Source organism: Falco punctatus, assembly GCF_963210335.1.
Source record: "Falco punctatus genome assembly, chromosome: 9".
NCBI lineage: Eukaryota > Metazoa > Chordata > Aves > Falconiformes > Falconidae > Falco > Falco punctatus.
This window is the reverse complement of record NC_137589.1, coordinates 41511524-41574059: the sequence shown is the minus strand read 5'-3', so window position 1 is coordinate 41574059 and position 62536 is coordinate 41511524. Positions and strand designations below refer to the sequence as shown.

Genomic DNA, 62536 nt, shown 5'->3' with positions numbered 1-62536 from the left:
TTTCTTGTAATTTTGCTAGTAAGCCAGTCACACAATTTACAGAACATTGCATTAGTGCAATCACAGACACAACTATAAAGATCACAACAGGTATTGTAACTATCCGTTTCTTTAACCATGTTGATAGGGCAGGGAACAAAGATGTTATTTCCTGGATACGAATATGCATGGTTTCTCAAATCTGAAAAAGAATTCTGCAAACCAAATAAAAATTGGGTTACCTGTTCACCTCCATCCAACAAACTTGTCTTTGGGACATAAGTTCCTGGTAGTGCTATAGTCCTTCCAAAAAGAATTTCTGCCGGAGAAATTCCAATTGGCTGCCTGGGAGTGTTTCTTACGTCCCATAAACCTAAATTTTACACTTCACGTCTTTTTAACCTAGTCTGTTTACAGACTGATAAATTTCTCTTTGAGAGTTCTATTCATCCTCTCTACCTGTCCTGAGGATTCTGGATGATAGGGAGTTTGTAATTGTGATCGAATTCCTAACAAATGATAAATCTGTTTTAATACAGCTGCAGAAAAATGAGTGCCCCTGTCAGAATTAGTTAGCTCTGGAACTCCCTATCTAGTAATAATTTCCTTTAAGAGAGCTTTAACAACTGCTTTTGACTCATTTTTCTGAGTAGGGAAAGCTTCTGCCCACCCTGACAATTGATAAACAACAACAATATGTGAACCCCGTTACTTCAGGCATTTCAGCATAATCAGTCTGAAGGTTTTGAAAAGGATTCTTTTGTTGCTGGAGGTGTCTTTCCCAGCAGTGTCTTCATTCTTAAAGAGGCAGATTCTTTACATAGCCAACAGGTCTCACAAATTCTTTTGGCTGCTGCATAAATTCCAGGGGTTGCCCACAGTTGTTGGATTTTAAGAGCAATACTTTCTGGCCCTTCGTGAGCTCTGTTGTGCTGTCAGCAAGTGACAGGTAGTAAATACCTCTTTGGAAGTAGTGGTTTACTTCCTAATAGCCACTGTCTGTCACGTTGTTGTGCTCCTAGTTTCTCCCAGGTCTGTGTTTCTTCTTTGGGTCGATCTTCGTAGAGATGAGTTCCATCTGGGAGTTCAGCCTTACCCTGCTCAGTCAGAATCAGAGTCACTGCTCAAGTCACTTGCCATGCAGCAGCTTTTGCTGCTTCATCAGCCAAGGCATTTCCTTGAGATACATTGTCTCGGCAGTTGGTATGAGCCTTTACGTAAATCACTGCCAATTCTGTGGGCACTTGTATTGCCTCCAATAATTCTTCAGTTAAAGTTCCATATGCTGTGGTCTTACCTGAGGAGGTAAGAAACCCACACTCCTTCCATAACATACCTGTAGCATGACAAGCTCCAAATGCGTACTGAGAGCCTGTATAAAAGTTAACTCGCAGTCCAAGTGCATATTTTGCAGCCTCAGTGAGAGGAAGCAACTTCTGCACCTTGTGCACCTAGATTGTGAGGTAAAGGTCTGGCCAGTAAAACTTGAATCTCTAGTAACCGTGTATCTGGTACAGTGCCAGCTGTCTTCGCAGTATGATGATCCATCTGTAAAAAAAACCTCAAATCTGGATTACCTAAAGGTTGATCTGTTAAATCATCTCATGGCTTGCTCGTTGTGGTTACCCCTTGTTCACAATTGTGATCATCTTTTTCTCCCTCTGTAGGCAGTGGCATTAAGGTAGCTGGATTAAGGTTATTACATCTTTCAAGTCTCACACTGTCTGCAGGTAAAAGCACTGCTTCATATCGATGTGCACTTTATCACTTTATTGAGAAAGTGTTTTTTCTGTATGTTGATTCAAAAGTATTTTCACTTAATGGGGTACACATACTGTCAGGGGGTGTCCCAGGACAGCAGTCAGAGTTCTTTCCACTAGCACAGCAGCAGTTGCTGTAGCCTGTATACAAAGGGGAGTTCCTTTAATTACTGGTTCTAGAGTACAAGAACAATAAGCTGTCCTAGACAAAAGTTGTTATTTGGATAGAGATGCGCGGCATCCCTTTTTTGCAAGTCATATACACAGGTATTCAGTGTCTCACACATTCTTCTTCTGTATGACTGGCTAGAAAGATCATCCACATATTGAACTAAAGTAGAATGTCCTGAAAAATTTAAGTTTTTAAGATTGTTAGAAGAGTTTGCCGATGGTGGTATCTGAGTAAGTATTAAATTAGACTCTGGAGCTATCGGGTGAGGTAACATGCTCATTCATCACACACAGATCCTGAGCAAATCTATACTCTGGAATCCAATCTTCATCTATTCTGTGCTTACTTACAGGTAAAATTGGGGTATTGTAAGGGCTTTGGCATTCTCTGAGAATTCCTCTTTTTTTCAGGAAAAAATAAAGTTGTTTTTGAATGCTTGGGATTGCTTCTGCAACAACAGGATACTGTTTAACAGAGGGGAGAGTCCCTCCTTTTGTTTTTATTACCACCAGTCCTGCTGATACTAATAATCTCACATCCTCACTCAAGGTACTCCACAATTCCCAGGGAACTGCTTTCAATCCCAATGGTATTTAAAAACGAAGTTCTTTATTTTTTTAAAACATGCACAATTTCAGAAACCATAAGGATTAAGCGAATCCCGTCAGGCCCTTGAGATACCAGAGTCCCACATTTCCTGCAACAGGTGTCTCCCTAATAATGATATAGGGTAATTAGGAGAAACTATGAATCTTCCCTATGCAATTTTTCCAACTAAAACAGTTGGAAGGGGTGTCAAAAGGTATTTCACCTCCTTGCCTACTACCCCTTTAGCAATAACTTGTTTCTTCTGATAAAAAAATTGAATAGAATTCCATTTACCTTTGCAGCAGTTTGTCCACACTCATTTACCTCTGTTCTTCCAGGTTCATCTCTCAGCAGTTCCTCGAGAATCTTATTCATCTGTTGTGAATGAGGCCATGGATGATGTGGGGGTGTCAATCCTTGTTCTGAGATTGTCGGGCAAAGTGGGCATTCCCGTTGCCTATGTCCTGAACTTCCACAAAAAAACCATGCTAAAGTATTAGAATGTAACAGAGGCTGCCAATTAGGATCTTGTTTGGGCCAAGGATTAAGTCCTTGTCTTCTCTGAGCAGTTTTTCTATCTTTCTGAAAAATTCTTTCCCCCTGTTCCATTTGGAATAATACTCTCAGTTTTCCTAGCATTCCAGCTGGGAGTATAATCTGTAACAATTCCCAATACCATTTGTGCACATCTTTCAGCATCATCTCTCCATCTTGGCATTTTACTCTGCCAAGCGACCACGTTTCCATCTCCAGCGTTCATGTCTCATTACCACAGTGACTGACAGAAGGAACCTCTGGAGAAGCCCCGGGTCCTGCTCTGGGGTTAGGAATGTATTCCAGCCTCAAAGGGTACATTCCTGCAGTGGGAAGGTCAGTTTTCTCTGTCTCTGGGGTAGAGGCAAGTGAGCTTCCCCTTGTTTTAGGTGATTTACCTCTTTGCTGTGCCCAATCATACTGTATATACCAATAATCAATATCCTGGCTGTCAGTGTCTTCTAAAATAATTCTCAAAATTTTTTGTTTATGAGGCTTACAAGTTCCTCTAGGAGGTCACATATCCATCGGTCCTCCTCCTCCAGTACAAGTCAGGAATGGCCATTTGTCCTGGCACAAAATAATCAATTTTCATTTCTGCAAAGCCTGTGCCAGGGATATCTTTCCAATTCTCTAAAACCTCAGCAAGGGGCACCCCCTCTTTCAGTGCTGGGCATATTCCCAACCTTATTAAATTTATTACCTTCCTCACCAGTATGTGATTTTTTTTTTTTTTTTTTTTTTTTTTTTTTTTTTTTAAATTTAAACACAGGAGCACTTTCAGGTCTGTGTCTGGAATTATCTGTGTCTAAGTCTCATCAGGTGATCTCACCTAGTTGCTGGCAGCAGAGCGTTGTTAACAGATATGTCCAGAAGAGATTCCTGACTCCTTCCTCTTGTGTCTTAGCGTCCCATCTAGGCTGCCATCTGTTAAAGGAGAAACTCACACTGACATGGGTACCAACACCCGGTCACTCTCCCGTTTCCTTAACACATAACTGAATGTCCTCATTCCAGCTGGGGTGCCAAAACTCATGGTTCCACAGTAAGGAGGATTCACTGTCACTGGGGTCATAACATCAGTCTTGCCACATAAGTTCCTGAAGTGGCCAAGAAGAACAGCACGGCTCTCCTCTGTTTTGTGTTTGTACCCTCTAGCACTTCCGACAGCCTTGGACCCAGTAGGACACCTTTTCATCTTGAGACCATAGGAGGCACATAATAGTAAAGATGTTTCATGGCTGCTAGTCTTTCTTAAAAGAGGAGATGGTTGTGTGACTCACCCTTCTTAAGCATGGTTTAATGTACCAAGCTTACCCTGCGGCAGCAAGGCTTTCCTTCCGTAACGTGTGCCTGGAGCATGCTATGTTGCCAGGGGCAGCTATGGACATGGCAGCAGCCCAGTACCCAGTAGGAAGTTTTCCTAACGTGGAAGTGGGACATAAGGATTGTCTGTGTTTGGGCAGACAGGGTTGTAGCCAAGGATAGGCTAGTGCTAACTAAGAAAGAACACATTCTCAGGGGCACAAGGGTTAGAGGTTTTCCTCTGCTCAGCAGAGAACTGGAAACTTGTGACTAAATAGATTGTGACTGTACAAAACACCCCTCTGGAGTACACACATAGTAGCTGTAAGCCCTAATCAGCACTTAAGGCTCCAAAGACATGTCTGAAAGCAAAGGATGCTGTCAGGGTCATGACTAAAATTGGGATGGTGCCCTCTTAAGACAGTATCCATGCAGCTGTTAACAGCTACTGCTCCTCACTCCTCAAGGCCCAGGGGTATCGAGGGGACTGAGTGACAGTGGATAGCTAAATGTGGTCACATGAAAGTAAACCCATTGTATCGTGTTCCTTCTGTACTTGCCTCATGTGGAGAACGCTCATTCTGCAGGGACCTTCATGACCTGCCCCATCCCACCTCTTCATAGTCAGAGTCCCAGTGTCTGGTTTCTGTGTCTATAGCAAGGCAAAGAGCAGGCTCAAGAATTGGTTTAAATGTACTTCAGAGACACTTCTACGTGGGTCTGGTTTTGTAGAACTGCTGGCTTAGCCGTGTCTTGTTTTAGCCACAGGTGCATTTGATAATTGCTTTGATGAAGAGATCCACTCACCACATGCAACCCAGTGTGCTGTTGGAAGGTCTAGGAATCTCTGTGATCGGGGCACTGAAAATTTCAAAGAAGAATAACGTGGCATGTCTCTTTTCTTTGTCTTTCCCTGACAGGATTGCAGGAGAGCCCCAGGGGAGCAATGCGTCAGCACAGAAAACTTCCGCAAGCTCAAGCAAGAAAGGCAAAGGACCAAATCTTGTTCCTGTTGAAAAAATTGCTTTTCTACGCCTAGAAAACACAATGCTATTTTACAACCACAAAGATGAAAACCTTCAGGAACTCTGAAGATGGAAATCTATCTAGCCATGCATTGCCAACAAGTGCTTAGTGTTTTCAGTGGAGAGCTAAGAAATAGCAAATTCCTGCACAAACTCTGAGTATCCCACCTCCAGGAAGCAGAAACGGGAAAGACGTGTCCCACAAGTGACTCTACTGGGAGGAAATTTAAGAGACTGACTACCTGGCTGGCTGGAGGATTGTGTGACAGTGACATCGCAGTTAGGCCAAGAGCTGACAGCTGTGTTCCCGGTTCTGTCTCTGAGAAACTACTCCCCTCTCTGCTTGAGGGTCTTCTGTGTGGCTGGTAGAACCCAAACCATGGCAAGGATTGCAGATCTTCGGAGAGTAGCACCATAGAAGAGCCATACCTAGGGGTGTGTGAACAGCATTGTGCTGGGGAAGTGTATAGTCCAAAAGCAGAGGCACAACTTGGTTGCTGCTCAAACATTTTACCTGAGGAGTCTGTAAGATATTCCAGAGAAGGTACCGAGGTACAGAGGGAGACTGCATCTCCGTCTCTGCAGCATTTTCTGGTGTAAAATACGATAAGGACGTAGCAGGTGCTTGAAAGGAAGAATGCAGAAGAGAACAGAGGAAAAGGAGGGCTGACAGTTGAGAATCAAGGGGCAAAGTATCTCATCAAAGCGGTTTATGCAGCTCCTTCAAAGCTGAAGCAATTCTTGAGGACCTAGACTGCAACTGCAAACCAGGGAGTGAAAAACAGCCTAGCAAATACAGCTCTTTAAGCAGAAACAGAAGATTTCAGTTCCAGAGGAAGATTTTTTTCCTCGGTACCTCAAAACGGTTCTACCCAGCTGCTCTAACAAGTTATTCTGAAGTCATCTAACTTTCAGAGCAGTACTTCATGGAGATGCCCACGGTTTTCAGAATGGGCTCTTAAATCATTAGTGGAAACTGCAGCATGTCCAACAGCTGAAAAACGGCTCTTCTAGAATGAAGTGTATACTTTTTAACCTGGTACTCGTGTTCAATAGAAATGTTAAAAGATATCCAATGGGATGATAATCGTAAGTGTATACAATGGCCTGAAGATAACTACATTGTTGTATTTGCAGCATCCCATCAGAGGACAGACCTATAAGCAACAGTAATAGGCAGAAGACAGGCATGCTATGAAAGTATGACAGGGTTTGTTAATGATGAATGTTTGTCCCTGCTTTCTGATATTACAGTAGAACAAGGTTGACCTTAGAAAAGGTCACAAAGACTTAAAAAATAAAGTAGTTCATCCAAGTTTATTAGCAGTGAATGATTCTTTTCTGCCTAAAATGCTTAACCCAGAGGAAATGAAAGGAGCTATGGGTTTCCTTTGCACTGCTGTTTTTACTGTAGGCTTCATAAAGTGAGCCTTCCAGGATGCAGCTTCATCCCTTCCTGATCCTACATCCCTGTTCTACTTTGCAATGGAATCTCCAGGAGCCACGATAATTTTCTCGCTGTTTTGCATTATCTGTCTTGTCTGTTCAGCGCGGAGGAAGATGTCTGAAACAGGGAAGCTGCCTTCTGGGCCATTTCCTTTGCCCCTCATGGGAAACATGCTGCAGCTGAAGAATAACTTCCCTGAGGCAAGTGGATGTAACTTAAAAGCTGTGTTCTTTTTTGTTAAATTGTTTCAGCTCAGTTTGGTCCCATGTTCACAATACGTTTGGGCTCAGTATGTGCAGTGGTGTTGTATAGACCTTATGTTGTAAAATAAGCTCTGATTGATTAACAGAGGCATAGAGTTCAGTGGAAAAGGACTTATGCCACTCTCCCAAAAGTTCTCCATAGGAACAGGTACTTTTCTGTGAAGCTTTGCCTAGGCAGAGGTGTTCTTTTGGGAGGATAAAACTGAGAAGACAGAAGCGGGAAGAGCTGATGTTTCACTTAATATGGGAGCAATACTTGGCAGAATCTGGAGAGATCTTTGGCTCACTGGCATTAAATGGTCCTAGTCTCTTTCTGCTGTAGATGATAGCTGTTGCACCTTGTAAGGTCTGGGTTATGACCTGGAGAGCAGATGGCTGTGGTGGCATCCTCACACAACTTTCCATCCTTGTAACTGGGTATGTCATCCCAGTGGTACAAGTAGATCCTGAGGTAGCCAGGGCTACTTTTCACCAGGGGCTATTGGCCTCCCTCTCTCTCACTCATTTTCAAAGAGTTAGGAACAAAGGAAATTCAGGGAGGCTGCCATAAAGAAACTAGGCATCTCTCTGACATGTTAGCAAGTTAAAGAATTTTACTTAAAGGCACTGCATAAGGAGTAGTTAAATAAAGCAATGCAGTACAGACATGATATAGGAATGCTATGCAATAAAATAGGATGCACTGTTTGAAATTTGAAATATAAAACGAGAATCAATGTGACAAGCGAATAGCTGTTCAAATTTAAAGGTAAATGTTACTTTGAAAGATGCTAAAAAGCATTTAACCTGGGAATTATGACAGGAAATATTTTCTACCTCACCTTAGTACAGAGGAAAAATTTCATCTGAAAGACCAGTTCATTTTTACCTTCTGCAGTTTCTTACAGCTAATGTTCCCCGGACTATACAAAAACCGAAAGCCTTGCTAAAGCTTAATTGTCCATACTGGTTACTCATGTTTCTAACCTACAGCATGTACAATCATTTTATTCTCTCTCTTAGTAGATAGCATATGCTGTTTCCTATAAAGGAGGCCACATTTTAGCCTATGAAGAGAGTTCAGGTGAGCCTCAGAGCTTGTTATTTCTTGCAGTGCGTGAGTACAGCACAGGAACATCTAAAGGTCATAATTTTGGGGGAATTAATCCACTTATGTAGGGTTTTGGGGATTTTCCTTTACTTTTCAATAGTATTTCAGACAGCTGCAAATGGAACCCATCAGGAAGCTGGGGCAGGGAGTCAGCTGGAACAGAAATCAGATGCCACAAGCTAGGCAGTAAAATCCATAATCTGTCCTTTGACCCCAGTTCTGTGGGCTTCTTGATTTGAACAATCGGTAACCAAAGTGTGTTCATGTGTGTGGGAGGCTATTAAGAGGGCCACACATTGCAGAGTGGAAAAGCTATGCTCCTTGGACTGAGTCTTCAGTGAAAGCAGCCAAGTGGGGCAGGTGAGCTTGAAAAGGCAAAAACACAAGTGTGAAAACTCTCCTTGGTTCCCTCAGCTGCAAGAAAGTTGGAACCTTTGCTCTGTGTGTGCCTCTATTGAGTGCATGGGGCATATACCACAGCACACAAGTATTGTGAGTTACAGTTGTGATGCATGTGAAAAACGTCTCTGTTGTATTTGTTTGGCAAACAGATGATCTGTTTAGAAAGGTGGGTCCCAGATCCAAAGTTCTTCAGTGTTAATCAGTAATCCAGCAGACAGCTTAATCTATGATACAAAGCTGCTTTCAACTCTTGGGTCTCTAGACAGTCATATATAGCTTAACATGCTACTGTATAGAGGTATCAAGGACATCTCAAGAGGTCAGAATTTATCTTTGTCACGGTTTAAGCGCAGCTGGCAACTGAGTACCACGCAGCTGGTCACGTACTCTCCCCAGCCTGGTGAGATGGGGAGGACAATTGGAAAAAGCTAAAACCCATGGGTTGACATAAGAATAGTTTAATAACTGAAATAAAGTAAAATATACTAATACTACTAATAATATAATGAGAAGGGAGATAACGAGAAGAGAGAGAGGAATAAAACCCAAGATGCACAGTACAATTGCTCACCATGCGCTGACCAATGCCCAGCCAGTCCCTGAGCAGCCATCAGCCCCTCCCAGCCAACTCTCCCCATTTTATATACTGAGCATGACATTCTATGGTATGGAATACCCCTTTGGCTAGTGTGGGTCAGTCCTGATTATGCTCCCTCACAGCTTCTTGTGCCCCTCTGTGTTGGCAGAGCATGGGGAATGGAAAAGTCCTTGACTTAGGGTAAGCACTGCTTAACAACAACTAAAACATCAATCTGTTATCAACATTATTCTCCATACTAAATCTAAAAAGCAGCACTGTGCCAGCTACTAGGAAGAAAACTAATTCTGTTTCAGTCAAAACCAGGACAATCTTTGAAATTATAACTGCGAGAATCACAAAGAACTTTGAGAGCTGTGCATAAAGCCACTATTTTCATATCTTTCCCTTTTAAATGCTGTGGGAATTCACAAATGTCTCAGCAGCCTTCCCTGCAGCCTACGAGGGGTAAGTAACATACATGCACACATGAGGCTCTGGTATGCACTCTGCCCACTACTTTTTCCTCTTTAACAAAAGAAATCAAAGATACCTGATTTTACACCTGGCTACTCTAAACTGCTTGTATTCACCTTTGTATCACTCCATCTCCCTTCACCCACATCTATCCTTAGTGTCCAGACATACAATTAATTATGTGCGTCATGTTAATTTACAATAATAGCTCAGGCAAGGGCTATTGCCCTGTTATGGGTAAAATGCTCAAGTACGTTTGTTTGCCTCATGGGTTGCTTCCCTGAGTTTGTCACTTGGGAACACCTTTAGTGCATTTGAGAACTTGCCGGTTCTTTTCTTTGCTGGTGCTTGCCCATCTGACTGTTGCTTCTGTAGCTGCTTCCACCTTCTTAGGAACGTCTTAGAACGTTGAGCTCACAGAGGTGCTTGCGTTCTGTGAGAGGTATTTGGGAACTAATAGCAACAGTGCACAGAATGGATTAAGTGAGTTTGAAAGCCACTTTTTCACATGGTCAAGTGACAGGACATCGTGTCAAGTTTGCCATAGAAAATTCATATAGCCCTGCCTAGGGCACTGCAATGCACTGTCTGTAACAGTACCAGCAGAAGAAAAAGTCTAGGCAACACTGAGTGCTAGCAGGCAGGGTGAGAGTTAGCAGTATGGCTTTGTGGGGGATGTAGAGCTTGCTAATGATGGTTAATTTTTTAAACTGGTGATTTTCAGTTTTGTGGTTAACCAAGGTTGATAAGGTAAATCCTATCCATTAAATGTTTGAAATTTTAAAAATCTGATCCCTACTGTCCCAGGAGGCGGTAGGTAACATTACTTGGCACTAAAGCACCTAGTGAGCATAGTTATAGGTTATCATTGCACTGCTTTTTGTACCACAGGCAACACAAAGTGAGGCTTCAGGACACAGCTTTAGCCCTCCCCTAATCTCAAAGCCCGCTGCATATCATGGTGGAGTCTGTGGGAGCTAAAGCTGTCGTCTTGCTGATTTGTATGGACTGCCTCCTTGTCTTTTCAGCATGGAAGAAGACGTCTGGAACAGGGAAGCTGTCCCCAGGCCTTTTGCTTTGCCTAGCTTAGTCATGGCACAGCTGAAGAGAAAGTATGGAGTGCTTTCTTTTTACCTGGTGAGAAGACTTGTAATAGTTGATCCTCTTTGTTATATGGCAGTAAACTAGATGATATTTTCATGTGTCTTTCAGTCATATTTCCATGTTTCTGTGGCATTGGTGTCTTTTGCCTTTGCAATGTTGTGGTATTAGCCCATGGTATATCTAGCTTATTAATACTTTGAAAGGAAGGAAGTTGTGCCTGTTTCATTTAAACGGTTAATGCTGTTATGGAAATATTACAGTTTCTGTCTTTTTTCACATAGCAGATTCAGGTGTCTGTCTTCACTGTAGTCACTATAAATTATACATTACAGGGAATGTGATCAAATTAAGCAATGCCAGTCCTACACCTGTATGTATATGCTTGGTGACTCACATAAACCTTTTTTATCTGTTTTTTTTTCTCCTGATTGTAACATTGCTGAAATGATCTTTACGTACTTCATGAAATAATGGGGAAATGCAAGCTGCTGTTCATCTAGTAAATGGCACTGCGGGGTAGGGTGGTGGCAGGGGTGTCCCAGTATTATTTAACTTGTCCTCTTTTGCCACAATGGACAGCTCTGTAACCACAGTTGGGGTTCTGGCAGGTCTCATAGGGTCAGTCCAGCCTTCTCCCATGTTGTTACTGAGAACTGAAATTTTATAGATCATTGGCCAGCTCCATCTTCAAGCCATAATATATTCCATATAAACAATTGAAATGAAACAGTCGGATATGTACAAGACTTAGAAGACATTGGGGAATATAAGCTTTGTGGAGGCAGGCTTTTTACTAAAAGATGTTGTTCTGGGATATCAGAAAAACAACAATTCAGTGTACTACTTTATTTTGCAATATAAATTATAATTTCACAAACCTGCTTTGTAATCACATAAGAGAGAACCCACCTGCCCAGTCATCAATAAACCACATCCCCACCACAGGAGAGAATATGTACTGGAGCAAGAATACCGTAGGTGATCATCTTCTAACAGGAAAAAAAAACCCACCACTGTTTTATGCTTAGTTTTACAGATAGGTCACAACAAAGAAAATACAGAGGAGAGAGATACCTCAAGTGGAGTCTGTGGAAACCCTGGAGTACAAGACCTGTTCCTGCTGTGCTGAGAGGCTCAAGTGATGGGCATAGAAGCAGCAGGGCTCTCAGTGCACTAGTCCACACACCCTGACATGTCAGGTTGTCAGGAGCCAGATAGAAACCTGAGCTAGGTGAGGTAGGTTCAGAGGAGAGCCTATATAATTTTGCACAGGGAGCATTCTCCTGCCCTATGCAATTTCCTACTCTGTCTCTGTTTAGAGCTGGCTTACAAAAGTATCATGCAATTTTATTCTCTAAGCACATTTCTCTCCATAAAGTATCTAAGCAAATGATCTGAGTGTTTCAGTCTCAACAGATCGGAAAGTTACTATTGTTTAACCAGAGCTTTCATGAGTTTCAGAGCTGGCAACTATCTTCACTTGGCTAACGTGGAAGAAAAGAAACCTCATAAGGTCGAGGTATATTTGCCAGACTGGTGGTTAATGGGGAAATGTCAATGTCCTTGGGATCCATAACGGGTTTCAAAGTAAATTTCTGCAGGATGGCTGTTAAAAATATGAATAGCTCCATCCGGGCCAGACCTTCTCCCACACAGATGCGTTTTCCTGCAAGCAAAAAGTAATAAAAAGTAAGGTGGCAGTGAAGTGTTTTGCTGGTAACTGATTTTAACCATTGTTCCATGAGAGTTCAGGAAGCAATGGGGGGCTAAGTGTCTAGAACAATGAAAGTGCTCAGTGAGCAAAGGCAGTTTGAAGGCTTTGATTTCTCATATTCTGCTGCTTTTTGCTGCTAGGTTTGGAGAGAGAGAAGTTGCATGGCTGAGTCCCACTTCATACACGTCTTCTTGCAGAATGCACTGGAGCAGCTTTTGTGATGACTAAAAAAGGAGGTCAGCTGGCACTCCAGTACAGGAGTCAGAGCTGCCCAGAAGTGACTCTAGCAGACCACAGACATCACTGTAAGGACCACGGTGACAGAGCCATTAAAATCCTCAAAGCGGTTCTAGGAGACAATAGTCTAGGATCTGAGATAGAAAGAGGTGTTACCTGCAGAAAATGGCATGAAGTAGTCACTCTTTTTAAGGGTACCATTTGCATTCAGGAAATGTCCTGGGTCAAATTTTTCTGGATTTGGAAATTCCTTGCTGTCATGTAGGACGGAATTCAGCACAGGGAGTATCATAGTGTCCTGAATTAGCAATAAGAAAGTTAAAATGGAGACATGCTGAAGCAAAGCAGCACTGAGAAGTTTCCAGAGCTAAAAATAATGGTAGTCAACATTTAGCCCGTTTAAAATTACTTTAATGAATAAAAAAAGCATGCCATTGGTATGGCAAAGATTTTTTTTTAATGAATTTTAATAGTGAGTCTGATTAGAGTATTTAATATTGCTTCCAGATAATTTAGAACTTTGATTGCTTACATTTATGTGAAAAAAATAGAAAGCTGTGTCTCCCTCTTCACATAGAGGATGAAAAGTCCTTTTTTTGTCAGATAGAAAGGGGTTGGACTCAACTGCCAGAATCCCTTTTGAAACAGAATTATTCCAATTCTATATCACATTTCATTGGTTTTGAAAATTAAATTAAATTAAATTAATAGAACACATCTTTGTTTTCAAGAGATTATGACCTTTCTCAGACATAGTGGAACAGACCTTGGGGATAAAATAGTCTCTGAACTTGGTGTCTTTGATCACAGCATGTGGGACATTAAGTGGAAGGAGATCAACAAATCTCTGGATTTCACGGACTACAGCATCTGTGTAGGGCATGCGGCTCCGATCTGCCATGCAGGGGCTTCGGTCTTGGCCGATCACAGAGTCAATCTCCTTTTGAATTTTCTCTGTCAGGAAATAAGTAAGTGTTGAATGGACAAGTCCCCCATCTGTTTCCCTAAACCTCTCCCCATATTTACAGCAAAACTTGCTTTTTAGTGCACCAGGAATATATGAATGTACTTAGTCTTAGTTCTATTCACAGTAAAGCGATACTAGTACTAACACGTTTCTGCACTGCAAATACCCGTTTCCTTAGTTGGGGGACCATTGCTACATGTGGTAGTGACAGGAAATGTCCAAACTGATCCCATGACCTATTAAAATTTTTACAATTGTTTATTTCCTTTTCTATTACCTACTATCTCCGGGTATTTCTGCAAAATCAGAAATCCATGTCTTAGTGTGATGCTGGTGGTCCCTGTTCCTGCAAGGAACAAGTCGAGCGTGGTCCTCCTCAAGGTCTCAATGGTGAATTCTGAGCGACCATTCCCTTTCTCCTGGAGGAAGATTTGGCAGAACATTCTGAATGACAAAGCTAAGCAGCCTGTTTAAAAAGGAAAGTCCTATACCCATAATGTATGTTTTTAAGCCCATCTCATGTCCTTTCAAAAATATGACACTCACTCTCCCGAACAACAGCATTTTTTGTACTTTTACTAAATAATATCATGAATCTTTTTTAATATGGGAGGAGCATTGAATTACCTCAACCAGATTGGTCTCCAGCTTTCCTAACTTCGGCTAGTACTGTTAATCCTGTGTTTAAAAATCCTTGATAAGAAAATGGAGAGGAGAGAATGAAGTGCCAAGAAAATTAAGTTCCCCTCTGTATTTGCAAAAGCCCAGTGCCCTGCCACAACTGAAAAGATGCTGGGATTCAAGCAGTGTTTTTCCTATAATCAAATAAATCTCTTGCCCTTACATTACCTGTTCCATTTTGTTAATAAAAGCATCAATAAAATCTCGAGGACAGGTGGGATCCAGGGTTTCCTGGTGTTCTGCTATAATTTCTGAAGTAAATTGATCAACTTCTTCAATATTTTTTGTCAGTTTTTGATGAGGCCCAGGTAAATATTCCATGACATTTGGGAAGAAATTGTACAGCTGTAAGAATAAAATGATTGAAATTGAATTAAACTGTTTTGGAACAGTAGGTCCTTATTATTCAACTGGATTTTAATGCCTTTTACTTTATGGTTTGACTATATTCAAGGATAGATTTCAATTGAGCAGCTTTTGCAACTACATCCTTCTCTGGACATACAACTCCATAAGGTAAGAAAAAACAACAGGAACTGGTTATTTCACTGCCTTTTTGGCTTTTAAGAAATGTCTTTAAATTTAGGAAAATCCACTCCAATTAAAAAATAATTATATGACTCAATATTAATCAATAAAATCTTACAATAATTTAAATATGTATTAATTAAATAAAGCTTTACACACCTGTGTTTGTATAGAGTTCTGGAGCTTGGTGTTTTCCTCTATCAAATCAACCAAAGTTAGAAATTTCTTGTCTTCATAGTCAAACCGGACCCCAAAGACGACGGAGCAGATGACGTTGGAAACAGCATGGACTAGGAAGTTTCCAGGGTTGAAGGGTTGCTCTACAACAGCAAGAACAAAAAACCTCTGGTATCTTTCTTTCAGTATTTCACATAGTCCTCTCCTCTGACACTACAGGGAAGTTTTGCATCCTCTTGAGAGCCAGAATTTTGCAGTCCTTGGAAAAGATGGTGAAGAGTTTATCCGATTTATTCCTCTGTACTTGAAGTGAACTAATTTCCCTGTTGGAATGGCTTAGTACCTCTTCTGTTCTCAACAGAACACTGGCTTATAGATCGTTTATTAGAAATGGCCTAAAGATCACCACCAAGACCCAGTGACCCCACGAGGACTTTGTCTGAGCCATGTCTTTAGGTTATTGAACCCTGTTTATGAGCTCTATTAGCGTAACCTCAGCTGCATAACACTCTCTCAGGGGTTCAAGTGCCTGTGAGCAAAGTCTAGTTTTGATAGCAGAGTTACATAAGTTTGTAAGAAGAGAACTGCAATGTGAGAAAAAGGTGAGATTAGACCCAAGAAAGAAAGGAAAGGTATAATTGCAGACAGTGATAGGGTGCATCTGAAGGTTTCAAGAGGAGGAGCAACAACAGGAAAAGATACTAAGTTCTCAAAGAGAAACAAGGAGTCAGAAAATGGCAACTTGGCAGCGTTGAGGATCAGCCTGTTCCAAGGAGGAATGGCACCAGCCCTTCCCCGCCTGACTGATGACTCCCTGGCCATTGAAGACTCAGCAGATGTCTCATCAGGGGTGATGAGTATATTAATGCTGAGCCTAGTAGATAACTAGTCCTAGCTACTTATTATTTGCAGTAAGAGTAAGTAATGGCTTTATACTTTTCAGTGGTATATATCTTGTTTGCAGAGTCTTTTAGTACACAGTAAAAGATGCTGTAACAAGGTGAGCCAGAAACGGAGGTTTGCAGTAGAGCATAGGAAATACGGTGTTACCGTGCTAGAGAAAGGGTAAGAGCAATGCAGGTGAGAGTGTTTTCTTTGATTTGTAGCAGGAATGTTTATCTATGAAACCAGAGTGAATTTTCTAGTGAGTTATGAGAAACAGTGATGCTGCAGCATCCTTTTAGCTCTACCTGCTTCCCACCCCCCCCAACCTCTCATCCCCCCCGCCTTGGCAGAATGAGCACACATTGAAGGCTGGCTGTGGGAAGAAAGCCTGCAGTCCAGTCTGGTACTGTGCCACTCTCTGGGGCGGTAGTTATAAGTAATGTGGTCCTACATACTGCCAGAAAACACATTTATAGGTTGAAACCAAGGGGGTTACCTCATGGCCTGCCCTCAAAAGCAGCTTATAGTCCCTGTTCCCATTGCACACCCCCACCAGTACTGGAACGTATTGTCTAGTGTTCAGATGGACTGGACCCAAACCCAAATATCTGTAAATGAGTTCTCTGGTCACCCCCTTATTCAGGATCCATTTACTTGGAGCTGCAGGAGGCAAGCAAAGAAGTGCATGTTGCTTAGCTACCTGGCAGTGCCTAGCCCTGTCTCCATGGCTGAATTCCACCACATCCTTGGCTTTGGGGCCAAGATGTTCCCTTTTCCACTTCCTGTCTCCTTTCTCAAGCAGAACAAGATAAAGGATGCTTTCCAACACCAGTCTCCAACATGTGCCCCTCCATACTGTCACAGTGCCTTTGACTGACCTACTCCCAGCAATGATAACTTTGTCTGTTGGAGCAGGGAGCAGAAACAGCAGCCACATTCCCACTTCTTGGGTCATAGGTTTGGTGAAGCAGCCCCACAGCCCTCCTTGTCTCACTGCAGATATGCAGAGTGTCCCAGCAGGCACAAAGTTTGTGTCCTACCATGTGTGTTCTTGATCCTCTCCACCAGAAAACAAGCTTCCTCCTGGATTCGCTCCTCAATGCTCTTCTTTCCCATCCCAAAATCCCGCAGGGTGGTGAGTGCAAATCGTCGGAGTTGCTTCCAGACCTCACCATTGCTGGTCAGAATGCCTGATACAGGAAGTAAAAACAGACCTTCATGAGGAAACAGGTTTGGGGTTTTTTCCCCCCTGAATGAGACCTACACAGCAAGTACTCAGCATGCAAAGACACCTCTCTGTGGAGTTACACTTCAATTGCTATCTGCCCAAAAACAACTTCTCTGCAGTTCTGGAGTTGACAGATTTTATCTGTCACAGCACTTTGATTAAAACTGAGTCTATTCTCAGAATATGAAAAACTGTGATAGGACGTAAATAAGAAGGCAGCACTGGTACTGAGTTGATCTTGGCCACAGGCACGTGGCCTTTGCACTGACATAACTGCTCAAATGTTCTGCTGTGTGCCTTCACACAGAGTATCATTATTGCTTGTACTATAGTACCGGGGAACAGGTACTTTTACCCAGATAAATGCTGTACTGGGAACTCCCCTGGTGAATAATCTCAGGGCCTAACCTTGAATGTGGCTCTTACTGGGATGACCTATATTATTTGTCTTTGTTCTGCTGTGGACTTTCCTTTTGCTTGTTCCTTAACCATGTATATGTAAACTGTCAATATTTTCAGAAATGGGAGAATGAATGTAAGATCTTAGAGGCACACCTAGTGAACAAAATTATAGCCAGAATTTGAAGCATGCTGAAAATAGAAAGGCACTCAATGAAGCCAGCCTGGGACCTTAAGCAGTTCTCTAGGGGACCAATTTACTCCATGGTCCAAGCAACGAGTTGGGCTTTTAGTCTTCTATTCCTATTTGTATGCATGAACATAGTAAGTGAAATACGCCATTCCCTTCACATTCCTCTCAGCTGTGTTCCTGAAATACTGAAAGCATTGGCTTTGTATGCTAACATTACCTGTGCCTTGGAAGAGTTTTCTTAACAGTGGTAGACTGCCTCTTCCACTGAAGTCATCCGCCTGATCGATCAGAGCTTCTTTCACAACATCATAGCCATACAGCACCACAATCTTTTGTGGGCCTACATATATTGTGAAGACAGAGCCATACTTCTTGCTGAGCTGTAGGGAAGAGGAACAGAAGGAACAACATGTCTGAATGTTAATCCTATGAAAAGAAGTTTGTAGCAAAGGGGTCTGAGGGGTGATGTGCCATTGTCACAGCATCGCTGAGGTGTGGCATTGGTTAGCAGCACAGAGATCCTTCAGCTATGAACTACAGCCAAGGGAAGAGGGAATTGTACAAAAAACAGGGGATATGAATGGAAATGGTGAGGTGTCAAGCCCAAATCCCAGAAAAGAAAACAGTTAACTATTCACAGGGCTTGCAAAACAGTCTGGAATGCTTTTCTACAGGACACAGCAGGTAACAGTTTACATGGGTCCAAAAAGCAGTTACATATACTTAGGGAAGCAAGTGCCTAAAGGGTTTTTGAGCACAAACATAACCACAGCTGTCTCTAAAATCTCCTGGGCCACAGACCTCTGGAAACTGGGCAAGTATATCAGTGGAGAATGACTGCATCCTTGCACTAGTCATGTACTCTTTCCCAGGCATCTGCTTTTGGCTACAGTTGCAGGAACATTCTTGGGCTACTTGATCTGACCTGGAACACTTCTCACGTTCGCTTTTCAAGAGCAAACTAGATAGAGTCCCAGTCTTTTTTATGGTGGGAAACTCAATCACCTAGTGCTCTGAAACAAAGCAGAATGCCTGAGGGTGCTCACAATTCTCAGCGTTCACAAGCACCAAAGCAAAAAGGAGCTCCTATGGGTATGTGTGCCTCTGATGATAGGCATGGTGATGTTTGCTGTCACCACAGTTTTGCTCTGAAGAACCCAGGGACACCTGCCCTGCCCATCCATCTGTCACCACCGCCTCGCCTCACAATCCCTTAAGGAACAAACATTCCAGGTTAACTCCCTCCATCTAACCCCTCCCAGGCCTGGCAACACACAGTTTTTGTTTGACAGATGGGTAACACCAGCTAGGGGAGGGAATGGACAGCACAGTTCACCTCCAAACTGTTTTGTTTCAACCCCTTCACTCTCTACTTCCACTCCCAGGAAAGCTTACCTATCTGCTAGGGAACAAAGGCAGCAAAATGAAGCAGGGTCCTCCCCGCCAAAAAAAGGGCTAGGCCATGTTGCTGGCATGGTAAGGAGCTGGGTACAGGAGGAGTATAGTGAATATTGCAATAGCATCAGTGCCCTGATTGCAAATCCACTGCAAATTGCAGTACTGCCATGAAGTCAGCACAGGACTCATCATCACCATAATTTTTGCAAATATATAGACTTGTATATGTAGGTTATTGCAATACATAGACTTCAGAAGTATGTATTTCTGGGAGACCTTTTGTTTCTCTTTGAGTCTGACATTTGGTCAATGCAAAGTAAGCTCGTGAATAAAGCTGAGACAGTCTGGGCCAGACTTTGTTTTATATGCAGTGGAGACAACACAGGAAAGAAGAGGGCAGCCTCTTACCTTCTTCAAGCTTTCAGGCAACTTCCAGGGATTCAGCTGGAGTATGTTTCCAAGAATGGGGACCGTGATGGGACCAGGAGGCAGCTTCTCTTTTTCTGATATGCTTCTCCATGTGGCAAAGAGAAGCAGAAGGCATGAGATGCAGACCAGCAATAAAATAGTGGTCATTCCCACGAGCCCAATGGTAGGCTGAGGGAGAGAAGTCAAGTGTCAGAAGAGCCTGACGTTGGACCTGTAAATCCATGCCTATTTATATTCTGTGGTATGAAAGCATATGGATGAAATTGGTCAGTAGTGCCTTCCTATTCCTGCTGACATGTGAGGCTACTTATTAACCTGCTCTAGATAAGAATGAACAAACTAGGGATGAACTTGTTTACATACTGCTTTTTAACCTCTCCAGCTTGTGTTCCTTTGGGTAATCATTCATGTAGGTCTAAAGAAATCATGTTCTAATGCTGACAAAGAAACTCAAAATGCAGAAATATTTGGAGTCTAGCTGCTATCTATATGCTTAAACTCTTACTGTTTGCCCTCATGTATACATTGACATCTGCCAGCCCTTCTAGTATCTGAGCACAGCGGAGGTAGGTATGGTTGAAAAAGGGCATCACTCCAAGTTCTTTCGAGGCATTTCACCTCCACTTCTGGAATGAAATTATGCAATTGTACCCAAGTCACACATGCAGATTTTGAGGGATACACCCAGCTTGTCCTAATCTGATATTTTAACCAAACAAACCATACTGTCTACAGCATTTGCATGGTCACAGATTCTCCCCAAACCAGAAATTCCTACAGCAACCTGTAGTCTCCTTTCTGATGTTTCTAGAAACTAATTGAAGATCCATGGAAGCTGTGAAGATCTGTGAAAGGTAAAGGCACCCTGAACAGAGCTTAATGGAATGGCTAGTTTAATTAATATTGAGTATGTAAAAAACTGTAAAATATTAAATGAAATATTATGCTTCCCACTCCTCCTCCCCACAGGAATCCAAAACCCTAAACAGGGTGAGAACTGTGTGTTTTCTGGCAGAGAAGTAGAGCACAACAGTGATTCAGTCACCAGAGACTGAAGAGCTGATTCTGGGACTCTGTTGCCAAATTTTGTCTGTACATCGTACATAGTGTCTGTAAAGTGCCAGCAATCTACTGTAAACACTGTACTTAGATTCCTACAGCCTTTTGTGTCTGAGGTGCCCCTCCACTGCCATTCCCCAGTTTCCACTCAGACCCAACTACAACGCATGGCATTAGGCTGTATATTTCCTTTTTACATGACTTTATGTAAGGAGCTACTGGTCCTCTCCCAGAGCACATTTGGCCATGGTAGCTATATGGAGATGGATAGAGCAAGGCAGGAAAGCCTGGAGGAAACACCACCGCGCAAGGGGATGTGAAAGGGACTGTGCATTCAGCAGGCACTCAGGCTTGCTGCTGGCCAGGGCTGGGTGGCTAATGTTTTCTTAAAACTAAGTAGGTATTGGAAGGTGTCTGAATAACAGGTACACCTTTCCTACACTAGACATAATTACTAAACAGTGTAGCTCAAGTTTCAGAAAACCTGTAATGCAGTAAACCAATGAAGTAGGTACAAGGTGAGAAAAAGGAGTTTAGTAGGTGCATATTTATTATACTTACTTTCTGATACTGTTTAAGTGACACTTAGCATGAATTACTCGGTGATTAAGATTAAGGCATGTTACTGAAGTTGACTTTTGTGAGTCATGTAATAGTCCTAAAGTCATGTTAATTCAGACCCACTGAAGCCCCAGCAGGGAAACAACAAGGGAAGAGGATGTGGGGTGTGGAGAATGGGAGCTGATAACACCTGCAGCTCAAGGAAGGGAATGGGAACATTACTGGGGAAAAAAAAACCCAACTAGATTCATCACTGAAGGAAGTCTCTGTGTAATAAGAGAGAGACATGAAATTACCGTTAAACTCACTCTGAATGAGAATCAGTGCCAAAGGATATTTTTTTCATGTGTACCTCTGGTTAACAAAGGTCAGATATTTCCTGTCTATGAAACTGGTGCTCAAAGACAATGCAGCAGATAATGCTGGCAAGAAAAATGGAGCGGATCAAACGGAGTTGCTCTGTAGCAAAATTTACCTGGACAGCTCTGTTTGAAACAGCTTGCCTCCGCTCCGCGCCACCCCCACCCCCCCTTTATTTTTCTTGCCTTCCCCCCTGCCTCTGTGGTTGAGAAGCTTTGTGTTTTACAACCCAAGATTCCCCAGCAGGGCTGGGAAGTCCCCATTTCTATGCTCCCTGTGTAGATCCTGCTCCACAGAAAAGCCCAGCACCCCATGGGTTCTGGTTGCACTGACCACTCCCCCACTCTTCAGGTCAGACATCCAGGCCTCTGTCTAGCACCTGTTGATAGCGGGTGAGCATTAAATGGGTGTCAGTGTCCTCCAGCAGTGTCTATTTCTTCCCACACAGTAGAGAGGGAGCTGTCAGACAGATCCCACACAAAAGACCACATCAGGGACCATTTCAGTCACTCCAAGCCAGCGACACAGGCTCTGCCACCTGCCAACACATTACATCTTTTGAGATACATGGCCAAAATGATGCCTCATTTGAGTGCTCACATCTGTACCTTCATGTCTACAAAACCAGCCAGGTATACTGTGGACACCAGACTTTGTTTTCCACTGAGCTCTCAAAATGGCATTTAAAGGATGGACAGATCTTATGTCTGGCACAGTTAGCTGAGGACTAGCAGATTCTACAGCAGTGAGAAAAAAACAATTCCCATCTAAATTTAGATATGAAAAATGTAGGTGTACAAATCAGCTAGTCTGCCTTGTTAGTGGAGAAACACTGATGCTTCCAGAGAGCCAGTTGTCTGACTTTTTTTATTGTGAAATGAGTCAGTCATTGGAGAGGTTTATTTGTTTCCCTTGACTACAAAAGGAGCCTCAGGAGACTTGTACAGATTTCCATGTCTGACTTAGGGATCTCTTTTGATGCAGATGACTCTGATTCCCTGTGCATCCCTCCTGATCCTAATGATGTTCTTTATCAGCAACAAATTCTGCAAACCATGGTACAAAAGGCACTGCTCTGAATACTATGCACCAAAGGTATTTAAAACCAGAAGTGGGCAGAGGAATGAAATTGAGAGGAGCTTTCTAGGCCATGTTTGAAGGGATGATTAAATTGCTGACAACTGTCAGTTTTATCATTATCAAAGAAAAACTCAAGTTGCTTGCATGTTCCTTCCCTTTACATTTGGAGATAAGGTGCCTGGAACTTCTGTATTGGCAGCCTTGAGGGTGAAGAGCTGCTGTAAAGCCCAGTGCACTGGAAAAACAGGGTTTTGCTCGCAGCATCACTCCCATGTCTGGACATGGCTTTTCTATTATTTATCTAGTTACTTGCATAATCATTGAAGGGCTTCAGAATGGTGTTGGGATAAAGCCAGAACCTGTTTGGAGGGCTCTGTGTGTTTCACTGGAAAGAGATATAACTGCCAAAGACCTTGGGTCACTTTCGATGCCAGAAAGAGAGGAATTATTTGGGTATGAAAGACTTACTGGTGTATGAAAGACCCATCCTGATACAGTTCACATTCACAAGAAGCACCTGCAAGACTCTGCAAAAGTATCAGCACCACGAGCACCTCTTTATATAGGCCAAATTTTCCATCTTTCCCTAGCCTTTACAAGGACAAAGCCTTTCTACACTTTCCCCTTGCTAGGGTGAGGCTGGAAGGTGGCTGGGAGAAACAAGACTGGCAAAAGGAGTGTGTTGTGGCAGCTCTGCCTCCCTGCTGCTGTGGAGTGCAGCCCCTGGACAGACAAATGCAAGAGGCTCTACAAGTGATGAAGCCTGGAAATCTGCCAGTGCTTCTAGAGAACATCTGGTACCCTTTGGGCTTTTGGGAGATTGAGAACATGGAAGAAGAGACCATGTCAGAGTTTTTAATCATTATTTTTTCCTCCACTCTGGGCTGGATATGAAGGGGGCTCTATGGCAAATAGGATGCCCAAAAAAAGCGAAGCAAACATTAGGCATTATTAGAAAAGGAACAGAGAACAAAAAGGGCACCTCTTTACACCACCATATAAGCCTATGGTGGACTTTTAACTGGAATTCTGTGTGAAGCTGCAATTCCAAAAGGATGGAGTAGACCTTGAAAAGCCTTAGCATAAGGCCCTTAGGATGACTTAAAATCTGGAAGGACTCTTTAAATGGACTAGGTCTCTCTGGTCTGGAAAAGATATGAATGGAGTGGATATAGCAGATACCTGTTAAACTGAAGGGTTTGGAGAAGGTGAGAAGGGAATGACTGCTCATATTCTCTTCCTGCATAGAGCTATAGAGCACAAAAATAGCAACTGGCAGGTTTTAAACAGGCAAAAGTAGATGGTTCTTCACACACCATGCCCTTGAGCTATGGAACACCATTTTGCAAGATGTATGTGTACAAAAAGCAACAGGGCAAATTTATGGGAGAAAAATTCTTTGAGGGTAATCAGACACAAAGATACCACCAATGGCTCAGGAATCATTGGAGACTGGAGCAGTTCGAAAGCATATTCCTCTGTGGTTGCCATGCTTTTATTCTGTTCCTTGGGAACTCATTTTTAAGCCACTGTTGGACAGGAGTCTGTGCTGGCTTAACTACTGTCATGATCCAGTAGATCCATCCTGAGGCTCCTATGTCCTTATGTTATAATGTGACATTTCACTGAACATTTTCATGGAGCAGGTGTCGTGGTTTAACCCCAGCCAGCAACTAAGCACCACACAGCTGCTTGCTCATGCCCCGCGCAGTGGGATGGGGAGGAAGAGAAGTAGAAGAGTAAAAGGGAGAAAACTCATAAGAATAGTTCAATAATTGAAAAAAAAAAAAAACCAAGAAACTGATTACAACGATGATGATGATGACGATGAAGAAGAGGAAAATAAATAAAAATCCCAAACCATGCCTAGAGGAATTAAACCTTAGACAAGTGATGTAAAAACCATTGCTTACCACCAACCGACCAACGCCCAGCCAGTCGCTGAGCAGTGGCTCCCAGCCAGCTTTCCCCGTCGTTAATATGCTGAGCGTGACATCGCATGGTATCCCTTGGGGCAGTCGGGGTCAGCTGTCCCAGCCATGCCCCCTTCCAGCTTCTGGTGCACCCCCAGCCTGCTCGCTGGTGGGGTGGTGTGAGGAGCAGAAAAGGCCTTGACTCTGTTAGCGCTGCTCAGCAATAACTAAAACACCCCTGAATTATCAACACTGTTTCCAGCACAAATCCAAAATGTAGCCCCATACCAGCTAGCACGAAGAAAATCAATGCCACCTCAACTGAGACCAGCGCAACAGGTTAGCAGAGTAGCCTGTGGAAATCATCTTGCCTGTTCTGCTGTGAATAACATCATCTCAGCTACTCAACTCTTACTATTTTTAGATAGGCTTTCCTTGGTGTCTTGTAGAAAATCACAGTATCAACCTCTGCCTTATTTCTGGCAGCAATTTGACAAAGAATCTGCTGTGGTCAGCAGGTATTAAGGTTGAGTGATAACTTCAGCATTCAACAATTAGTATAACACCTATATTAATAACATGCCACACAGGTAGTACTACAGATAAGATACAAATCACATAATTAGTTTTCAGATCGCAGAAATGACATTTGACCAGCTAGCTCAAAAAGCTTGGTTAAATATTTATATATGAACTCACTGGACCTCAGACATAACTCAGCTGAAAAAGGATGAAGCCAATGAAGCTCATCAGTCATTTGCAATACGTGGCAAATAGACTTGCTTTGTCACCAAAGGGCCAAGGAAATTAAGTTGGTAACAGCCCTCCTGTGACTCCACCAACACTACTGTACCCATCATCTTCAAATAAAGCCAAGGTGCTTAGCTCTAGGCTATGGTCAGCATCAAGAAAGAGCAGGTACTTCCCCAAGCCAGGCAGAAAAAAGTCAGGAAATTGGAAAAGTCAGTCCCAGAGCTATACATGCTGAAGAAAGGCATGGTAGTGGAGGCTGCCAAATTTCTGAGCCTGGCAGAGCTCCCGAGATTGCTGCTCCCAGCTGCCTGCACGGGCGGTGAGGCTCCTTCTGAACCAGCTGCAGAACAACTGCGGTGTACAGGAGGCCGTCTAAAAGGTCCAGGCACTGTGATATAAAGGAGTGAAGGGGCAACTTTATCAGCTGTCCCCAGCTATAACACCATCATCATGGGGCAGAGTGCCCACCATACCTTTGCCAAAGTCTGAGCAGGGAATCTGCAGTACAAACAGGACCTGAACACAGACCTGCTGAAACTTGGGCCTTAACTAGAGGCATTCAGCAACTTTAAAAAGTTGCTTATCATCATTGCAGAAGATCATGGAAACATGTAACTTGCTGATAGTCTGTATGTTCTGAAAATGGTGCATGCCATAAAGAAGAGTGACAATGGAAAAATTCACCAACTGACAATTTAAAATTCAAGAAAAATTCAGCAATCATGAAATTACAAAACCTTTGGCTACACTTCATGATACAGGTAATGCCAGTGATAAGGAAAACATATGAGAAATTATGCCTTTAAAAGGTGAAGAAAAAAATAGTGCTGATGCCAAGTGGTATAATATATGCCTTCACTATGTCTTTCAGTCCTGCCAGGCGCAGAGGCAGCGGAGGCAGCAGAGTGGTTTGGGACAATAAAGAAGGAAATCAAAGAAGCAGCACAGCTACAAGAAGTGACTGCACGACAGTGGCACAGCCAGCACTAGACTGTTCTAGCAGGAGGATGGTGGTAGAAGAGGATTTTTCACCGTGGTGACACTATCTCCCTGTCGATTTTGCAGAAAGTCAGGCTCTAGCAATTTCCTCAGTATCATGCAAGAAACCCCTAGTGCAACACAACACAGGTGTCTGCAGGAGAACACTCTACTGTCTTTCTTCTCAGGCTAGTCTTCCAGACAGGTTTCCAACTGATGGATTTACGTATTTTCTTATCATTGGGGAGGCTGGTTTTTGAATAGAGAAAATTGCAGAAACCAACAGCATTTTGATTTCAAGTACAGGCATTTGTAACTAGTATCTGTCATTCGGGCTTTTCTCCTAACCATGCCAAAATACAGCACGTGCAGTAAAAGTGTAAATCATGTTTTCCTACTCTACATGGTAACCGAGGAAGTGTAGAATACTTTGAGAAAGATGGGCTGCGTCAGAAAACTGAAGAAAGTGAGGGAAATGTGTTTAATATACTGCAGGTCATACAGAAGTGCAGAGAACCCAGGACAGGGTGGAGGGCACTGCCTGGGAGGGTCCTTTCTCTGTAGAATTCAGTGCCAAACAGCTAGCTGGTGTGCGTGCAGGGGGTCTGCAGGGTACAAGGACACAGACAGGTGAGACAGGGAAGACTGGTGGTTGCCTTGGCCAAAGACCCCTAGTCATTCCCTGTGTGAGGGCCTATACCAGCCACATAGTGACAGAGGGAAAATGAGAATTTGCAGGATTGAGGGGAAATTTCTGGGACATCTTTTCTACCTGTTGTGGTGGAAATCAGCCATGAAATGCTCTGGCAGCAAATGGTGGACTGATACATGACCTGCATCCCATGAGGAACAAGAACTTGTATGAGCTCACAAGCAGTTCCTGGGTGGCAGAACAACAGACAGTGCTTTCCTGGCAGGATACAAGAGCAGTGGCTTGGAAGGTAATATAAACGATGAACTTGTCAATGAATCAAAGCCAGAGTACACTCAATTAAAGTAAAATACATGTGCACCCCTGCCTGCCTCCCCTCAATTTCTCTGTGAAGTGGTGGCACCTGTCTGAATGAAGGTTTTGATTCTCTCACCCCTATCCCACTGCCAAAGCATGTAACAAGTTCTTCCAGTCTACTCCCGCTAGGGTTTCATGCGTGGGAGCACTTCTGCTGCAGCTCTCATCCCTGCCTCCCTTAAGGATGAGAGGTAGATCATTCCTTCCTCCCAGCCATCACCTTCTCCTGCACATATCACCTGCTCTGGAAATGATGGTGCCTAATGCATTCCCTCTCATAGACATGAAAGGTCTCCCCTATCCTTTGATCCTTTAAACTCATTTTGAATAGTGGAAAAAGGAGAACGTAAACTGTCATTTATTTTCCCCACCTAAAGGTGTGAAATATATGACGTTGCAATGAAAAATTGTCAGTAAAAAATAAGTACTCCCTTATGTGGCTTTCAAATAGCATTATTAAATTAAGTAAATCTCCCAGTAGCGCTAAGGCTAAAGATGCACAATAGCTCAGACAGCACAGCCACTAGAAGTAAAACAAGTATAAATTGGAACATACGAGACACATTGCACAGCCTATCTAATATTTCACAAGGACTTGGCAAGAAGGATATTTGATTTATCAGCGCAGATGCGTTGGTTAAACATTTCTTAATGAACTCAGTTAATCCAGGCATCAGCTGAAAGGGTCCAACATCAGACTTTCTAAATAGCTTTCCGTGAAAAGGGTGAACGTCTGTGACCTCTTTCAATGTGCCATGACCTCTTCCATTGTGCCTTTCAACGTAAGGTAGAACGACTCCTCAGATTAAAAGCTATTAAGGAACCACGATTTTTTATTATTTGATCCGGCAGTACCACCTGGCGGCCAAGCTCGGTACTGCAGCCCTGACGCCGCGCATGCGCGGTGCGCGTCACCCCTCGGCGCTGCCGGCAGTTGTTAACGGCATCGCGATCCCGCGCTGCCTGCGGGGTGGTGCCGCGGGCCCGCTGCCGCCCCCCGGTACGGAGCTGCCGCTGCCGCCCCCCGAGCGCCGCAGAACAGCAGCCCGGCGTTCGCGGCCAGCGCTGGCCCCCGCATTGCGCGTGCGCAGGAGCAGCATGGCGGCGCGCCGGGTGCGGGCCGTGGCGGCGGCGGGGGAGCGCCAGGAGCGCGGGGGAGGCGAGCGAGCCCCTGCGGCGAGGGTGGGGGGGACTCCTGCCCGCCGGCCGCCTGGGCTGGGGGCGGCAGGGGAAGCTTCAGCCGCCCGCTGCGTCAGGCTCCCGGTCCGCTGGCGGCGAGCCATGGCCGGGGGCTGAGGGGAGGGAGGAAGCTGAGGCGGGGAAGCAGGAGGCCGCCCCCGGGCGCGGCCGCCGGGCGCCTGCACAGCTCGCCAGACCCGCCGTCCCTGCGCGGCCCCGCTCGCCCCGTGCCGCTGCCCCCCGCTGCAGCATCTCCCCCGCGGCCGGGCCACAGCCCCAGGTGCCCCGGCGCTGCCCGGCCAGCCGGCCCCCCGCTGCCGCTCGGGAAGGGCTTGCGGCAGGAGCGGCTCCTGGCAGGGCCGAGCGGCGCCGGTCGCGGTCACTTGCGCTTCTGTCCCTTTGCGGGGGGCCACGCTGAAGCCGCCGAAGGCTGTTCCACCCCCGGGGATGCCGCGGGCTGCGCCGCCTCGGGCTGGCGGGGTTTGTTCCTGCCCGGCCTCGCCCCCCGCGGCGCGGGTGCGGGAGGGGAGCGGGGGCACGGCCCGGCTGCGGGCAGGAGCTGGGCCGGCCGGGGAGAGGCGAAGGAGAAGGAGCCCGGGGGCAGGCGGGCAGCAGCTGCCTCCTGCTGCAGGCACAGAGAGCCTGGCCCTGCGGGGGGGGGGGGCAGCCCGCAGCAGCCGGGTGCCACCCGCGGGGTCCGTGTGTCACCCACAGCCTGGGGTGGCCCCGGCGCGGGAGGGAGCGACGCGCCGTGTCCGGGAGGCCGCGTCTTGCGAGGAAGAGCTGTGAGACACCCGGGGGTTACCGGGGTGGGGGAGCCGAGCGGCCGGCGTTCTGCGGGAGGGAGGGAGGGAGGGAGGACCGAGGGGGAAAGATGCGTCTGAACTGTCACATTTTCACAGCGGTGCCAAAAGCGAGAGCTGTGGTGAGTCCGGGTCTGTGGGACCCTGTCTCCTCTCTTGTGTGCCCCAGGCCCCCCTTCCCCTCCTCTGCGCCCCCTCCCCTTCCCTGTGCCGCTGTGATTTTGTGTGTGTGTGTGGGGGGGGGGTGACCCAGGCTGGACCGAAGCTGCTTTTCCTGCTCCCCCTCCTCCGCTGGACAGGGGAGGCAAAATAGAACAAAAAGCTCACGAGTCGCGGTAAGGATGGGGAGAGCACTCAGCCATTGCCTTCGCGGGCGTAACAGGCTGAACTTGGGGAAATGAGTGCGATTGATTAGCAGTCAAGTTGGAGCAGGAGAATGAGCAGTAGAAGCAAATCTTCAAAGCACCTTTGCTCCAGCCCTCACTTCTACTGGGCTTAACTTTACTCCCAATTTTCATGTCTCCTCCCAGCAGGGGAACAAGGAACAGCAGCTGCGTCAGTTGATCGCACGTCTGTCTTCTTTCTCCTCCTCAAGCCTTGCTGTCCAAACCCATCGTGTTTTGATTCCCTGTAGCTCTCCGTTCTGTTCTTCTGCCCTGCTCCCTCTTACCTTGTGCCTTTATATCTCATTCTGCTGCTCCCTTCTCTTTTACTCTCTCTTTTGTCCTGCTCCCTCTCCTTCTCCCCTTTTCTTCATCCTGTCTCTGTCCTGCAGCCCATTGCTGGTTTTCCATTTACATCTCTGTCCTGATCTGTATCCATCTCTTTTTAGGTTTTCGTGGCCCCCCCCCACCTGCCTCCCCCCAATTTCTCTGGCCTGTTCCTGGTGTTCTTTTCCTCCCTGCATCTGTACATGCTGCTTGGGGTCCAGGGAGATGTCTGGAGGCGGGGGGCACCTCAGGAAGGTCTGTGTCCAAACAGGCACTTACTACTGTGGAATTCCTGACTTCCCCAGGCATGGGAATCTCCCAAGCCAACACCAGAACTGTTGTTTTCTTGGTGGTTTTTAAAGGTGACACCGTGAAAGGATGGGGTAAGAAAACCTGGTACCCTGAGCACATCATTTCCAGAGAAACATGTTGCCTATACACCTTCATTTGGGAGGAGGACAGGTGAGTACGTTAAGTGTTGACTTGTTTCAGTGCAGCTGTGCTTTTATTAAGAGGAATAACCTCCTCTGTTGAGAGTTAGGGTTTGCTTTTTTCTGAGAATTCTGCCTGTCTGTTCAAAGTTATTGATCTGCGTGCTTTTCCCTTGAGGAAAAGGACCACATCTCAGTCTTATTTATTCACTGTGGCGCGCTCCGTTATAGAATAAATTTCTCACCATAAAACTCTGGTGCTTCCAAACGGCAGCATGGTATCTGTAGTCCTGTCTCAAGGAACGCATTAATGGTGTTACGAATTATAAATAAGGTAGCTTCCTGCTGTAGGAAGACAGTGTGTTGGGTTTGAAACCTTTGGGTAGGACAGAAGGAGGTTGCCACCCTGGGTCAGTGGTGAGTGCTGGCATGTGTCGTCTGATCTAGAGTTGATGGCTGTCATCACTTTAGCTCTAGAATTACTTGGAGACCCAGGGAACTCCAGTTCCCTTAAGCTGCAACCTTGGAGCTTTTCCAGGCAGTGGGATGAAATTCCTGTCACAAGCTCTAACGCACCTTAAAGAGAAAGGAGGTACAGTTTGAGTTTTCTTCCATGTAGGCATCAGGGAGGTACAGCTCTGAGCTTAGTACTGGCTGCTACTAGGAGACGCTTTCAAGTGAACTGAGTGCAGCTCTGGATACCCAAAGCTGGACAGAGTTGGCAAATGCTGATGTAGAGTTTTGGTGGTAAACTTAACCAGCCTGTCTTAACAAGCAGGCATGTCCTTTGTTCGCAAGCACTGTTTAGTCCCACCTAGGCTTCCTGAAAGTTTGAAGGGCCGTGGTCACATCTTCCCTTGGTCACAATGAACAGTTGCCTGTGCAGATTAGCTTTTTAAGGAGCATGCTGTGGTTGTATTTTCTCTCTTTGGCTTTGCATTTGGGAAATAGTGTAACAGTTACAGCTCAACTGAAGGAGCACGATACCTCATGTGGCAGAGAAGGAGACGTGTTTTACTAATTTTTTGGTGTGTGTCAGTTTGACCCCAAAATGACATTGTGTCAAAGCTTGTGGCCAGGTTCCGCTGTAGATGTTGACTTGTGGTATGAATGACTCCCAAGTGTACTTTAGGAGAGCTCTGTTGGTGTAGATGTGCTGAGCAATCGTTCTGCTGTGTGTGTGCCTGTTCTGGTTTGCCTTCCAGGTATGAGCATGCAAAAGATAACTTGCAACTGTAGTCAGCCTTGCTCTAAAGTCAGAATGGTTTCTACTGCTGCCTGGATATCTGAGAGCCTCCTGAACGTTTCAGGCAGGCCAGGAGTTGTGCCCCAGTATTTCTGAGAGTCCACAGCTCTGCAGTTCTCTAGAGGAGCACTACAGGTAAGGCTGTAAGATCCCAGAGCTCTTTGCAAGTTCCACTAACGGAATTTCTTTGGATATATATTGGGATACATATGCCAGCTGAAAAGGTATTGTTTGCTTGTGTGCCCAGTAAACACAGATCACTTGGGTGGTCATGTACACTTGTCAATTACTGAGGAAATTTCCACCCATTGGATGGAAAAGGAAACAGTTCAGAGGCAATGTTAAAGGTTTGGGGTTTTTTTTGTTTGCTGTAAACCCTGGGGTTTTAGCATTTTGTTCCATATTGTCTGTTAAAGAAAATGTATTTTGAATTAAGAAATGTAACGTGCCAAAGCAGCTAAGTGGCAGAACCAGGCCTCGTCCCTAGCGTAGCCCTAATCCAAGGCTGGTTTAAAACCCAGTCCAGTTGATCAGTGGGAGAACAGAGAAACAACAGATGACCAATTTGTGGACACAAGTGCTCTCAAACACAGGTGTTTTTAGAAAAATTGGTGTATGTAAATAGGAATTGCTTGTTCAAAGACTAAGCGGGCTTGAAGGAGTGTGTGAGTTAAAGCAGGCAGAAAGAAGATCACGATCCGAGGAGGAGCTTGGAACCAAGGCAGAGACTGGAACCAAGGTGGTCAATCAACTGGGACAGGTGATAGATTTGCAGAACTGACAAGACCAAAGGAAACTTCTAAAAAACTTTGGACATTGACTAATGATTTTATAAGTGTATATAAGCTGTGCTGCATCCCTTTGTTCTTGGCCACCACCTCAGCGAGTGGCACAGCTCTGAGTTGTGATTAAAGCAAGCCCAGTGGTACCCACATCTATGTGAACTTTTCGTTAACACTGGGAGTCATCTCAAGACAGAGCAGGGCTGCCATATACCCAGTTTGATAACACGGCGTGGATCTGTGGAGTCTGTCTCCCATTGAGGGTCTGAGCATATAGTCCTCATCCAACGAGGGGCGTGGAGTTGTAACTCACTGGCAGTGTGCTGCCATTAGAGCATGGACTGTGTCCATGCCGTGTTCCCTTCTATGTCCGACACTTGATTTGGAGATTATCTGCCATGGCCAGAACTTACTTGGCTTGCTGCCATGTGATAGGACAAGACACTGGCACTTAGGGCTTGATACTATTTTGATCACATGGAGACAATCACAGTTCTCTAGACAGCAAATGGCCAGCTCTCTGTTGTAATTCCTTGGGATACAATTCTGTCACCCTTTCTGTGCTGGTTTTGGCTGGGCTGGAGTTAATTTCTTCATGCTAGCTGGTATGGTGCTACATTTTCGATTTGTGCTGGAAACTGTTGATAATTCAGGGGTGTTTTAGTTATTGCTGAGCAGCGCTTTCACAGAGTCAAGGCCTTTTCTGCTCCTCACCCCACCCCACCAGCAAGGAGGCTGGGGGTGCACCAGAAGCTGGGAGGGGGCACGGCTGGGACAGCTGACCAAAGGGATGTTCCATACCGTATGACATCATGCTCAGCATATAAAGCTAGGGGAAGGAAGGGGTAGACATTCAGAATTATGGCATTTGTATTATACATGATGGAACCCTGCTTTCCTGGAAGTGGCTGAAAACCTGCCTGCTGATGGAAAGTAATCAGTCGATTCCTTGTTTTGATTTGCCTGCCTGCACAGCTTCTGCTTTACTTATTTAAACTGTCTTTATTGTAACCCATGAGTTTTCTCATTCTTACCCGTACGATTCTCTCCCCTATCCCACTGGGGTGGGGAGGGGGTGAGCAGCTATATGGGGACTTGGTTGCCAGCCGGGGTTAAACCACATCACCTTCATCTTGGCCTCTGCACCTAGCTAGAGTGCAGGGCCAGCTGCATCCCTGCACTGGGGAAACAACCCCTTTGTGTGCGCACCAGCATCCACTCTGTCCCTCTAGCACCATCTTCCCAGAAAGAGCTGGTAATCAAAGAGATCACTAGGCTGGAAGATCAGTGGCCTTGTTTCAGTCCCAGAACAACCTGTCCTGATAAGCATTTCGGTGGCTGGGGAGCTCTAGATGATGTCCATCTATCCAGAACCATTTCCAACCCAAAGTGAACCTGTAAATTTTCTGTTCTTAGAGATGGGTAGAGGCCAGGGAAGGGGACTTACAGGGCATCAGGGATGAAGCTCCCAGCCACATGTAAGTGCTATATGTTATAATGAAAATCTTCATTTTTCCAGGGAAGAGAGGAGCTCCAAGCAGCACCCTCAAGCTTTTACATCAGCAGCCAAACATCTGTGATTCTCCTCCACAACGGCAAAGAGAAAGGATGATACTATTAAAAACATTGGTGAGTCTGGATGAATCCTGTCAAGCTCTTGGTATCATCTACAGATACATGAAACACTAGAGAAACAGGACTTTTAGACTGTCTACCATGTTGTGGTACCACTTCCCAACATCAGAGATCACCAAGCAGGCCACTGTTCAGGCTGCTGCTCACATGCCAGTCTCTAGGCACAAAGGTTTCACATCTGCCTGGCTAGATCCTCTCGTCCAGCAGAGCTGAGAACACACTAAATGATGATCTGTCATGTTTTAAAGAGGCTGCTGTTCTACACGTAAAATTTCCTCCAACACAGAAATGACAACTCATCTGTTGGTACCTCATCCTGTTGGGTTGGAGGACATTGCTTTCATAACGATACTAAAATGTCTCATTTGCTTTCACAGGTAGAAAAATCGCCAGTGAGCTAATGAGGGATTAAAGCATACAGATGCAAATGGCTGGATACCTCTGGGAGACTTATTCCTGTTCTATAAAGATGCCAATTCCAAAAAGGCTTTTCTTCAAAGTGAACTCAACCCTCTCTGAAATCCTAAATCAAGACCATATAGAATAGTATTTTCTATTTTAAACCCAGAATCTTTAAAGTCATGGTGAAGGCTGTCAAAGGTCATCTGCTCTACTGCTTTTAAACAGAACGAGGGAAAAGTACCCATTTTCACTATTTACAGTGGCTGTACACTGACTGACAGCGTTTTGATCTTCACCACGTTGGCACCTGACTAGAAATTCTAAACAGCCGGTAGGAAGTTTGAACTACTGCTTTCCTACAGCAGCACTTGTACTATCCTCGACTGCAACTCACTGAAAAGCCAGCTTGATCAATAGGTACAGGAAAAAAAAACAGTATTTGAATACCTGTTCAGTACAAATGGCTCTGTTAAACTGGCAATTTGGAACACTGTTTCATCTGGCAAAGCAGCAGCTTTTTTTGCTGGGCATGCCTCTTCAAAAACTAACGGGATCAAAATTCACTGGTAAAGCAGAGGAAGGATCTGCCAGGTTAACCGAGCACATGATAAAGCAATACTTCTTGCAATTTCACCTGAGGTCCAGACAGTCAAAGAATATAATTGCAGGAATACTTGACAAAGAGTTTAAAATGTTCTCTTCCATGGTCTCCACTAACTGGAAGTTTATTAACAGACCCTTTGGGGGGTTGGGCGGGGGAAGACAACTTACATAATCTTTCCAACAGGAATTTGAGATTCCAGAGAGACAAATGCAGCCAGTTGTTTTATTGCAAATTTATAGTACTTCATCTCTCTATTTCAAACAGATAAAGGTGGATACCAAAATGAAGTGTTTCCAACACCATGCTCGTGACTCCAAAGGCCCAGGTATCCTCTCAATGCAGAGCTCAATGAAGAAAAAAAAAAAAGAAGTTTAGGTCCTGCTGCTACTCTTTATAGATTATGGAGGGCATTTCCCAGATAGAGTATTTCATGTGGGACACAGGACTTGCACACAGATAGCCAATATCAACATATGGGTTAGGGACAGGTTTCTACTTTTCACTGCAGAAAACTGAGGCAACAGAACCTCTTGAGAAAAGGAAAATATTCAGTCTACTGAATACAGCCTACTATATTCAGTAGACGGAAGTTACCAGTCTTGATGTTAGCTGGAAGCAAATCCTTGTCAACATACAGAATTACTGTTGTGCAACTTAAACCAGTCTGACTCATAGCACAAATCCAACTTAAAGATTGTTGTAATTTCATCGTTTCTCCAGTTTTTTGTACTTGGCTTCTGCAGAAGGAAAAATAACAATATTTTAGGACTAGATAAGTAAAAGCTTTGAATCCTGTAAGCTGCTATACATCTTAAAATTCAAGTTAATTTACAGTAACACTCAGGGTCACTTTTTATTACAGCATTTAGGCAAATATAATTGTACAATAAAATTTTTTAAGAGCCAGGTGCTTGTCAGACAACTAATACTTGGGTTCCTGGTGGAACTGTATGAATCCCTCTATCTGCAGAATTAAACATTTGTCTTTAAAATTTGGGTCAGTGCATATTGTAAAAGACAAATCAAGCCTCACTAGTAAGTTGTAGTTCAATAACACCTGTACTTGTCCACCTCCATAAACTTGTTATATTAATCTTTTCCCAACACTTACACTTCACATAAGATGTTCATTGCTCAAAAGCGGCACAGGCAACTCGGCAGCTCATATTTGTTAAGTAGAGGAGATTTGCCTTTTTAAATCCCCTTGCAAGGGACTATGCTGCTACGTAGTAACAGTAGAGGACAACATTTACCAAGTTTTTTGGAATATGCGTCCAATTTATAAGCTGCCTGCTCCAGAGCTGCAACCTGTTCCTCGATTAGGTTGATTTGTTCCAGATATGGCTGAAGAGCAGCATCTTGAAAAAGGAGAAAAATCGTACCTGTCAGTTCTCAGTAATTCACTTCCAAGAATGATTCACACTTGAAACACAAGAACTTTTCATTACATTCTTCAATTAGAACAATTTAAAAGCTCCCTCCTTCCCCCGCCCCAAAATCAAGTGTCAGTACTGAGAGCCATGTCCTGGCTACAAGTAACAATACAATGTGAATCAAAAGAGGTGTTACTTTCCATCAGATCCAAAATTTGGGGTAAAAAAGGACATAAATTCAGATGTGTTTTCTCTTATGCTAGTCTACATCATGTGTATAGCTGTAAAGAAATACACAAGATCGGTACTGTATAGCAGCACATCTATTTCACTGCATTTTCTTTCCTTCATCCCCTAATGAAGAGTGAAATATATGACTCTCAGATGCTTCATTTCCCAAAACAACTGTACTGTTCGTTAGACCTCTACCTTATTCGGTCTACTTACATTTTTGATTTAAATCCTTCAGATTTCTACTGATGTTTATAGCAATATCTTTCATTTCTAGGTACTTCAAGCTAGTCAGCTTATTCATGTTTTCCAAGAGTTTGTAGTCTTCACTGGTGGCTTAAAAAGAACAGAGTTTGTTTTAATTAAAAGTTGATGTGGTTTGAATTGGGTGCAGACTCTTCAAGAGGACAAAGAGATTTCAAACCAATAGCTGAACATAACCAAGAATAGTATCACAGGTATTAGTATAATGCTCTACAAAAAGAAAGGTAATGTTTTGTGAATTGTAAAAATCAATTGGACTGATGAACAGCTATTCACTTGCAATTTGAAAGAAAAAATTACTGTTTCCTCACATTTCTACTCTTATTCTGTCATTTAAACACTTATGTTTACAAAGCTGACAGCACAAATCCAGACTGGAAATCTGTACCATAAACCCTTCAGGTCCATGCACATCAGTAGTGCTGTGGAGTGCTTTCGAAATTAGAGCCTATGGAATCCACTAACTTGAGCAGTGTACTTTGCTCCCATTAATGTTGCACAGCAGTTTATTCTAAAGCATGAATGTTGGAAATCACGCATGTGATCCTTGCTCTCACTCAGAGACAAAATAGCTGCATGCGTTCCACTCTCTACTGTGCTTCTCTTGTAGTCCTTCTTAACCTAGACCCCTTTCGTTTGTTTGTTTTTCCATGCACAAGCTTCTGCAAGACTAAAAAGAAGTATTTTTAAGTTGATGATATCCCGCTGAATTATCTGTGCTATTCCCAGACTTAATTAATATGATTAATACCAGTGTTGTTAGTTGTCTAGCAACATGCCAGACCTGAAAAGCCAGTCTTGCTGGATATGATCTAAATAGGTATAGTTTAGACAAACTACACAACAGTTTTCTTTAAAAGAAAATGAAAAGAAATAAAAACTTACCCGCAGGTCAGTATTGCAGTGCCTTACCTGTAAGTTCACCTGTTAAATAAGTGGCCATTTTGTTGAACATGTCTTTACAGAGTTCATTGATGTCTGCCTCTGCTGGTTCCTTAGCTTCCTCTGCTGTTTCAACAGCGGGATCCTCTGATCAGGGTACAGGCATGACAGGGTTAGGGAAAAGTTGGCAGGTACAGAAACACACCATCAAGATGACATGGGCCCGTTTCTTTCCCCTTAAAATTGACTACACCTACTTCCCATACAGGTTGTCTACCCTACTGAGGGGTAACAAACCTAGGCGGCTTCCTTGAAGTAGCATCAAGATTATTTCAAAATAAGACTTTAGGAAGCATTTAAGAGGAGACAGGCACCTGGCCAGACCACACTTGCAAGTATCAGCCATCTCCCATGCTTCAACGACAGGAAAGGAATCTGGGGACCACTTCTGGGTGACGGGCACAAGGCTACTGATGTGTATTTGTAGTCGCTGATTCAGAATAGAAGAACCGTCCCCCGGCCCGTTTCAGGAGGGGCCACAGGTCCCCGCCTGTGGAAAGCGACAACCGCCGCCTTTCTGCTGCAAACCCCTTTCCGCCACGGCTGCCTCTGCTCCGCTCCCCGCGGCTCGGCGGCCCCTCTCCCTCAGCCCGACGGGTCGCTCTTCCCTTCGCCGGCCGCTTGTGCCAGCCGGAATGCGAAGCTGCCCCGAGGCCGCGGCTCCCGGCAGGCGGCGCGGGGGTCGGCAGGCTCACGGGGGCGAGCCTCCGCCGGGCTCCGGGGGAGCCGCCCGCCGGCCGAGAGGCAGGACGCCATGGGCCCGCTCCGCACCGGCCCGCACGCCCCCCACCGCGGGGCGGCCGCTGCTCCGCCGGCCCGGCCCGGCCCGCCCCTCGTCGCGCCGGCAGCAGCGAGCGGGCCACAGCCCAGCGGCCAAGGGCCTACCTGGAGACCCCGGCCCCGGCCCCGGCCCCGACCCCGGCCCCTTACGCTTGGCGGGCCGCGCGGCAGCCTCCAGCAGACCCTCCGTCGCGGTCGCCATGGCAACAGGCCCCCTCCCGCGGCGCCCGCTTCCGCCTTCGACCCCGCGCAAGGCCGCGGCCCCGCCCCTCGCCGACCGGCCGCATGCGCGCCCGCGGGCGGGGCGGGGCGGGCGCTGGCGCCAGCTGCAGGAGTAAGCGGCTTTCATCGCGGCAGGGGAAAGACAAACCGCGGTGTAAAAACGAGTTTACTTTCCACCAGGTGTAAAAGGCAGCGAGGCAGCACAGAAGCAGCGCGGCTTGCGCTTGGCGTGGCTGCGGTGCCGGTTTCATCGTTTCCCTCTAACACCACGACTGAACCATCCATTGCAGGAGCACCAGAAGCACTTCCACGCTGCAGACCAGTTCCAAGGGGTGTCGCTCGCCCGGCCCTCAGGGAGACTCCAGCCTTCTGTTTGACGGCGCTTTCCTTCGGCTTACCCGGTCCCCTTGCACCTGAGGGTCTTGACGCAGCTTAAAAACAGCTCTGCTTTTGCTAGTGGTGTGGAGACAACTGCCAACACGCTGTACTCTGTCCTGGGGCAGCTGTGGTTAAGTGTTGCTGTAGTTGCCACAGCAATGTCTACAGGGTTTTTTTAGTCCATACTGTTAGTAGCACTATATATAGATAGTGCAGCTAAGCATTAAGTCTGTTAAAAAGATTTGCCGTTGCTAAGCCTACAAATATTTATTTTTTTTAAAAAAAGGGGGGGTGTTTACTCCTCCTTTGAAGTAGTAAATATATTTTGGGAGGGGGGTATTGTTTCAGTTGCTGTGGTGGTTTTTTTTTACAGTACAACAGTATATATTTCTCACTCTTCTCACATGAGCTGCCTTACACCACTGCTGTTCACTTTTTAATCAAGCAAAAGTTGTTTCTACAAATAGCTTCCATTGAGAAGCTACTAGAAGTATAACTGTTCTTGCTTGATAAGAAGCACTTGTTCCCTGTACTGACTTCAAACGCCATCTCCAACATGCTGTGAATCATCTCTGGCTCTCTGATGATCAATGCCTAAACACCATCATCACCTTATACCATTTGTGATGGAGAAGCTCACATGTTTCAAAAGAAAATGCTCCCCTTTTATATAGGAAATGTTCAGTTGGCCACAGAAGAATAATGCTTTACAATATATAGTTCAATATGTACTTAAGGAATTATGAGAATTATATTCTCTTACCAAAAAATCACTTATGCAATGTACATTCATGCATTTCTTCTTAGAAACCAAAATCATACAACCATGCAGAGATAATGCTCCAGAAACAAGGGGACAGGGTTCCCATCTAAAGTCCAGTGAAGTCAGTTGAAATCTTTTGGCAATCTCCAGCAGGCCCTAACAAGCTTTGCAGTTCTAAGACCAGAGAAGCTGCAGGGCAAGGCAACACAGGAGCCTATGTGAACTTTCTCATAAACCGGAGTTTTGCATAGGCAACAATAAGGAAGATAACAGTCATACAGAAGAGAGCCACTATGTTTTCCCACATTTCCCAGCTGGTAGGTGAGATTCCTTGGCTGCACAGGTATGCTTCACCAGAACACCTGCAGAAAAGCATGGGACAGAAGTTGGTATTACTATGTGGTGCATGTCTTCAGGTGTCCTGTTCCACAAAGATCCTTCTCCCCTCAATTCTGCAAAACAGGTGCCAAAAATATAGTAACTTCATAATCTATCACTAAAAAAAGCTTAAGGGACAAACCTAGATCTCTGGTTGTCATAGTTTTTCAGTAGTATCCTAATTGTTTATAGATAGCTGGCAATTTATGAGTAAGCCTCAGAACCACATTAAACCGTGGTAAGTACAAAAGCATTAGTTTCACACAGCAGTCACTGGGTGTCCACAGCAGGAGTTTGGGGTCCAAAAGCTGTGGAAACAGTGCTCTAGCACTGTTCCCTGCAATAACCTGAGTTTTCCAGCCCTCCAGCATGTGTCATGAAATACATGCATTGCTACAGCTTAAGGTATCAGTAGTCAAAGAGTATTTCAAATGGGGCAATAGCACTAGGAAGATAGCTTGGCGCTCTGCTGTATCTACAGAGAGCTTAGTATTTATGAACAAGCTCTGAGGGGCAGGCATGATCGCAGGTTTGCTGCATCCCTACAACTTTGTAGCTGCCCACACATTGCATTTCTATTGCTAAGTGACCCTGGGCTTCTTTAAAAAAAGAAGACAACCAAACTGATAAGCCAGGGCTAGGTTATCAAAAACAAAATTTAATGTAGCTCATCTGCCTGTTTTTAGGAGTAAAGTTTCATCCCTACTTCACTCTTGGATAATTATGAAGTTTTACTATATAATCCTAAAATACATTATTTTGGGATATACTGTTGAGACTGGCCTGTGAGTGGTTATTCTGTGTATAATACAGAGATTTGAAATAGTCAGACTTCTCTTTAGGCAAGCCATCACAGTTCAGGCCCAAGAACCACCATGAGTTAAAGACTTACATTTCTCCTGAAATACTGGGGGAACAAATGCCTGCATCCCTTGCAGATACTGTAACATTTGGATGCTTCTCACCACAGAAGTAGAGATCTCTGAACTCATTCACTTGAAGAGCCTAGGGAAAGAGGTAGTCATCAGATCTTTAGAATTAGTGATTTGAGGTGCTAAAACTGAAACACTTCAAAGGAACTTCATTATTAAAAGACACGTATCACCATTCTTGTATATGTTCCTTTTTATTTTGAAGCTCTTAATCACCATCTTTCTGAGAAACTGCTCCAGGTTCTACATGCAGGATGGTTTGGTGTCTGAGTCTTTGCCTTCAAAGTTACAGTTCAGTGATTTAGCTACAGGTTTCTGTCTTGCCAGCCACAAGTTCCTGTTCATCCACTTTCATCTGGGTCAATTTGCTGACTCAGAAAACCATGTGGCTGCTGCTGACACCTCAGCACCAGCACACTGAAGCAGATGGCAGTATCAGCCAAGGCAAGAGGGAAAGAGTTCCCTTGCACTGGCATCCTGGGCTACGTGCAGTCTCAGGCGACACTCCCATGTTCAGCAACACTGATAAAATATCTCAGTGATACACTAACAGGGGAGGGTCTCACATCTCCCCCTTTCTTGATCCTACCCTTCTCTCCCACTGCTGATCAACATGGTCCTGCCCACACCAACCTGCACCAGCTCTGGCATTCATTTCACTCATTTTTACTCAAAGGTAAGAAACTATTCCTCCCAAATAGGACTGGCAAGGATGAAGACAGGAGATGGAAGCACAACCCTTACCAGTGACCAGTGGTGACCTGCTATGTCTAGTTAGTGTGTTTCAAACAGCTGCGCCCTTTGCTTTCTGGTACCCCAGCTCCTTATTCAGAAATGGCAGTAAGTCATACTTCACTTAGAGGAAGCCACGCTGAAGACTGAGACACCTGGGCACTATGGCAAATCCTTTAACCAGCTGGACAGTCATTAACTTGAGACTGGCCACTCACACAGCAGTCTCTGGAGAGGCTATACAATATTTGACTTTATTCTAAACCATAGGGATCAACTATTCAGGCTAGAAAACTAGCATCTCATGGACAGCTCACTCTGCTGCTGGTACAACCAGCACTAATTTTGTGGCACTGAGGATTTGCTCAGTCTCTGAGACTTCCACCTCTCACACTGAGATTAACTTTTGCTTCCTTTTGGGGGTTGGCTAGTTTGTCTTTTACCACGTTCATGCAAGAAAGAAACCAAATCTAACTTTTGAGGTAACTAATTCATACTCAAAAGTCTCCAGGAAGCAACAATGTGCCTACATTACTCACAGGGGCCGACGCTACCTTCTACTCACAGTGAGGCCGTATCGTGGGATGCTGAAGTACTTGAGCCAGTTCAGCCAGCCCATTACGGAAGGGAGGTTTACTAAGAGGCCCGAAAAGATCTGAAATAGAACAGAAGAGACTCAGAGTCACAGACTGTGGTTTTACTGCAAACAATGCCACTCCTGCACAGCTAGAGGTGCAGTGGTATAGATGGGTATCCTACTGCTGTTAGGCCTGTGCCTACAGGCACAGGGTCAAACCAAACCTCACAGCAGCCCCAGCCAGCTGGCCCAACGGCACACCCAAGTACTCCAGCTGAACTGCTTGCAACGAGGTCACAAAGGTTTTCTACATCCACACGTGAGTTAAGTATGTATGCTAACAACTTCTTACTCTGGAGGACTGTATCCTATGGTAGAGTTAACCAGAGGCTAAAAAAGGATGACTGGGAGGTGAAGTGGAGAAACAAGAAGAAAACCATAGGGAGCCTTAGAGACTGTTACCGTTTCAGCTTTCTCCTCTGACCTGCACCTTTTACCTGTGCTCCCTCCTGCCTGGAACAAGGCTTGCTCTTTTACTTCTTAGTACAACTGGACTTCACAGCTAAACATTATGCAAAAGTGTTTTTGTGCTAACCCTGCTGTCTTTTCAGGATGTGCATGTGCCATTCCTTATATACCGTGACTTAACTCAACGTACATCAGCTGCTTGTCATTATGCATGCACATTTCTCACCCGCAGCAAGCATTTGATGCAAGACACTACCACTTAGCTTACTGCAAAAGCAGGTTAAGCTGCAAATCAAATAAGGGATGTGCTGTGGGCTCAGACTAGGTACACAGGCAGCTACCAGGAATCACCTGACAGGAGGTACTTTTTGCTCTAAGGTAACTTGATAGGCCTCACAGTCAAGAATTTTCATCACTGACATTACGGCTTTGAAAAAAACTTCACACCACTCATCTATGTGTCGTCAAAATTCCTCTCTCTCTCACTTGCTCTCTTTCTCAGAAGTCCTTGAAGAAGAGTATTGAAGTAATTTCTGGAACCCAAGGGCAATACTGAATTAAAATAAAGGGAGAGTATGCTCCTGCTAATCCCACCGGGCAACAAAAATTAATGCAATAAAATCAATCTATCTAAAGTTTATTTCAAGATTTTTTTCCTTTTAATTGATCTAGTTGATTGCTTAGATTTCTAATGCTGGAAATGCAAGATTTTTTTTAAAAAACAGTTTTTGTAAGGACAATTTTAAAAAAAATAATTTCTTTTCGGGGGGCAGGGTGTGGGGAGGGGTATTTACAACGTTTGCAAAAGCTCTGGTGGCATCACACCTACTGAACTGCACCTGAGCAATGATTTGTACCCTACATTACAAGTTGGCAGAAGTACATCTTTGGCTGTAGTGACAATAAAATCACAGGCATGGGGTTGACATGCTACTGGACTGTGGATTCTCAGCCTGCTTAGAGCTGGCTCAGCCCAGTCCTGTCAGCCTATCTCCGCTGCTCCTCACCTCCACCAAAGGAGCACACACATCCTTATATACTTACAAGCATCAGGACAAAACAAATAGTGATGAGCAAATTGGCCACAGCCACCACATCCATCCCAGCACTGATAGCCAGAGACATGGCTGTGGCAGTGTAGGACACCAGTACCAGGGTCAGCATGAAGAAGAAGAACCGGCCTGTAACAGCTTGGTATCCTGTCAAAAAACAGAAAGGGAAAAATGCAGCAAACCACCAAATTATCGATCGCAGGGCAGTACCCTTGGACTCCTACACAAGACAGGGGAAGCAGGAAGAAAGACCAAGTCTGGAGCTGGCAGGAACTATGCATGCTCTAAAGGCCCAAAGAGCATTATCAAAAGATGTGGTCAGACAGGTCCCTGTCTTAGATTGCTGGTTTCTCTGCCCCTGCCCCAGAGTCCTCCAAAGTTGTGATGCCAAGCACTTAAATCAGTTGCAGGTTCAACGAGTTTCATGTTATAGATACAGGAACTGAACTCTGGCAAATCAGAAATCAAATGTGTTAGAAGGTGGCAAGTTCAACAGAAGCATCAATTCTTTACCAATCATCCAGTAGCTGATGCATGAGAATATGATGGCTGGAGCAGTTCTCATGGGCAGCAAATCTCCTATCATCAAGGCCAGGAAGTAGGCAGACACACGGTAATATCCACTGGTGTACTGATGGCTGTGAGGACAGGGAGGAGGGGAGTTGTACAGGTTCAGAGGTTCCGCATGAATGTCTGGTTTATCCTGATTCAGTTTCCGTTCTCTCTACCACTGAACTTCTCTATATGCAAGCTGCTTATTTTCCCACTTTGTAAAGTCAGAGCTGATCTATCTCATGGGCCCTGCAGTTATACTGAGAGCCCTCCGAGGAAAGTGAATGGAAGGCTGTGTGACTGCTAAGTAACATACTAGAAAAAATGCTCCTGAATCTCTTTTCAAAGACAATGATCCTTAACACAAGGACCTGGGAAAGTATTAAGACGGCTATTAACCAGAGGAACACTTCATCCACAGCTAACTCATACAGCTACTTCCAGGGGAGAAGGAATGATACCCAACAATGGGAAAACACCTTTAAGACATCAGCTCACCTCTGGTTTACAAGGCAATTAAATATCATTATGATTGTTTTGCTGCTTAATGGGGCTTATGAAAAGATGCTTTAATTGGTGAGGTGCCAAAATCCCCGTTGACACAGCTGGTAAACTAAGCTGGTAAGCAGGGCAGACTGGCAAGAAATGTCAGTGGCAGGGGATTCACTCCTGAGCAGCTGTTAGATTGCTCTGACCAGTCTTCAGTCAGACATGCACATTCCAGGCACAAATTCCCTAATTCTTCTTTACTGCATAGGATCAGTCTCTTGGCCTTTTATCCCATGAGCTGGAGACTATTCCAAACTACACTTTCAACACATATGTGTATGCATGTAGTGTGTATATAATATATACATGCATTTATATACATATGCACACATACAAACACACATAGAGAGATGCACTTGATTATTATGGAGCTCTTGCAAGCCAGCCAGCAGCCTTCTTCATCTAAGCATCCCTTGCGAAACTTGTCCAAGAACTCTCCCTTCATCTTTGCACAGTCTTACCACCTTAGGACCACAGTAAGACAGCGTTTCAACCCTGTCAGCAAGAGGGCAGGCAGGATTCACTGTCTACAGGATTCACGTGCAGACTTCAGAACCAGCTGTTACCAAAAGTGGGTGGGAAACACACTTCTAACTGTGACATAGCAAGCAAGTAAAAGCATTTTATTTCTCCCCTATTTCCCCACGTCTTAGCATTTCAGCTTCCTGCTCTACAGACCAATTCAACATTACTATTACAATCTGATGTTGCAAGGGAACAATCAAGTCTTTGGTGGAAACCATTTTGTTTAGCCTGTAAGATACATCCTTGCCACCTCACTCCTGAGTATGAGACAGTCTAAGTGCCTCACTACTTACACAAACAGTTTCTTGTGTCTGATAAACAGCTCAATTGCAGAGACACTGGAAAAACACTGGTTTGTGGTAACAAAAAACAAGGATCCAACCCTAGAAGGCAAAACAGAACAGTCAAAAAGTGAGGAAACAGTCTAGATTAACACCGGCAGCCTCAGACATCATACCATCAAGCCAATGCTTTTCTGTCTCTGTCCATAGAATAGAAATATTTAATTGTGCTCCTGTAGATCTTAGCTGTGAAAAACAGGTTTACACTTTTCACACCTCCTTTGTACATATGTACAAGCCTGACAGAACTGTGGTCCCTTTAGGACCTCCAGCAAAACCACGCTGCAGTGCACTGAGGCTTGTGAACCCAACACTCCTTTGTGGTCCAAGTGGATCTCAAGGCCTGCCCTGTGGCTGGAACCTGTCTGCTACAGATAGAAAAATGAGCAAAGCTGTGGCTTTCCAACTTACCGATTCTGAATGCCACTTCGATCCAACTTTACACCAAAAAAGATAGCACCCACAACCAAAGCAAGAATTACGGTCACTGCAATCTAGAAATGGAAAGAAGAAAGGGAAAAGGGAATCCTTCAGATAAGTAAATAGGGACAAACTTATTATTAAGGCACATGTAAGGTTTAAGACTCACACCTGCCTAAAACCGCTGTTGTGAGTCAATGTATACCTATGACACACACAGTTAAAAGCATTATGGCAAATTTTCAAAGTTTATCCTCTTCAGTTTTCTCCTTCCTCTGGTCAGGATAGTTTAGTAGAAGCACACTCAAAAGAATAACCCAGCTTAAAATGTCAAGTGAGGCACAAAATTAATGCCACCCTAAAAGCTCCCCATGTAAACCAGAGAACGGAGCATTTCCCCCACTCCCCAGTTTTCAGTGCAATAGCTCTTGTGCTAAACTAAAACAGAGGTGTTTTTTTCAAAGGCAACAAAGGTAGCTGGGCATCTCGCTCCACTGAAGTGGCAGTGGTACAGGACTTTCCTGCTTCCCTAGCTGCCTTTGAAAACAAAAGTCTGTCCTATAAACTGCAGATTGCAGGACTGGGACCAGAGGGAGTCTGAGACTTTTAGCAGTTGTTACGTACTTGTGCAATGGAAGCCTGTGGGTTTCTGATGAGGTTTTTCAGGGAACACTTGGACACCCAGTACAGCTGGGTGACAAATCCATTTGCATAGGTAATCTCATGCCCCTGCTTGGATACTCTCTGTTTGCTTCCCCGTTCAAGCTCTACTTTCACCAGTGCTTCCTTTGTGCCCCGATACAGGCTGGAGTTGAGATATTTCTGGTGCAGCACATCTACCACACTGCTGTCCACGTTATCTTCTGCCACTCCATCTTCACTGCTCATCTCTGAGTGAGAAAGACAAGACATGGCTCGTGATTCTCAATGAACCCTACCTTCAGATATGGCCCATCAACATGCTCAGCCAACCTTAGCGGCTGAATGAAAGAAGCATGAATGCCCAGAGAATTTGAATTGTTCAAGCTTTAGCTCTGAGCTTAAGAGGCTAGCTTGAATGAGAGGGTTCCCCAGTTTTTAATCAAACCTAGCTAATCTGCCTGTTCTTTGTGGCACAAAAAGTACCATATTCTTAGAATGAGGAACCAGAAAACCTGTGTTTCACTGAATTTTGGGGGAAAAAAATCAATGTTTGCTCTGATCCATTTCCCCATCCCCAAAACGCACCATTACGAAAACTGTTCCCTTATAATCCTTCAGTCATGGATATGCTATAGCATCCCCAAACAAGTATTTCCCAACATTTCACTTGCTAGATTGTAAGGTTTGTTCTTTAATCTAGTTCCAGTCTTTCTCACTGCCCTGTAAATCCCTTACTCATTTATCTAGCTACTCTGTCTTCTCTGCAGCAGCCTCTTGTGTGACTGAAAACTTCTGTCTTCTGTCAGCTGTCTCTTGAGACTAAGCAATTCTAGTTTTTCAGTTTTTCCCACACAGGTTTTGTAAATTACTGATATTTATCATTGCTCTCCTATATTACTGCAGGAGAAAAAAAAATACCTTTCAAAAATTTTAAAGCAAAGTGTATCTATTAGCAGGAAAACCAAAAAGATAATGAAGTATCCTTAGACTGGAAGAAATGCAGAGAATAAAAGCCTGCCATCACCATATACAACTTCCCTTCTACACCAGCCAACAGTGGATTTCTCATTCACAATTTACCTTTCCCTGTGTTCACAGGTCTGTGATCTTCCTTGCTTGCTGCCACAGCAGTTGAATCACCATTTATGATATCAAGGAAGAAGTCAGCTGGATTGTTGAAGGGTTCACATTCATATCCTTAAAAAAAAACAAACCCAAAACCCACACATGCAACATCTTGGTATTGCACAGAGCAAAGCTTGGAAGGTCAGGTCTATACTGCAGTGCTCTTCCACAACCCTTTTACAAGAAAACTTCACTGTTTTCCATAAACATTACTTTACAGCAGTAGAATGGACAGGATTTAGGAGGTGGTGAATCTGAGGTATCTATACAGAACTTCAGAGTCTCTTCTCCTCACCTGAAATCAGTGGTGAATAAATCTGTAACTTGCTTCTACAGAGCTCAGCATGGATAACTCCTGCCTCCTTCCCAGTGCTGTTCTACATGCTACTCTGAAAGACACACAGTTCCTCAGTAGAGGCTGCTGGATGTCTGCTCTAGAGCCACAGATGCTTGCTCTAGAAGCCAACTCTTGTCTGTGTTTTTGGTCACAAGGAAGAGGAAGGGCTGTCCAAGAGTGGCTTCTTTTGATATGGTTCTAGCTACAGGACAAGAAAAGAGGGAAAAAAAAGCAAAGATGCTTATTCTATAGCATTCCTGTGAGAAAGGAAGTGAGGGGATACTGAGAGGAGAAGTAGAAGCGGCATGCATGGCCAGCAGGACCAGGGCAATGCCTGTCCCCCTGTACTCAGCACCACCAAGGTCACACCTCAAATGCTGTCTCCAGCTGTGGGCCCCTCGCTGCCAGACGGATGCAGAGGGGCTGGAGCGTGCCCAGAGCTGGGCAGTGGGTCTGGGGCACCAGTGTAATGGGGGGCAGCTGGGGGGTTCAGCCAGGAGAGGAGGGGGCTCAGGGGGGACCTTCTCCCTCCCTACAGCTGCCTGACAGGGGCTGTAGGCAGGGGGGGTTGGTGTCTTCTCCCAGGGAGCAAGGGACAGGACAAGAGGGAACAGCCTAAAGCTGCGCGAGGGGAGGTTTAGATTGGATATTAGGAAAAACTTCTTCACTGAAAGGGTGGTCAAGGACTGGACCAGGCTGCCCAGGGAGGCGGTGGAGTCACCATCCCTGGAGGTGTTTAAAAAAACACGTAGATCCGCAGGTGGTACTTAGGGACATAGTTTAGTGATGGACTTGGCAGTCCTGGGTTAACAGTTAGACTTCGTGATCTTAAAGGTCTTCTCCAACCTACATGATCCTATGATTCTAAGTAGTGAATAGTTAAAGCATCTCCCTTAAAGCCAGGGAAAGCTTACAATCCAGTATGTCCATGGCTGCATTCAAGCTAGACTGGAAATTCACTCCACATTCTCTGTCCAGTCAGAAACCTTCACCCTGTTTACTTGGAGAGGGACCAGCCACCCAACAGTGCAATTATTAACCCATCTTAAGACACACCATTATTTTGTCCTCTCTGTTGCCCACCTGCGTTTAGACTACAGCAGATACTTAGACCAGCCCCTACAGATTGCTGCCCACCTGCAGGCTGTGGTTCAAAACCCACTGGGTCTACCACCTAGGCCTGGTAAAACTACGAGCATCGTCTTGTCTGTTGTACATCATGCTTCTGAATGTCCAAGCAATTCTGATGTTTTGTCCTGATGCAAGGCAAAACAAAGCCAGGAGAAAGCCATGCTCTGTTGTCTGAAAAATTTCAGTTTTATCATTTTGTCTGTTCCCTGTTCTAACATAGCACTGTCCAGACTGCACGTGTACAGCCTCTAGCACCCCAGTGACAAAATGGTACACGACTATTAACCAGTGCTAGGGTAAGAATCTGCCCACAGATTAAACTCATTAGCCAGTTGCCTTTGCTCTTAGCACAGAAGACTTACCAATAGAATTAAAGTACTCTAGGGCCTGCTTTGCAGGCCCATGGTACAGCACCTTTCCCAAAGCTAGTAATGTCAGACTGTCAAACAGCTTGAATATGGAATAGCGGGGCTGATGGATGGAAAATACGATGGTTCGTCCTCTTCTGGAGAGCCTGAAATAGAAATAAAACATCTCTCAAATACACCACATTTTGCATTTCAGAAAGGTCATGTTACCCGAGTGAAAATTCAGTATCGAAATCCAAGGCAAATACTTGTCAATTTCTCAAGGTCTCAGAAAAGGTGTAGTTCCCTTCTCTGTCACTGTGTCAGATGCTGCCTGCAAGACCTTAAAGGCAGCACCCCTCATTACAGCAGGCCGTCATTGCAGTCCAGGTAGACAAAGTATTACGCTGTCTGTAGCTAGCAAAGGTTGAGGCCACAGCTGTGTATGAACCCTCCTTACATGTTTTCTATACCAGGCTTCAACTTGACTAACAGGAACAGCCCTACTGCACTCAATGGCAGTACCAGGCTTTACATACCAGGCTGTGGAAGTCTGGCCAGCTGAGATTTCTCTTAGCTCTTCTATTGAAGACTTAGTCTCTAGAAAAGTCAAAACTAGTTTTCTTTCAGGCTTGTCAGATGGTCTTTCAAGTAGGCTTTAGCACTGATGCCCAACAAGTATCCTTGCTGCTTAAAGACCACTATCCAGACAGAAGAGCTAACTGTTGTCGCCCCCGCAAAACCAGACATGCTACAAACCCAGGAGGAGGGTCAGAAACTCTTTCTCATTAAATAAGCCTCGTCTGGTCCTCTTTGTACCAGAAGACAATTCATCTCCAAAACTTAGGAGATGAAGGTAAACACTGAGAGTAATTTGCAAGTGAAGTCTGGTCTGAGTTCAAGCCTGCTGCCAGAGCAGAGGAAGAGACGTTTTAATAGACTTATCTGGAAGGCCAAGAAATTACGATTACAAGGCCTGACCTCCCAGCCCACCCCTCTTTGGGCCAAAGGGAAGCTGCCCAAGCTGCCTCTGCATTTTGGGCTCCAATCCACTGCTTGCTGTGGAAAGATTCCCATCAATTTCAAAAGGCTTTAGACAAGACCCAAATGAATAATTTGCTACCACTTCTGAATCTATTTGTCTAGCTGCTTTTTTTTTTTTTTAAAAAAAGACCACTGTAGCTACTTAGTCATAACAGCATTCCTTTTTCTACTGATGAGCTGACAACAAAATTGAAGCAGAGCCCTGAAGAACTGACTCTTACTTCTTTAAGAGGATGAGAACTGCATTGGCCGTGCTAGCATCAAGGCCAGTTGTTGGTTCATCCAGAAAAAGGACTGGTGGCTCTGTGATGAGCTCCATTCCAATGTTGGTTCTCTTCCGTTCCCCTCCAGACACTCCCCGGATCAATTCGGTTCCTACCTACAAGCAGAAGAAATCAGATATTTGCAACAGGGCCTGGTCAGTGCACGTCCTGGAACTCAAGGCACTCTGCACCCAGCAGCCCTTTTCATTTTCAGAGTCCCAGTAGTGAACTCCACAGCCAGCAGAGGATGATGGGCCTGACTTAATATGAGGGACTGTGTAGCAGTAGCAGAGCCCAATTTTCAGAGGTTCCAGGCACCTTATGATTTCAAAGAACAAGGATGACACTGACAAAGAAGAGTCAGAATGAGGCCGCAGCAGTCAGAGGTGGCATTGGTGTTCAGGGATGCCTCTTGTTGGTAGCTTGTCTGCTGCTCAAGAGTAGTGTAAGTAATGTAGAAGTAAGAGTAAAACTGCTGCTGGGAGGAACAAGCTCTGCACAGAACTTCTCCATCACAGTCCAGATTTCCATCCCTCACAACTTTCAGCACTGTAAAAACATTTCCATCTTGTCCCACAAAGCCAGGAAGCGACTGAGCAGCTTTCCAAGGTGCAATGACTAGGCAACCTTTTTCCCCCTCTGAACTTAAACATGCTGGACGTGGTCCAAAATCTTCCCCTTTTAGTAAGAAATACACATACCTCTTTCCAAGTTACCTTCTGAGCTGGAGACTGATGTGCAGTATGGTTTAGTCAGGCTCCTGCTTAACTTAGTGTAGCTGCACTATATATGCATAGTGCCCAGAGTCGAGCGGTTCAGTTTCCAGGGGTAGTATGATTTCCAAGAAAGATATTCTCACTGCTCACCTTAGCATCAGCCACTTTGCTTAATCCCAGCTCACTGATTATCTGGGTGACTCGCTCTTCCTTCTCTTTAATGCTGATGGAGCTGGGGAGTCGCAGGGCAGCAGAGAAGTGCAGGTTCTCCCTCACCGTCATTGTGCCCATGACAACATCATCCTGAAAGTAGCATAAATGGACAGCTGGAAAACCTCCTTCTCAGCTAGCTGACTGGGCACCAGAGTCCCTGTAGTGGCAGTTGCTGGATAAACTGTTTGTGGACCACAGTGGAAACTGAACTGAGGGACAAAAACTTGCTTCAAAACTTACAAGACATGAAATTCAAGGTCATTCAGTAGCAGTCAAAGGGAGAATGCAGCTCTTCAGCTCCCAGCTAACACCAAGCCCCACCTCAGCCTGCTTTCAGACTCACAAGTTCAAGTGCAGACAATGCCATTTTATACCGCAAGTGCATTTTCCTTATCAGCCAAAGGGAGGCAGAGCAGGCAGCTGGTTTTGTAAAGAGTTAAACCTCTGCCAGTCCAGCTGAGGTCCACAGACATTGCCAGTGCTCAGTGTTCAAGGCAGAGGGGAGTCACCAAAGTCAGCTCTGTTCCAGGTTACAAGCCATTATCTTGTGGTGGTCCAGAGCACCTGCCAAGTTCAGCTGCCAACAAGGAGTTCTCCCCAGCTCCTCGCTGGCAGCAGCTCCTCAGAGAAACAAGAACATTTCACCAAGTTGCTCCTGATTTTTTCCATGTCTCAACTATCTGTAACTCCTGGGCACGAGACCTTATTCTAAGGCCTAGCCCTTTAGAAAAGCTTCAGCTGTCATGTGCGTTTTGAGTAAGAATCAAACCTATCCAGCTGATGAACATCTGGGCAGCCTACACCAACCTGTAACAACCATGAGCCAGAGTTGATGTCACGTCTGTCCAGAGCTCCATGCCTCCCCATCATCCCTGCTATGACAATAGAGACAATTCTGCATCCCATCTTATGACAGGAGAAGGGCTGCAACACTGGGCAACTGCTGAGAAAAGATGCCTGTTAATCGGCCACCTTTCAAATCTTGTGCCATTTTGGAAGACCCAGCCCCTAAGATCCAGGGCAGCAGATTCTTGCCTGCTTTGGGACTCTTTCCACATCCGATGCAGTTGATAAGCAGCACAAAGGACATGCCAGCCAGCCACATTTGGTACTGGAGTTAAGTGAGGAAGACTGAACGTGCTGCTCTGCTAGAAGTATGTGACAGATTGCTCGGGGTGTACTGTTATGATAAACTGACTTTGCTGCCAAAGCTGGTTTAGGAATTTCCTGCTGTCACCTCCCTCCCCACACACCCTCAGTCTCTCACTCCAGCTTCCCATTCTCCACCCTCAGATCCACCAATACAACTGCTGGGTCACCACATTGGAAACTAAACTGTAAATAAATTTTAATTTTAATTTTAATTAAATTAAAATTACCTTAGTACCAAACAGAGGCATGACACCCTCACTTGCAAGGCATAAGTGGAGAGACCAACAGCAGTTTTATAGGGATAACACATGACTTAGCACGTGTGTATGCTCACCTGCAGAAAACTGACCCTCTAAGTATGTATGTATTTAGGTCCTAAGTGTTGTTTGTAGTCTTGGGCCATCTTTGTTGATCTAGGGAGTATTGCACAGGGGCGGGAGGGGAACGAGACCATTTAATGTCTCACCTGGCTGCCTATCATTTGAAGGTAAAGTTTGGTTGCTTTCAACATTGGAGAGACAGATGTCTCAAACTGGGATCACTTGCAAGAAGCTTCCTGGCCATTCATGAAACACTGATGATTTGGGGATCTTTGACCTGCAGGACCAAGACTCAGCATCAGTCTCATCACATGCACTCTCCCAGAGCCCCATAGCTGGCAGATCTCAGAAAAGCTGCCTGCTTCACATCTGTCTGCAGTCAGAAGCCTGGATGGTTTCCAGATTTGGCTGCTCATATGGCTGCCAAGAATCCCCTTCTCCTCAGCTCCCCCAGGGCTTTGAGGGTCTATTATTGGTCCAGGCCTCCACCCACTTCCGCAGATTCAGCTGGCTCTTCCTGTCTCAGAGTGGAACGAAGCTCTGTCCCAGCCAGCCAGAATCAGAGGAAGAACAGCAGGGACCTATTAACTTCCTAGAATTATTGTCTGATAGCTTGAAGGTACTTCGGCCAGCTAGAACTGCTTTTGAGTTTTGCAACAAGAGATTTTGGGTGTTGCAGGTTTTTTCCTTGCTTTTTTATGTTTTTTAAACTCTTGCTAGTACTTCAGGGAAGAGCCCAAAGAACAAATTACAGTAGCCCAGTGGTTTGGGCATCTCTGGTAAGACAAACACCTCTGTGATTAACTTGGTTGGAGCAACAGATTGCTCCCAGAAAAATACTAAATACTGTAATGTTTAAAGTTATCAAACTAGACTTGGTAGGGATCACTGAAAATTACCTAACCTAGTAGTTCAAGCTTTGCTCATCTTATGTGCTCTTCCCTCCCAAGGGATCCCAGGCTGCCACTGAAGGCAGTTACTCACCTGCACAACATACCCCGAGATGCACTTGAAATTTGGAGGTTGTGGAATGCCATCTATAAGCACTTCTCCAGACAGGCCTGCTGGGTCCTTTCTGGCAGCCAGCACGTCTAGGAGACTTCAGACAAACACCAGGCATTAGGTTTTGCCACAACAGCTGCTTTTACCTTTGACTAAGTACCACCAGTCAGGACCACAGTTACAGCCTGCTCACGGGGCAAACCAAAGGGCACAGAAATGGGCTTCCTCTGCTCGAGGGCTTTAGCTCTTTGTACAGAAAATCTGGTGTAGAACACAGGATTTTCCAGCACAAGGTGTGCCACAGCAGTATGGTAGTATACAGACCTTCACAATTCACAGCAGCCAACCCCCTACAGACATAAATTCAGTCTCCGTATGAACAGCTAACCTCAAATACACAGACACAAAAGCACCCTGCCAAGTAGCTGCAGCCTGCTTTCCAGCCAGGGGAGCACAGAAATAACTACTTTGATCTCAAGGATATTAATCCAAATGGGTATAAACAAGACTAGCGTTAAGATTAATTATGTAAAGAAATTTTCTTTTCAAGTATCACTGAGTTGTCCTAACTGCCAATGCAGAGGCCAGCCTGTCTGCTAGCTAAGTAAACACCACCCTGATGAAGTGCTGTTCTTGAAAACACCCTGATTAGCCAGCAGTCTCCTTACAGAGAGGAAGATCAAGGGTCATCACAAAGACACATCTTGTGTGAACCCTGGCCGTATCTGCCAGTCTCTGACATTCTCAAAGGCAGAGAGTGACAAAGAGCTCTCTTACCGTGGTTATATGTGAGAGAAAACAGCATCAAAACTGGCTGGAGACAGTCTGCATGGTATTTCTCTGTGCTTTCACCCAAAGAACTCCAGCACCCCCCCACCAGACCACAGCCAAGCTGGGGTGAGGATCCAGAGCATCCTATAGACTGACATTACACCATAAGCCTGTCAGTTTTCAGAGAGGGGTTTGGCCTAATACCTTCAATGAAGTCTTGCTGCAGTGACTTCACAGGGGATGACATCTCTCCTGCCCCAAGGGAGCTCACATCCCCTCCCCACCCCATTACAGGTACAGGACAGAGCCTACACCTGAGCTCCAGTCACCCCAGTTCAGCCTGGTATCTTAACTCAGGCCACCACCAAAGGTACTTGCAGTCACCTATTGACCCCCAATTGGAGCAGATGAGGAGTTGTGACACCACTGCAGGGGAAGAACTCCAGCAGAACTGACAGAGGGACACAAGGTCAAACTGCATCACCAGATTTCTCGCAGGCATGCAAAGGTCTGAGCCTGCAGATCCCTCACATCTCCCCCAACCCTCAGAACCCCAAATCCTCTTTGAGCAGCTGCCTGTCCATTTGAAGGAGCAAAAGAAAGTACTCACGAAGATTTGCCACTCCCTGTTGGCCCGAGAATAGCATTCAAGCCCGGCTTCATAATGCCACTGGAAGAAGGAAAGAGTTATTTCCAAATGGAGGCCTGTTCACATGCAGCTCATTGCAGAGGTAAGGTGTGAACAAAATGCTGTTGAAAGGAAAACTTAAGAGATTGTTAAAAACTTTTCCTTAAATCTGAAATCAGTAAGTATTTTTCCTTTCTTGTCCCAGACTGCCAGTCAGAACACAACCAGATCCGGGCATAAAAAGCAATCTACAAAAGACAGAAATTGTCTTCCCTGCTGAGCTGAGTCTTGAAAAGAAGAAACAACTGCTCTCTGCTGCTCATTTCCTCTGACTGCAGCTTGAACCATAGTTAAGGGAACCCTCAGCTCTTCTGGCAGAAGAGGTCACACAAGTTTGGTCCTAACTTGCTCAGATCAATAACTGAAACTGTTCCAGCTATATCCCAGCTATTTTGCCTAGAAGCAAATTACAAAGGGCTCACATGAAACTGCAGGCTGGCAGGAGAACAGTCATTTCTTTACCAGCACAGCTGGATCTGGAAGGTGGCATTGGGGTCACTGATTCACAGCGGCAGATTAATACCTGCCCTCTGGTATTTCATTTAAGCAAGAACTTACTAAACATTGTGAAGGATCTTCTTGTCCACAGTTTTCCGTTTACAGAGGAATCCACTGGACTGTTTGACAGAGTACTCGATATTATGGAAACTCACAACAGAGCCCCGAGGGTACCGGAGGGACTCTCGTGTTGGAAGAGAACGTTGGAAATTGTCTGCTCCTTCCTGTTCTCCAACAGAAATAATGCTGTGATCAAACGTGTCTGCCATCATGTCTTTCTTACACAGGTTAAGCTCCACTGCATGAAGTTTTTTGAGGTCACTGTTGTTTTGAGCAGTTTCCATCTGTTGAGACAAAGAACACAAAAACATGCAGCAAGGGAGACATGCCAGCAAAGATCTTTGCAGAAAGTGTCTTGGAAAAACAAGTTCACACACACTGCACCAATCCTTACATGTGCCAAGTTCCCCAAAAGATGGACATCCTCATTGGAAGACATCCAGTAGTCCCCAATGGCATAGAAACCCACAGATCTAGAACAATACACATAGCCTTTAAGAACGAAGTACATGTGTTCTTGAAGTGATACTAACTGAAAGAGCATCTAACGAGGTAAAAACTAAGCCTGTCAGTGATGGTCACCATCTTGCTCAGCACAGTGGGGACTACAAATGCAAGGTGCTACCACGTCAGCTAAAGCACCCCTTCTTCAGGTGTAACACGCTTACCCTGCCTCATACCCCCACAAAGTCAGCAGAGAAAACAGATTAATGAATCTGTATGAAGAATCACAGGAAGAAAAACAGTTGTGCTTATGAAAACGAAGGCCAGTCACATGCACCTAGTTTGCTGGCACAAGGTCGTGTCAGAGATACCGATATGATCAAAAGAAAAATTAGACGTGCTGCTTACTGTGCTTCAGTCACACCAGTATCAAGATACTTCACAACTACACTTAGGAAAAGCAATTTGGATTTGTCCACAGGCACCATTTACCCTGAAGAACAGCAGGAGCTCCCCCTCCCACAGGGAGGGATGTGGGACATGCCACAGTAAGAAAAAACATGGTACAAACTGGTACGTTAAGGAAAATTAACTGTAGTATGTATTCGTAATCACAAAGTTATAAAACATTCTGGCTCATGCAGATAAGCTGCCTCTGTAGCTCTGGAGTACCTGGAAGGGAGGACATGTGAACAGCAAAGGGAGAAACTGTTCTCCCCACCCATGCATTGGAGCCTACATAGTAGGAAATATGTCATTATGGGTATGACCATTAGTACTCACTGATTCACATCTTAGTCCCAGCAACAGAGCTCTCTGGTCAAGGGGCTGCATCCCTTTCTGTTGCTGTAACTGATGGAGACCAAGTTTGGATCCCTTTACTCATTTAAAGAAAAGTTTAAAGTTCTTGCCTTGATGTTGCATGTGAAGAACTTGGAAATCCTGCAGGCCCCGAACTCTGCAGCCTGTGCAAGGCCTGAGCATAACTTGCACCCTGCCTTTCAGCCAGGTGCCCTTGCAGCCATAAACTTTCCTGTCCCCTTTCCAGGGATTTACAGCAAGGAAGAGAGGAACTACTACATGCTAGAAATTGAACATTACAGACAGAGTAACACAAGTTAGTCTAATCATTTACTTCCCTTCTACCTACTGACATGATGGTGTTTGTTGGAAAGCTAAAGATCTACCGTGATGTTGCACAAAACCAAGCTGGTTACCAGGCCAACTAAGAGAGCAAGGACAGAGACCTGTCCAGGAAGCTGTCTGTTGCTGCTTACTTGGCTTTTGTGGGAAGGTAGATACATCCCACCAATCACCCTTTTCCCACCATCTTCACTTCTTTCCTCCCAGGACCGAGAGGCTGATAACCAGCAGGACCAACAATATCCACCACCGTGGGAGTACTGGATTTCTCAGGGACAGAGAAGGTCAGCCTTTTAAGAAACTGGAACTACAAGAGCCAGATTTAAAGAAATAGGAATTGCCCTTTCCTCTCTGCCTCTTTCTAAAGTTCAAGAAGCTATAGCAGATTTTTTTTTCCTGCACAAGTGAAATTAAAGTGGCGGGGAGAAGGAAGGGTTGTTTAACTTGGATACAAGCTGAACTCTAAGGCTGGTGACCCCTGGGAAAGCCTTGCTAAGGCGAAACAAGAGAGGATGTGCTGGTTACATCAGCAAGAGAAGGCTTACATGTTTGGAAGGTTGCACAACAGAACAGAAGGAAAAAACCAGAATGGTCAGGATGACAGTGACACGAGGGTCAAAGACTCAGTTAGACTTTTGAACATTTGGCTGCCTCGTATAGCTCACATCTGTTTGCAAAGCTTCTGCAGTTTATAGCACCGTAAACCCTTCCACACGAGCTTTTGAAAGCTGCTGAGGAGCACCGGCAAGCCACACCACTGCCGCGGGTGCGCGCAGGGCTGGCAGGCGGGTGGGAAAAGCTCCGCAGAGGCTACAGGTAGGGTCGGACTGACAGCCCCCAGCTCCCGCCGCCGAGCCCGGCCACCCGGCCACCCGCCTAGCGCCGTTACCTCCCGGCTGCCGCTGCGCTGGCGGCGGCGAAGCTCTAGCGGCGGCGCTGCCTCGGCGGCGTTTTGTAAGCGGCTGCGGGCGGCGGGTTACATAAACCGGCGGCGAGGAGCGCCCGGCACTGCCCCCCGAGGGGCGCCGGCAGCGATGGAGCCCCGCTCCGCCCGGCAGCGCGGCACAGCCCCGCCCCGGCCCCGCGACCCCTGGCGCGGCGGCGCTGCGGGAGGCGGCTCCGGGCGCCCCGACGGCGCTAGGTCCGCGGTGGCTGCGCGACCGAGCCCCCGTGCGCCGGGGCGCCGAGCGCTGCCCCCGTCAGCCCGCCCTCCCGGGGCGGGGAGAGCAGGGGTCGGGGGGAGGTCTCCCGTTGAAAATACGGGTACAAAGGGGTACAGCTGCGGGGGGGGGAGGTAGCACCCCACCCCTGCGCTCACACCTTCTGGAATGGTCGTCACACCCAGGGGGTGGGTCCCATCCGGCTCGGTGCGCTGGGGTAGAGGCGGCCGCGGGAGCACCCCGGGGTGGCACTGCCGCCCTCGTTCTCACCCCCCAGAGGCGGAGTGCCTTCCGGGGGTCTCCCCGCCGGCCGCGGCAGGCTGCGGGAGCCACCCCTCGCCCATCGGGCTGCCCCTCGCTGCTCCCAGCTAGGAGCATGTGTGAGCACAGGAAGATTGGATTCCCTTTGGTTTGTTGTCGGGGCCTCTCCTCAGCCTCCTGTTCCCAAGCACTGTTGTCTTTATAAAGAAGCTCACTCTCCCCAGGCTCCTTGGTGTTCTGAAGGCAGGAAACACCCACTTTTACAGTTTATAAATACGATTTATAGAAGAGCTGTCAAGTCACCACATCGACTGCCTCTGGTCTGACTGCCCTCTGCAGTTCTGTACGCCATTGCTGTTTTCTAACACCACCCCTTGCTAGATCAATGTAAGGCTCTGCTAAGACAAAGGGTACCTCTAGCTACCCAATCGATACCAATAATAAAAACTCCAAAGGCTCACCTATCCCCTTTCCAACACCTGCCTCCTTCCTGGTGTGCCGAGGCACTTGATGCCGTTGATGCACCAGGCAGAAGACATGTCTCGTGCAGCTGTGTAACTCTACAGGGCTGACAGGAGTCCAGAGCAGGTGGGATTATGAGGGTATTGGAATAGCCTTGAAGATTTGTCAGGAGAGCAAGGTTTGCCGTAGGTACGCCCAAGGATCAGGCTTGCTGAATAAGAATATTATCTCCAGTCACTCTGTGGGCCAGAAGGGGACCTGTGTTCCTGTTTCATTTGTGATTTCACTTCTGCTTTCGAGGAAAATCTGCCTACATTGAAGACTTTTGTCCTAGTGTATCATCAAGCACGCTCATCTCTCTGTCTCCAAGCATATTTCAACCTTATATACTCACTACCCCTCGATGTGCTGCAGTGACAATCCACTTGCGTACTTAGTACAAGGAGGAAAAAAAGCCTTTGTGCTTGGGAGCAGAGGTGTTTTCTGAGTTATGAACCTGCCACTCCACATAGCACCTGAAGGAGCACAATTAAAGGTTCACGTTCCTCTTGATAGTTCCAGTTGCGCAACTGCTCCTGAGACAGAGATGATGGGTCCCTCCATGCTGGTAATTTCGGGAAACTGCTTCTCCCACACTTCATGGAATGGAAAAACCACTTCTCTGCCACCTGTGCCTAAGCACATCCAGATAGCCAGGAAATAGACAGAGACCCAAGACACGGGGAGGAACGAGATCAGCCAGCTACAGCATCTGGCTGGAGGCTCTGGCTTTCCTCTAGCCCATTCTTTAAGCAACAGTTTTCTGGGCTTCTTCAAGGGCCTTTTGATCTTCAGCCTGTTTCATCTCCCACCCCAGCTGGGAGTATTTTTCAACTGTATCATTTTACTGATCCAGTTGATCTAGCCCATGCTGTTGCTGAGGGAGAGTTCTGCCAACATGGGTAGAAAACAGTGGCCAGGGCTGTGGTTCCTTAAGATGAACACTCCTAACAAGCCTGAGAAGAGCCTGATGCTAGGCACTGGACTTTTCTCTCACCGCAGCACTCTGTAGGTTGGTGGGTGCCAGTGCTGCTTCGTGCTGCTCATCCACAGAGAGGGTTGTTTGCCTTGTAAACTGTCAGACTTTACTTCTGATTAAAGGATGTGGTCTTTACAGAAAGACAACAAAGGTGTTAGTCAGCCCAGCATAAAGGTCTAGCAAGCACCAAGCTACAAAGCCCGATTTTTTTTACTGAGTGACTTTAAACAAATAATGCTATAAGCATTGCCTTGATAACACTGTGATAGCAAGGCAAAAGCATCCTGGTCATGTTTCAGATCTCATGCAGGTTTTAGCACAGGTCTGGGGTCTTTGCTCTTGTACTGTAGGCCCTGCTGCCTTGAGCCTCTGATCTGGCTGCCACCATAAGGCCGTAGAGCTGGAGACACCTTGTTACTGTCCTGGGCATGGGGGAAAGGACCTCGCAGAAAGTGAGGCTTTGAGGACTCCTCCCAAAAAGTGTCATTCTCTTTTGCAGCCAATTTGAACATTACTCCTTCCCTATGGGTTCTGGTCACACTAGACATGTCCAGCACACAGAGTGGATAAAAAGTTACTGAGGACTATGAGTTCCACTCTCTGCTCAAGGTCCTGGTCCCTTCTCCCCGTCTTCTGGCAGTCATCTGCATTCTACAGCATCACAAAAACATCTGTTTGAAGGGGGTACTGAGGGTTCCTTCTAGTCCAGCTTTCCACACAGGCTGAGACTTACGACCACCACTTGATCAAGTCAGACGTGGCTTTACCTAGCGGAATTGCCAGACACAAAATTTCCAGAACTGTTTCTCCACTGCTTTCAGGATGCTGCTTTCATTGCCCTGAGGATCCAAGGTGTTTCTTAATTCTGCCAAATGCTGAATTTCATAAAGCTCATAAAATATCATCCAGGAAGAGAGTGCATGAGAAATATGCTCAGAAGAAACTGCGTGCTGGTGAGTCCTACTGCTGCCTTCTACTGAATGCAGCAAGAAGCAGATCCCAATGCTCCCTATACAAAAGCAGCTCTGAGATCAGTACAGAAGACAGCAATATCAGACACAGTGCGTGAGTGAGAATATTTCCTAGCTCTTCTTTACCAAAACCTCCAGTAAACCATTCGAAAAGACACACTCTGCACAGATGTGTACACATGTGCTGAATCTGCTGCATCTACAAATTCACGACCCTAGGCACAA

The 62536-nt window shown here is 45.4% G+C and overlaps 3 protein-coding genes and 1 long non-coding RNA gene across 6 annotated transcripts; 1 reads left to right on the top strand and 3 right to left on the bottom strand.

Moving 5' to 3' along the window:
- Positions 1–12207: 12207 nt before the first annotated feature.
- On the bottom strand, positions 12208–25373 carry LOC308069152 (cytochrome P450 2H1-like; the record flags this gene model as incomplete). Its single annotated transcript, XM_080400965.1, has 9 exons — positions 19539–25373; positions 17950–18112; positions 16953–17102; positions 15010–15170; positions 14491–14667; positions 13919–14060; positions 13441–13628; positions 12831–12972; positions 12208–12389 (listed from the first exon to the last, which is right to left on the bottom strand). Exons 1-9 carry the CDS (start codon positions 19704–19706, stop codon positions 12208–12210), a joined length of 1473 nt encoding a protein of 490 aa, XP_080257091.1. The 5' UTR covers positions 19707–25373.
- A 3885-nt stretch (positions 25374–29258) lies between these two features.
- LOC308069150 lies at positions 29259–35433 on the top strand. 2 transcript variants are annotated; one of them, XR_013930296.1, is made up of 4 exons: positions 29259–29376; positions 30270–30426; positions 33943–34052; positions 34436–35433. It is a non-coding gene; the product is annotated as an uncharacterized lncRNA (long non-coding RNA). The 2 variants fall into 2 exon arrangements; XR_013930297.1 differs by lacking the exon at positions 29259–29376 and having other exon boundaries at positions 29383–30426.
- On the bottom strand, positions 35273–38956 carry BLOC1S2 (biogenesis of lysosomal organelles complex 1 subunit 2). Its single transcript, XM_080400963.1, has 5 exons — positions 38805–38956; positions 37845–37961; positions 36885–37004; positions 36318–36422; positions 35273–35801 (listed from the first exon to the last, which is right to left on the bottom strand). The coding sequence occupies exons 1-5, from the start codon at positions 38854–38856 to the stop codon at positions 35770–35772; spliced, it is 426 nt and encodes a 141-aa protein (XP_080257089.1). The 5' UTR covers positions 38857–38956; the 3' UTR covers positions 35273–35769.
- Positions 38957–40038: 1082 nt separating this feature from the next.
- LOC308069144 (broad substrate specificity ATP-binding cassette transporter ABCG2-like) lies at positions 40039–61136 on the bottom strand. 2 transcript variants are annotated; one of them, XM_080400958.1, is made up of 16 exons: positions 60322–61136; positions 56853–57136; positions 56217–56276; positions 54818–54932; positions 52299–52451; positions 51391–51548; positions 50141–50292; positions 48266–48382; positions 47168–47433; positions 46535–46617; positions 46076–46165; positions 44670–44794; positions 44149–44303; positions 42625–42714; positions 41288–41400; positions 40039–40379 (listed from the first exon to the last, which is right to left on the bottom strand). In XM_080400958.1, exons 2-16 carry the CDS (start codon positions 57134–57136, stop codon positions 40232–40234), a joined length of 2109 nt encoding a protein of 702 aa, XP_080257084.1. In that variant the 5' UTR covers positions 60322–61136; the 3' UTR covers positions 40039–40231. The 2 variants fall into 2 exon arrangements, with proteins under 2 accessions (XP_080257084.1, XP_080257083.1); XM_080400957.1 differs by lacking the exon at positions 60322–61136 and adding an exon at positions 59329–59708.
- Positions 61137–62536: the final 1400 nt, after the last annotated feature.

What these genes read in the sequence shown, in the direction of transcription:
- LOC308069144 (XM_080400958.1), bottom strand. Translation starts at nt 57,136, where the DNA reads ATGGAAACTGCTCAAAACAACAGTGACCTCAAAAAACTTCATGCAGTG. An exon ending in AAGATCCTTCACAATGTTTA is followed by an intron (nt 56,277 to 56,852) that starts GTAAGTTCTTGC and finishes TCCTTCTTCCAG; the next exon opens with TGGCATTATGAAGCCGGGCT. An exon ending in ACAGGGAGTGGCAAATCTTC is followed by an intron (nt 54,933 to 56,216) that starts GTGAGTACTTTC and finishes GTTTGTCTGAAG; the next exon opens with TCTCCTAGACGTGCTGGCTG.
- BLOC1S2 (XM_080400963.1), bottom strand. Translation starts at nt 38,856, where the DNA reads ATGGCGACCGCGACGGAGGGTCTGCTGGAGGCTGCCGCGCGGCCCGCC. An exon ending in TGCCGCGCGGCCCGCCAAGC is followed by an intron (nt 37,962 to 38,804) that starts GTAAGGGGCCGG and finishes TACCCTGATCAG; the next exon opens with AGGATCCCGCTGTTGAAACA. An exon ending in TTTAACAGGTGAACTTACAG is followed by an intron (nt 37,005 to 37,844) that starts GTAAGGCACTGC and finishes GTTCTTTTTAAG; the next exon opens with CCACCAGTGAAGACTACAAA.